Source organism: Hylobates moloch, unplaced genomic scaffold (assembly GCF_009828535.3).
Source record: "Hylobates moloch isolate HMO894 unplaced genomic scaffold, HMol_V3 SCAFFOLD_2, whole genome shotgun sequence".
NCBI lineage: Eukaryota > Metazoa > Chordata > Mammalia > Primates > Hylobatidae > Hylobates > Hylobates moloch.
The window spans coordinates 164,150,008-164,222,096 of NW_026652277.1; the positions used below are offsets into that span (position 1 = coordinate 164,150,008).

Consider the following 72,089-nt stretch of genomic DNA (forward strand, 5'->3'; position numbering starts at 1 on the left):
CCAGGGCCCCTCCAAATGGAGAGTTCTGTTTCTTGAGCTCACCATCCCCCACAAGCTCTTCTCCAGCAATGGCCTCCCCACCAGGCCACTCCATTTCCTCATCATTTTTATTCTCTTAATTTCACTCGTTTGATCACTAAGTGGACATGATATTTCCAGAAAGAAAACAACTTTGGAAAACATTATTGCTGCAACTTCCAGTCCTCTGTCCCTCTTCAGGTCCCCAAAAGTAATTCACGTATGTCTGCCCTATAGGAGATGGATGCTTGCCTGAATAAATAAATAAATGATGTACAAAAATTTAAAATTCCTGCTATTCCTTTATCTAGCACTTATTTAAGCAACATTGATTAAATACCTTTTGGGGTTATGAGGAGTACAAACATGTATAAAACGTGGCTCCTGACATCAAAAACATAGGTAAAGGTAGACATGAGTTAAAAAAAAAGTTTATGTATTCTGTTTTAGAAAATTGTCATATTTTCATAAAATAGCATAAAACCACTACAATGAGAATGCTGCTCTCAGTATAAACACTTGTGTATCTTCAAGGTAAAAAGTATTTGGAAAAACACAGGAAAATAATTACTTCAGTGACCATGTTTTATAGAAAGACTATTTTGGATTAAACTAATCCAAGAAACCAAAGATGTCTGAACAATGCCAGGACACTAATGAAATTTCTAGCATCCCTGTAAGTTGGATCAGAAGCATCATTATCTGAACTCAAACGTGTAGAAACTGAGATATATGTCATCCACTTTCAAAAGAAATGTGAAGCTGCTTAAATTAAAAGCAGATACATAATAAAAACACGAGCATTTAATAGAAAAACAGAGAAGCATGTCAGAAAGTGAACACATATATTAAAAACCTAAAATAACATAATTTCTGTGATTAAGTGTTAAATTCAGCACTGAACTAACCCCCATTGTTCAAAGGAAAATTGGAAATATGATAAGAATACAATTCCCATTTCATAATGGAAAATCTTATACTCCCTATTTTGGAGAGAAAAATTTTCCTTGTACAAGGATCTATGTTTGAATAACATAAGGAATGTAATTTCAGCAACCATCTTATAAAATGCACAGGAATGTTTTCTATGTGATTGTTCTTACACCGAGTCTGAATAAACATTGAGAAAAAGACAATTCAATAAAAATAGGAAAAAGATATGTACAGACATTTCATCAAAAAATATACAAATAATAAGCACACAAAAAGATGTTTAACATCATTAATGATCAAGGAAATGCAAATTTCAACTTCAATGAAATAGTGCTTTACACTCATTAGAATAGTTAAAGTTAATGACTGAAATTCCAAGGATTGATGAAGATGTGGAACACCTTGAACTTTCATATATTGCAGGTGGGAATGCAAAATGGTGGAAGAATTTGGGGAAACAGTTTGACGGTTTTTCATAAATATAAATACCCTTATCATATGACAAAGCAATTTCATTCCAGGGTATTTATCTAAGAGAAATGAAAATGTAAGTACACACAAAGACCTTTACATAAATGTCATTAGCAACTTTGTAATAGAGCCCCAATCTGGCCAAAACCCAAATGTCCACCCACTGTTAAATGGATAAATACATGGTTATAGAACTCTATATTATTCATAGTTAACAAAACAAAGTTGTCTCTCCCATCTTTGAGTGTACATTCTCATGAAGAGGACAAGTAAGCAAATAAATATAAGAATAGTGGCAGGTAGTAAATAATATTATAAGGAAAAATAAAGATGATCGCGAACAGAAAGCAAAAGGGTGGGAGCAGGCAAGAGTTGAGATTTTCCAACATTTTAGGGTGGGTTGTCAAATAGCACATGAGTATGTGCTATTTCAGCACAGCAATGAAGAAAGGAAAGAAGTGAGCTAAGAAAATGTCTGGGCGTGTCTGGGCAGAGAAAACAGAAAGTTCAAAGACCTCACAGAGGGATGCAATATGGTGTGTTAGATGACAGAAAGATATTCTGTGTATCCAGACCACACCAAACAGGAAAAAGAGAGTGGAGACAGAGCATGATGGGCTGTGTGAGCCTTGGTGAAAAACAGGTGCCACAAGGAGGGACACAGTCATTTTCTATTTAGTATTTTACGAAGCTTGTCTTCCCAATCTGAGATCAATGGCACTAGAACTATGATAGCATTTACACACGCCGCACAGTTGCATGCAAGTGGCAGTGCGCTCTTTGGTCCTCTCTCGAAGGGACAGAGGTCAAAAGCAGTTTCAGCACTACATGTAGAGTTTGTGATTAACAATAAGCAACTGGTTAAGAAAGTCGGAAAGCAACATATATTTTTGAATCCCCAAGAAAACTTTCAAACCAGCTACCACATCTAAAGCAAGTTGGAGCTTTGACATAAGATGTACCGTTGCTGTGGCAACATTAACACCACTCCCTCTACTAACTGTCAGAGCAAGGTGTGGACAGAACACGCTTTAGTGATTTTACCATCTTCTGATGTAAGGAGGAATCCAGGGAGATGTAATCCCAAGTAATTGTCACTTATTCTTAGGAAAACATTCTCAGAGGAATAGCAGTTCCTAAATCAGTCCTTCATTTTCTCTCACTTAAGGAACACTGACTATTTTAAATCCCTAGCCAAGATCTGTGATCTTCCTTCCTTTCTTCCATGTTTCCTTCCTTCCCTTCAATTATTTATTTCTCAGTTATGTATTGACCACCTACTATGTGTTAGAACTATTCTAAATGCCGGAGATATTGTGGTAGATAATGCAGCCAAAACTCTGGATTCATGAAGCTCACATTCTAATGGGAAAGACAGTTAATAAATATGTGAATAAATTATAATATAATATAATATAAATAGAGGTAGTGTTAAGCGCTATAAAATAATATTGTATGAGCAGAAAGAGTGAAGATTCATATGGTTTTTTAGAAGGGATAATCAAGGAAGACTGTATGGATTGCAATTTAAGTAGAGACCTGAAGGAATTGAGGGAGTGAGGGTTCCAATATTTGAAAAGGGGGAACAAGTATGAGGAATCTGGTGTTGAAATATATTTGGATTATTCAAGGAACTGCGAGGAGAGAGGAGTGGGGAGAGTGGCAGGGGAGGATATAAGCAAGATTCAGTTTATGCAGGGCCTTGTCATAAGTGGAGAGATGTTGGGTTTTATTTTAGGCATGATTATGGGATGTCATTGGAGGATTGGCCTGCTAACTGGGAATGTCAAGATCTTGTAAATATTTTAAAAGTATCACTCTGGCTGTGGAGCAAAAAAAAAAAAAAATGTGTAATATAAATGTTCGTGAGAAAAGTCGAAGCAGCAAAGATTAAGAGGTTACTTCCCTATTCCATGTTAGAGAGGATGATGACTTAGATGAGAGTGGTTGTCTTCATACATTATGTAGCATTGGAATTTAGCCTTGAAGGATGGTGTGTCAGGATTATATTCATCTGAGGAGAAATGTGATTGCCATGATTAAGCCATATAAGGAATTAGATTATTTTTCTATGAAAAAAAGCCTGGAAATATGCAGTTCAGAACAAGGGCAGCTGCTCAAAGAAGTCACCAAAAACACGGGCTCCCTTTTGCCTCCTACAACACTATCCTTAGCATGTGCTCCTCGTCCTCTTGGTTGCAAGACGGCAGCTTCACGTCCAGGCATAGCAGCCACATTCCAGACAGGAAGAATACGGAAACGTCCAGGAAACAGGAGCAGTGCTTCTATCAGGAAAGCTCTTGCATCTGTTGTATTGGTCTGACTTAGATGACATGACTAACCCAGGAGGCAAGAGATTCCAAAGATGGGAATATTTTTAAAGAGGCTCATTTCTACCACAAACGAAGTTGGGACTCTATTGGTAAGAAAAAAGAGAAAATTGCCATTTGGTAAGGAACCAGCAGTGTCCACCATGAACGGTAGGATTTCCACAGATGAGGAACACACGGAAGGTGAAATCATTCAAGAGAAAGCGGAGGCAGAAGACAAGAATGAAGGGTTAAAAACAGTATAGGTATTCAAAAAAAAGATGGGATCATGGGATCATCAGAGAAGTCTGTGCCATCCAGCTGGCTCAGTTTTAGGAGTAGTAACTATTAGATAAATCCAGAAGGTTGGTTCAAGTCAGGGCATGAGGGTGCTAAAGGCATTTGGACTTCATGGAACAGGCAAACTAACACCACTGCAAATTCAAGAGAATTAAGGAAAATCAATAGATGCCTGCACTATAACAATCTCCAGCCCTCAGGGCCCTAGTAAAGACACACTGAGCTAATTCGTGCAAAGTGCTTAGCCCAGTTCCTGGCACACAGAAGAATGAATACCATTATTACATGATACACTAAAATGGAGAAAGACCACAGGTAGGGAGCTCAGTTAGGAAGCTTTTCCAGAGCACAAAGAGGAACAGAGGGCCAGAAGCAGGCTGGATGAAAGGAAGGTTTTCATCTTACAGCAAACACATGAGAGCCACTGGAAAAGAATGAGGCTGCTTCTCATATACTGGAAGGGAGGGGGAGGAAGCACCTAAGATGTTTGCTGTGATCCATGTTCTAAATGAACACTGACATCGGTGTGGCAGAAAATGTCATTCCATATATTAATTTGTGTTTTATTTTAACCTAGGCAGAAATAAATCAGAGGTATTTTTTCCACCTCTGTACCAAAAGCCCTTTGTGTTCTGAGCCTAGCCTTTCTGAACTACCAAGGTAGTTAATGACTTCTTATTGAAAGGCGAAAAACAGAAATTGAAAGTACCCACAAGGAAATCTCCCACTCAGGCTGTGATTTGGGGAGTTTAGATCTATTAAGGAAAGCTTGGACTGGGAGTGGAAGGGGATAAAAGGCCAAAAAGAAGATGAGAAAGGTTTATTTGCCGAAGACTTAGCGAGGTTCTGGTGGCTTCTGGAGGGATGGGCACCTCTGTCCTCCAGAAGCTCAAAAAAAAAAAAGAGTTTTCTTTTGGTTTGACACAAAATCAGGAAGAGGAAGGTTGACAAAACTAATAGGTGGGATGCAGAGCAGAGAGACCAGGCAGCAGGGTGGTCTTAGCAAATAGAGGGGCTGCCGTGGAGGTGTGGGTTAGGGGGCCCCCTCTCAGAGATGACACAGCATGGCGGAGGTGGGGGCATTTTTTTTTTTTTATTTTATGAGACGGAGTCTTGCTTTGTTGCCCAGGCTGGAGTGCAGTGGTGCCATCTCGGCTCACTGCAAGCTCCACCTCTCAGGTTCAAGTGATTCTCCTGTCTCAGCCTCCAGAGTAGCTGGGACTACAAGGTGCACACCACCATGCCCGGCTATTTTTTGTATTTTTAGTAAAGAAGGAGTTTCACTATGTTGGCCTGGCTGGTCTCGAACTCCTGACTTCAGATGATCCACCCACCTCAGCCTCCCAAAGTGCTGGGATTACAGGTGTGAGCCACTGCACCGGGCCAGGGGCATTTATTTAATTCCTGGCTCCCATGTGACCCAGGGGCAGGCTGGGGCAGGACCCACCACCCCACCGTGTCAGATGCAAAATCCTCAGGCAACAGCACATCCGTCCTGCCAGATGCTGGGAGGGGTCAATTCACTTACCTGTTCATCTCACTCCATCTAAACAACGAAACCTCCTTTAGTAACATATTTTGGATGCTTAAGGAGAACCACTGGCCGACACATTGTTTGAAAAGTCAAGGAGTCTAACAAAACGGACTGCTGCATTGGAAAGATTTGGTGATTTCTGACCTCCAGCAAAGTTGAGAAATTAACCACTCTAGCTCCTCACCTTGTGAACTCTCCAAACTTTAAAGATGACAAGTGTGAATGGCAACCCCACATTAGGGGCCTGCAGGTCACGTCGGCTGCAATCCACGAAAACGGATCCATGGTAGAGAGTCCAGATTTAAAATGTCATTTTAAGGTTTTATGTTCAGGCCATAAAACAAAACAGATTTATGATAGAAATAAAATACAGCTCCGTTCCTTAGAGCCTGGTCACAAAAGCCTCCTTTTTTTTTTTTTTTTAAATCCTGAGTACCATACACGTTGTCTGATAAGAAAGTGCGTCAGCCTCCCACCCTATGGGGAAAGAGCAATAGCCTGACTGCTGAGCCCTCTTTTTTTCTATTGGGGCCGCCTTAATTGGTCCCAAGCTGATTTGGAGAGAAAAAGCCTGGGATTCCCACCTGGAGAAGGGACTTCCATTGTGATTGAAGAGCAGGGAATTACTCCGGGGAGGGGAAATGCCTCCCCCTCACTGCGAGGAAGCTCTCTCCTGTGACACATTGACCCAGTGCAAGGAGCCCGTGCTGGAGCAAGACGTATCTCTTGCAAATCAAAGCCTGGAAGCTGCCACCAGCTGCCCCTTCACTTTGCTCAATCCGTTTTTGGTTAACTAATTGAATTTTCCTTTTATATTCTCCATGCTTGCTTCAGGCTGGCAGGCAGCGGTGCCGCAGGCAGCGGTGCCCCTGGCAGCCCACTTCTATGTATGAATTGGCTGCCACATGCGCCACAGTCAGCTACTTCGTGAACTCTCTGTATGCTAGTTCAGAGAGCACTGTTCTACCATCATCTCACCATGGCACTTCCAAATGGTTGGGTATAATTGGGTTCAGAGGAGTTCAAAGCCATGCTCCGGCATCCTTGTATCAAAGCTCATTGAGCAACAGGGGAACCGTGTACTGAAATGCAGGCATGGGGTGAGGAGAGTTATTAGTGGAATACATTCAAATCTGTCACGCTACATTCCTGGGTACACAACTGGCTTTTGGTTTAGCCTTTAAGAGTTCAGGTGTGGTCCCCAGGAGATGGCTCCTATAATCGCTGTAAAAATATCTCATTTGTACGAATGCACTTTGCCTATTTCATAGCGGATCCTTGTGAGACTAATTTACATTTTTTTTTAAATGTCAAGGCTTTCTCCAGAGATTGTTCATTCATTATATTTATTTTCTTGGACATGATTTTAACAAACCTTCCCCTGAAGAGCTTGCAGCTATTAACTTTACTGAACAGTTGTTCAAGAGAGAGTTAAAGGCAAATGGTCTAAGGGAAAGGATAGGGCCAGCGCACCTCAGGGGTATTCATCTGCCCCCAAACTCATTTCATTAGTTCCTCCTTCACAGGCCATGAGCAGGAAGAGGGAGAGGAAACACCTGCTATCCTTCAGTGGGACAGGAGATTCCCACCAGGGCTAACCACCACATTCTGGCACATTCTTATTTTAGTGGACCATACTTTGGGACCTCAAGAACAGAAACCATGTCAAGGGAGGGTTATCAAGGGATTCCGGAAATGAATGAGGGGAGTATGAATTACTTGGGTGTTAGATGGCTGCATGATCTGTCCTCAGTTAATTAGAGTCTCTTGTCAACTCCACAACTGTAATAGCTGCAGCCCACACCTTCGGGAATTTCCCTCTTCCCAGAATACATACTGCCCACCTCCAACGTTTAGAATCTGGGACTCTTACAGTTAAAGTGGTCCTAAATGTCTCCTGAAAAACTCCCTATTCCGTGGAGGAATGTCCCCTGTTACACCACTGATAGAGCGGGGGCAAAGGGCAGGAGTATCCTTTCTTTGAATGCTCTCCACACCTAGAAGTCCACCTTCTCTTAAGGCAGTGGTGTCCCATCATTTAACAGTCCGAATGATTGTAAGATTCTCCCTTCCAGGAACTGAGTTCTACTGCCAGCGTTATCATGGTTTCAGTCTCTCTTTTGGAGTAGTAGACAAGTATTTATTCTTATTCTGACAAAAATAGCTCCTCCACCAAAAGAAGTACACATTTGATGTTTGTTCACCATTCGTGCATTCCAAAAATACCCATTAAGTGCTACTAATATGCCAGGCCTGGGCTGCGTGCTGGGGACGTGATGGTTGTGTCTCTCTCCTCCCGAAACTCAGAATCCAGGGAGGAGTTTTTTGTTTGTTTGTGGGTTTTTCTTCTTTTTTTTTTTGAGACGGAGTCTCACTCTGTTGCCAGGCTGGAGTGCAGTGGCACAATGTCAGCTCACCGCAACCTCTGCCTCCCGGGTTCAAGCAATTTCCTGCCTCAGCCTCCCGAGTAGCTGGGACTACAAGCATGTGCCACCACAGCTGGCTAAATTTTTTGTATTTTTAGTAGAGACAGGGTTTCACCATGTTGGCCAGGATGGTCTAGATCTCTTGACTGATCTGCCTGTCTCGCCCCCGCAGAGTGCTGGGATTACAGGTGTGAGTCACCGTGCCTGGCCCTAGGCAGGAGTTTTAATCTAGGATTGGAACTATACTAAATGCCACATGTGCCTTGATTTACCCCCCTCTAGAGATAATGTTTCATGTCCTTAAATGCTTTCCAAATACAGCATCATGCTTCACCCTCTGGACACCTTCTCTAACCACAATGCAATTGATACGTGCTGCTGCGAAACGGACACAGATCTTCACATTTGTCTCACTTGTGTTTCTTCTAGCATTTCAGCCTAATCCAGCACTCAACAGCATTCACATGATGGTCTATGATTTCATTTATGTGAAGGAAAACCTACTGTACCTTGTTCTGAAACAGTAGAGGAAGAAAGGTGTGGCCAGGGTTGAAGAATGGCTAGACTTAACTGATACAATCAATCCCCTTTTGACAATGTTAGTGAATGGGGTCTAAACTCAGGCTGCAAACAATTTAGGTGAGAGGTCTTTTCGGAACATTGCACAGAGCATACTTCAGACACTGCCCGCTCTGATCCCCCAGGCAATGCTGGCCATACTTGGAAATCACAGCAGTTGTAAGTTTTTTTTCTATGCACCCATTTAGAACATGTTTTTATTTATAATTAAGAGTCCTTAAAGCATTTACCGAAGCAATTTCAAAGCCAACTTAGGAAGAAGGGAAATAATACAAGTCACAAAATTGTCTAGAGCTCCCCTCTGCTCACCCTCTTTCTGGGGGCAGGACTCACTCTGCACTCAGTCACAGCTAACCTCTCTATCTTTCTTGACTTCAAGCAGGATTGGTTCCATTATCACTTCTGAGTGACACTTTCTCTGATCTCATCTAAAGTAGCATGCGTCATCAGCCTCTCTTCCTTACCCTGCTTTTTCCTTCTCCTCCTCCTCATCCTCCTCCTCTTCTTCTTCCTCTTTTAGCAATTATAAGTAACCAAGATTAGATTATTTTGTATTTATTTATAAATTGCCTTTATGTTTCAATAGGTCATAAGCTCCAGGAGGTCAGCAACTTTGTTTAGTCCCTCAATCCTTAATACCTAAAAGAATGCCTTGTATATATCACCATTATGTTGAATGACTGAGTAGATGGATGGATGATGGGGAAATCTGTTAAATGGAGGAAGAAATACCTGCACTGCCCAGTCCCAGACCATAGGTACCTAGATATCCAGTAGCAGTGTATATTTTATATGTAAGTGAAGTATTATTTTGCAACTGTTGTCCCTTTTAAGATTAGGGAAGATTGCAGCAAACTCTTACTCTAAATTTATGCACAGTGCAATGCCCACTTTAAAATTCCACAAATTCCCAGGGCCGCCTCTGGCTCTGAGCTCCTTCTTCTTCTACTGAGTCAGTGTGTGTGGTGTATGAATAATCTCATGCTTTTTTCTTCAGGGCACATCTATTCAGCCCTGGAGTTCAAGTTTCTCTAATGTTCACAGAAAGCTACTCACATGCAGTGCTATGGAGAGGTCTGAGAAGACAAGCAAAAAAAGTCCAGCTGCTCAATTTCCCTGCCACGTGGCTAAGCTCTTATCTCCTCTCTCCCTTCTCTCCATTTCCCGTTTTACCTCTCTTTCCTGCCTTCTCAGGGGCAAGGGAATGAATTCTGCTTTCTGACGCAGAACAATTAGGCAGTTTCCCCGTCTGCCTCCCAACTTGACTCTAGTCCTATCTTCCTATATGGAAAGAATAGTCAAAGGCTTGAGTCCTCACCCTCATCATCACAGCAGCAGGCAGAATTCTACAGAAGCCCTCCTCCAAGATTCCCGTCCTCCGGTTATTCAGTCAAACACTAATGAAGGCTCTGCTGGGAAGAGGTTTGGAAGATGTAGTTAAAGCCCAAGTCAGTTGACCTTAAGATTCAGAGATTATCTGGATAGGCTTGACCCAAATAGTTGTGTCCTTTAGAATCAGAGCATTTTCTCTGGCTACTAGCTGGTGAGGAAGTCAAAGAAGTTCAAAGCACAAGGGAGATTGAACACACCATTGCTGACTTGAAGATGGACTCACCCACAAGAAGGAATGCAGTGGCCTTGGGCTGATGGAAGACTCCAGCTCATAGCAGGCAAGGAAACAAGGGTGTCAGCCCTACGGCTGCAGGGAACTAAAGTTGGCCAACAACCTGAATGAGCTAAGAAGCAGATTCTTCCCGAGAGCCTCCAGATAAGAACTCAGCCTAGCCAACACCTTGATGTTGGCCTTGAGAGACCCAGAGCAGAGAACCTAGGTGAGCCGTGCCAGATGTGTGACCCACAGAACTGTGAGTAATATATTTGTGTTGCTTTAAGCTGCCACAGTTGTGGTAATTCCTTACACAGCAATAGAAAACTAATACAGTTACCATCATTTTCATCACTTAGCTTGTCCCAGGCCCTGTGCTAAGCACTTTACGTGATTATCTCATCTAATCCCGGCACCAACCACTACTTGGATAATACAAACATCCTTATTTTAAAGGTCACAGAGGTGTTTAGTGTGAAGTCTAGATTTATATATAGTAAGTGGTAGAACCATAATTCAAATCCAGACAGCATGTGCCCAGAGCCAGTGCCCTTAACCAGTATGTTTTTCTGCCTCCTTCAATTACCATGTGTCAGGTCCCACCCTGTGGTTTTTACACAAAACTCTTCCTCCTCAGATCCTAACTGGGTATATTTCTTTCTTCTAATTACCTAATTGGATCATGACTTTTCCCAGGTGAACTCCTGCCTAGTTCCTCATCCCCCAAGAGCTATGTCCACGATGAACTAGAAAAAAAGTTAAAATGTCTGGGTGAGGATAACAGCACTTAAGAAGTGATGGATCTTTCCATGCATCACTCAGAGCCTGGCTTTCACCTTCTGCTATATCACCAGGGAGGATGTAATAATAGGAATCTGGACATCCTGGCAATTTCAAGCGAATTCAGATCATAAGTTCAAATGCCAGAGAAGCCATTAGAGACTTTGTTTTCAAATCGCAGACCTGTCCTTGTGGTGTGATGCTCACACAGTAAAACTAAAAGGGATGCATGGCCATACCCACATCTTGAGAGAGAGAGGGAGAAGGAGAGAGAGTGTGTGTGTATGCATATGCACTCACGTGTGTGTGTTTAATAAGCAAACACTATTGCTTCCTAAAAGCTTTCTGCATCTTGGTTTTTACAAATCACACATGCTCTTCATGCTGGCTTTGACATCTAAATCTGGAGCTACCCAGAAAGGCAAGTCCTAAAGGGCATTTTAAAAGTACATGCTGCACTATCCCTTGAGAGTAATAAGTCCTTCAGCCTTTAAACAGTGAGAACCCCAAATATAAAGATACTCCCTGGAAAATATGCAAGATGTTTCAGCATTATTTTCCAGCATGCAAGTCTATAGCAGCATTTTTCACTGATAAATTTTTAGTAGTAAAAATAAAATACCCTTGTGACTTTAGACATTCCCCACCCTTCCTTGATTCAAGCAAAGTCAACAAATCACACAGCTTCTTGGAAGTAGGATAACCCTCTGAGCAGAGAAAGGGCAAATGCAAACAGATTTGGGATTTGGGCTAGGACAGTAATTTGGCAAATGCAACTCTAGCCCATCCCCACCCTTATCATGCTTCCCATCAGGGTAGATCTAGGGTTAATTTCTTCCAGAAGTAGTGCTTATGAAACAGGGAAAAGCTTTGTTTTGTTTTGTTTTTTTACTTTGGTAGTATTACAACAAAATCCCATTACCTTACAAACATTCCAGACTGACGTGAGCTGTCTCAGCAGGTTCACTGCTCCAAATTTAGATCTGATCCTCAAGAAGTTTATAAGTCCCATAATGGAGGGAAAAATCCTTTTTTTTTTTTTTTTTGAGACAGTCTCGCTCTGTCGCCCAGGCTGTAGTGCGGTGGCGCAATCTCGGCTCACTGCACGCTCCGCCTCCCGGGTTCACGCCATTCTCCTGCCTCAGCCTCTCCGAGTAGCTGGGACTACAGGCGTCCGCCACCACGCCCGGCTAATTTTTTGTATTTTTAGTAGAGACGGGGTTTCACCGTGATCTCGATCTCCTGACCTCGTGATCCGCCCGCCTCGGCCTCCCAAAGTGCTGGGATTACAAGCGTGAGCCACCGCGCCCAGCCGGGAAAAATCATTTTTTTGGAGTTGAGCCTATTTCAGTTACACCTGATAAAAAATATCCAGCAATGATTGGGACAGCAGTTGATACCATCCCAGGTGTAGGTATGAGTGGCAGATTGCAGGAATGGTGCTAGGTAGAGATCACAGGGTCAAAAAAGTGGTCAGGGAAAGGTTTATGGCGGAAATCAAGGAAGGGAAGAAGCTCGCTATGGATTTCTCTAGTTCGAATTTCCAAACCCAGACTACAGCTGAATTTTTTTATAACCCCAACTATGAAGGAGTATAGCTCATCTTAGAATCGTGTATATGTCATATGGAGGAAAGTACATAATAATGGTAAAAGCAGAACTGTGATATCAGTGAAAGCTGGGTTCAAATTTTGGCTTCACCAAACTACGTCAATTGGCACAAATAGTTTAACTTTTATGCATCTTCCTTTCTTTTGCTGTATCTTGAAGGTAAGACTGTTACAAGACCAGAATGCAATAATGTAGATAATATAATGCTTGGCATGGTGGTTGCATGTAGAATATAGTGAAAAAATACTGGCTATTATTATTATTTAAGAACAGAATAGTCTCTGACAGCAAGAAAATATATAACAAATTACCAAGCCTTATATGGATCACATACATGTCACATATCAAAAATGAATAAAGAAAATGTTAAATGATAGAGGCTGTGATGAGATGAAAATAATAAGATAGATGGCAAGAGTCAGAAGAATAAAAATAAAAAAGTGGAAAAGAGACATCTGCGAGATTTTGAAAAAGATCTTCCACTGATGTCCAGGATCTCCTTTCCTGATTTCCAAGACGTAAGAAACAGAACGGAAGGATGGGCATCCCTGTGTGTATTTGTGAGCCCTCCTGTTTAGGAGCAGCCATCACTAAGCCAGAATCCTATTAAGTGCTGGTAGCTTTCATCCCCTTTTGCAACTAGAGTGCTGCTTCTAACCTCCTTCTGTGTTTTTCTAGAACTAAGAGACAGGTAGAAGTCAGAGGGAGGAAACCTGCACCAGAGCACCCTAGTATATTTTAGAAACTGTGTTAAACCAGAAATGGACCTGGAACAGTCTCCAGTCCAGGCATTACTGGTTAGAGAGAAATCACGGATTAAAACCCAGAAAGGCAATAAGAAATTTCTATTTCAATTTGCAGTAGGAATATGCAAATTGAAGGACTAGAAACATACAAAGATGAAAACTTACAGTAGATACAGATATCAAAAGATGAGGCAAAATAAGTCACCAGTAGGCTCAGCTAACTTGAAGAACCGGGAATAAGAGGTTAACAAGAACCAGAGGTTCAAAGCAAGATTTCCCAGAGGTAGGTCTACCAGATGTAGCAAATAAGGAGACCAAGTTACATTCAAATTTCAGATGAACCAAAAATAATTGCCTTAATAAATATAATAAATATGGCCTGCGCAATACTTGGGGCATACTTCTACTACAATGATAACTGGTTTATCTGAAATTCATATTTAACTGAGCATCCTGTTTGTTACTGTCAACTCCATCTAGATAGCTAGTTAATTCACTAGTCATTAAGTAGTTTATGGCAAAACCAGATCAATATTAGTGAGATGTTAGAAAAAGAAGTGAATAGCAAGGAATTGCAGAAACAAAGGAGAAAAGTAAGATCAATTATAGTTGTAGATGCCAAGAACAGGAGGCGGTAGACATCAGCCTCAGAGTTGTGAATGCGAAGTCAAAACCAGAACCCAGAAAAGCACATAGAGAGCAGGCAATGTGTATCAAGAAGTGCATGCTTCACCCTAAAGCTTGTCAGAGGATCTTCTTGTCATGGGTTTTCTTTGAGGCTCCAGGGCTTTCCACCCTGATTCTTAGCAATTTCACCTTCTCTCTCCTCCTAACAGAAAACAGACACCTTGAAATTTAGATAAAGAGTTACCCCAACAAGTAAGCTTTTATTTTTTATTATTTTTTTATTATACTTTAAGTTCTAGGGTACATGTGCACAACGTGCAGGTTTATTATATATGTATACATGTGCCATGTTGGTGTGCTGCATCCATTAACTCGTCATTTACAGGAACAGAGAATGCAACAAGTAAGCTTTTATAAGTCCTACTGGGCAGGTAGTCTTTCTTGATACGGATAGACTAGGCCGCCATTTATGCACAGAGTCAATAAATATATACCGAATGCTTACTATGTGTCACGCAGTGTTCTGTGTGCCTTATATGTTCACCTAGTGTATTTTAGAAATAGCTCTATTACATCAAATTCACTAGGATTGAATCTTAAGAATGCAAATTCCTGGACTCCATGCCAGCTGTGAAAATCTCTAAGGGAATCTGGGAATCTTCACTTTCATAAATGCTTCAGAGGATTCCTAAATTTTTAGAATCACTGATGTACCGACTGTTTAATACAAGCAGGTATGTCAGTACCTTCGACTTATGAGAAATACATAGGAGAAAAAACAAAATGCAGATAATGATATCTGCAAAATTAAATGTGCACAGGCTGGTACCAGGTGACAATAAAGGACTTGCCCAAGCCTTTTAGCTAGTAAATGTCTGAGATGGAACTGACATACAAGATTTCCATTTCGAAGTACAGCTCTTATTTCCTTACATTCCAGACCCTACACCTCAAAATGAGTGTATCTGTTACACATGTGCATTTGTGAGCACACATCTGCTGTGTGTGTGTGCACGCGTGCACCACTTTGGCACCATGCCCTTCTAAGGACTTAGTAAAGACCACTGTGATGAGGCCACATTGTGACAGTGGGCTTCAATCCTGCCAGAAGAAAGGGACAGTCACTCATCCTTATGGCTTAGGAAGGTCAATGGGCACTGATTCTTTATTCTCAGCCTTCTGTAAGTTTGATTCAATGCTGAAATGTACCTTTATTTCTAAGGCTCATGAGACTTAGCTGCCAACAGAAGGTGCTCTTGATTCACAGAGAGAAACTGTGCTCTGAAGAGTGCATGTCACAGTCCCGTCCTGACACAACTCGCCATAGCACACAGAAGTGAATCACACCGCATTCAACAGCACTTGCATTGGGAGATGCTTAAAGCCCTTAGTTGGCAACCTGGCTCAACCCTGCCATATCTCTGTGAAATAAAAAGAAGGGAGATGGATTTATTCCCATTTTATAGCTAGAAAAAGTAAAGGAGAGAAACCAATGGTAATTTTTTTTCCAAGGCACTAGAAGTCAAAATTAGATAAAAACTGAGAACAAACATCCACTCTTTTGCTTCCTCCAATAGATTACATGGAATTATTTTCTCATTTCTATCTATCTCCTTCCTACATGGAATACATTGCAAACTCCTTCCTAACTGTCCCACTTCAGCTCCCAAATCAAAGATGGCTGAAGACAGAAGTTTGCAAAGAAAAGGTTCAGAAGGAAGTTCGAATAAAGAACACTCTAATAGCGAGTCAGTGCTCTGTGACTTTCATGGGCCAAGGATAAACAGAACCTAGGATTCAACTAACCTCAACAATAACCTAACCAAAGAAATACCTCAGGTATCATCTGTTTCTTTCTTTATTCTTTTTTTTTTTTTTTTTTGAGATGGAGTCTGGCTCTGTTGCCAGGCTAGTGTGCAGTGACACGATCTCAACTCACTACAACCTCCACCTCCTGGGTTCAAGCAATTCTCCTGCCTCAGCTTCCCAAGTAGCTGGGACTACAGGCATGCACCACCACACCCAGCTAATTCTTGTATTTTTAGTAGAGACGGGATTTCACCATGTTGGCCAGGATGGTCTCGATCTCCTGATCTCGTATTCTGCCCACCTCGGCCTCCCAAAGTTCTGGGATTACAGATGTGAGCCACCGTGCCTGGCCTCATCTGTTTCATTTTATATAAGAAGAAACAGAGACTCAGAGGTAGGGGATGAGCCTGAGATACAGGAGATGAAAGCAGCCGGGCCTGGAGGACAAAGCCCCCTTCTTGGCCCCAGCTCCAGAGCTCCCATTGCTGGAATGAACTTTACCAGTGGGTCTGGGGAGAGCTGTCAGGTTTGAAGGTCTTTCTCTCATTTCTCTCTCTGTTATATGGATATGATGCGTCTTTTATAAAAGAACATATGCCCCCACCTCAAAAACTTTTCAGGACCCAATGTGTGTTCCTTTTAAAATCCAAAATTCAAGTCCAAGAGCTACAAAAAAGTAAAAGTATAAGGGGTATAGCTGAACAGGAACATGAAACATAACATATCAGATAAGCTTAGATTATTATAAACCTAGATTATTATAGCTTCTTCAGGTTTTTTATAAGTAGAGTTTTTTTTAACTCATAAGAAATATTCATATATATATATATATATATATAGACACTCCCTTATAATAAACACAGAAGCACACTGTTCCCAGAATCTTTGGCTTGGCTGAAATATGATGATATTCTTAGTTCTTCATATGGGGGGTGGAAAAAGCCTCTGAGCGCTCCAGTCTTTTTATAGCTCTGGCTCATGGGCAGCTTTTGCTGCAGTAGCAGCCCTGGATAGCAAAGGAGCCAAATAATGCTAATGGGGCAAACAGAATGTAATTGCTTATGTGTGCTGGTTATATCCTGAAACAAATTGTTTCTTAATGCTGAGGTCAGACAGGGTTTAATTAGGAGAAATACAATTGGTGTAAAATTCTGCAGCAGGCTGCTTGTTTGGTGTCATGCCAAGTCAACATCTAGTCTCTCCAAATGGAAATTTTCATTAGAGGCCATTGGCAGCCCTAGTTAGGCTGAGTTTCAACTTTTCCAAGTCTCCTGGTAATGTAAACCTGAAACTCAGCATATCTCTTGCCTAATAAAGGGTTGTCCTCCTTGCATTTACAAGCACTTGAACATGTGCACGCTGTCTTTCTCTGTTACTCACATACCATGCTGCCCCAGTCCCCCCACTAGCAAAACACATTTCCCACGGGAACTGGGTGAACTCAGTTTTCCCCTTTCCTTCACCATTTTCCCTCCTTCCCTGTTCCCACATTAATAATAATCTTCAATCAGCGTATTATTACTTCAAAAATATTTTCCTATGCATCAGTTCATCTAATCTTACCCCTAAACCTGAAAGGTGAATGGTTTTATATTTGTAGGTAGGAGGCCCAGCACAGGTCATGTCTATGACTGGCTAAGAGTGGATCTCAGACCTCTTGGTTTTGAGCCTGGGCTTAGGCTAACCCACAGAACTCGGTGTTCACACACGCTGAGACATCCACATTTGCTCACGGAAATGAACAGGCACAAAATGATCTCTGTTCATTCTTTTCTTTTTGCTTCATTTTATGTGCTATCGATGAAGAAGTAAGAGTGCAAGGTGTTATTATTCAAAGCTGCACAAATTTCCCCAAGACTTTGCAAACACTCTTGATGAGATGCGACCCTTTCTTTTGTGTCTCTCTTTTGAGACATGTCTTTTCATACACTCCAAGATCTCAGTGGATGCCTGCAGCAGTAATACTGCTATTTACATTAATTTTAAGAGCCTAGATCTTCACACCTTCAAGGATAAGGTTTTATCAGTGTTTCTAATATAAATCTTGTGTCTCAAAAGTTGTTTAATTTATTTGGAAAATTCTGCTTCTAGGCTTCTATTGTTTCTGTCTCTTTCGCTCTCTTTTCCTTTCAGCTGAAGGCAGTTTTCATTACAGTGACAAAGACCCCACTATGTAAAAGAAAATTGCACAGAGAGACCCCAAAAATCCATCTACCCAACAGAAATCTAAGTCATTTTCCCCTGCAGTATCATATCAGCAGTAACCATCACGGGTTTAAAGACATATGGGACCAAGTTTTCATTTTGATATGTGATTCTGCTTTGCCGAGGCCCAGGCTCCTTGTGAGCTGAGCCACATTTCGTTTAGGTTCTGGGCCTCTGAGCCTAAGATAATGTGCCCAGTTGGGGTCAAGGTAAAGCTCTGTACAGGGCAAGAAATTACTAGGCGATCCCTCCTCCTCGGCCCTGCTGAGCCAGGAGGCCATGGGAGATGCCTTTGAAAGGTGAGCCTTCTTAGCTGCCCAGGACTCTGTTCCAGGGTATGTTCCAGGGTATGAGACTTGGAGTTATTGGAACTCTTGTACCATGCAGTGTCGAATGCAGATTTCTCGCTAATCTCTATTCCCACAGGTTGACGTCCCGCTGAAGCTACCTTTGGCTTTAAACCACGGATGCCCCTCTTCTACAACAAGCTTATACCAGAGATTAAAAACACTGTTAAGTTTGCTTTCCACACAATTTAAATTTTCAGTATTAAAAAATTTTCCTATGTTACTATTGTACAGGTAAGTCTTCCATAACACTTGTTCTGAAATTGTGCATTTGTTCCAGTGCAATGGATATACCAGGGAACAATTCAAGCATAACGTGAATTTTGCATTTGCTGATGCTCAGTTTTGTCCATGAGAAACAGCAAACTGCATGCAGCTGAACTGAGCTGCATAGAAATACACATGCACACAACTCCACCATCTATCAGCCACTCTGGCTTACAGTGTGTGTGATTCCACAAGCCTATGTTTTTTATTGTTTTTAAGTTCCAGGATACATGTGCAGAACATGCAGGTTTGTTACATAGGTATACATGTGCCATGATTGCTTGCTGCACCTGTTAATTCATAATCTAGGTTTTAAGCCCTGCATACATTAGGTATTTGTCCTAATGCTCTCCCCCTCACGTCCCCAACCTGACAGGCCCCGGTGTGTGTTGTTGCCTTCCCTGTGTCCATGTGTTCTCATTGTTAGACTCCTGCTTACGTTCTGTAATGCTCTCATGTTTGTGAGCTTTTTCATTCAAACAAAACACAAAAGCAAAGCAGAACAAAAAACACACACTCATTGAGCATCCTAAACGTTCTGTATGTCCTGGCTCAAAATGCCAAGCAGTGCCTGCAAAAAAGCAAGCACTATCTGTATTCAAAGATCTTTCATAGAAATTGCCAAGTCCAAAAGTGGCCCTTTTGATGTCAGTAGTGGCTGTTTAGTGGTTTCAAAAACATTGCTACGATTTCGAATCCATGAAGGAATTTCCAGCAGTGATCCAGAAGTTAATTAAAGAAGAAGGCTATAAGCTGCATCACGTTCCTGGTTTTGATGAAACAGATATCCCTTTAAATGCACGCCTTAAAGGACTTTCATCTCAATGGCAGAAAAATATGCCCCAGAATTTCAGCATGCAAAAGATGGCTCTACTGTGATGTTCAGTACCAACGCTGAACCAAGAACAATGAACCACACCCATCCACATCTGCTTCTACAACTTTCCACCTGATTTCAGATAGCCCTCCTTCGACCACTTCACAATAACTCAACACAGTGCAGTTCTTCCAAAGCCTGATTGCACAAGCTAATTTCCAGTTTGTTTGTTTTTTTCTGGGCAAAGTGCTGTATTTATTGTATTTATGTATTCCACAAGCATGAAACATGTATGAAACTGCACTTTTATTTTTGACATATCACTGAAAAAGTTTTTGAGTATTATGCCCCAACCCTACTTTTTCCATAAGCCTTGTGGATTTTATTGTGCAATTTTTTATGGCACAATGATTTTTTGGGGATACATATGTCTGTTATAGCAGAACTGACTACAATTGATTCTTATCTCAGCATTGCCGTGGTCTTCAAGTATTTCAAATATGATAATGGGTTAGAGATTTCACATCTAGCATGCCCAGAGCTAAATTCCTGATTATTTTCCCATAGTTTTCTTTGCCCACAGTCCTTACCAGGTGCGTGAATAGGTGGCTCCATCCTTTCATTGACTCAGTCTAAAAACCCAGCAGTTATCCTTAACTCTTCTCTTTGTCTTACCCCACATTCTGATGGCTCTGTCTGATGTGTCGATTCTGATGTATCAATTTTTCAACATCCCACTGCTCCCAAGTCACTGGGTTACTCTAATAGCCTCTAAACATGTCTCCTTTCTTGATTTTTGCCTGACCCACTTTCTTCATTCACATCTATTCTAAACCCAAGAGCCAAAGTGCTCTTTTTAAGCCATAAGTCACATCATGCCACTTCTCCACAGCACTCCAGTGGCTTCCCATCCAACTCCAGGTGAGAGCCGGAGGTGCACTGGACCTGCATAGCCCACCTGCCCCAACCCACCTGAGGTTCCTCCCCAGAATCTCCTTCTATCCCTCTTCCTCTGGTTCACACCACCCCAGCGGCCCTGCCTGCCACTTGCCCTTTCTCACACATGGCAGACACATTCTTTCTTCAGAGTTTCTGCTCTGGCTGCCCCCCTGCTGAAATGGGATTCACCAAGGTGTCTATATGGCTGGCTCAATCTCTTATTCCAAGTTTTTGCTCAAATGTCGTCTTCTCAGCATATTCTTTTTTTTTTTTTTTTTTTTTTTTTTTTTTTTTTTTTTTTTTTTTTTGAGACAAAATCTCACTCTGTCACCCAGGCTAGAGTGCACTGGCGCAATCTCGGCTCACTGCAAGCTCCACCTCCCGGGTTCACACCCTTCTCCTGCCTCAGCCTCCCGAGTAGCTGGGACTACAGGTGCCTGCCACCATGCCCAGCTAATTTTTTTGTATTTTAGTAGAGATGGGATTTCACCATGTTAGCCAGGATGGTCTTGATCTCCTGACCTTGTGATCCGCCTTGGTCTCCCAAAGTGCTGGGATTACAGGCGTGAGCCACTGCTCTCGGCCTCAGCACATTCTTTACACTTGAACCAAGTATTGCCAGTCCCCTTCCCTGTTATATTTTTCTGAATAGAATTATAATTTTTATCTTCTTACATTTGTTTCTTGTTTTGTTACCTCCCTCCTCCCCCTCCCTCCATTGGACTATGTCTCCTAAACACAGGGATTTTTGTTGGTTCTAGAAGCTGCATCCCCAGCTTCTAGAGCAATGCTTGGCATCTAGTGTATGAACAATAAATATTGGTTGAATAAATAAGCTGAGGGATTGGTCTCTTTGTGTGAGGTAAAACAGAGGAATGAGGAGGACCAATGAGCAGAAGTTACAAAGAGGCTCAATCTAAGAAATAATAATTCAATCATCCAGTGTGTTTCACAAGACTGGAAAAAACTAGAGAGCTTTCTAGTTCTCTGTTATTCAAAGTGTTTAAGGGGTGGGGGCAGAGTTCCCCCACACCATGAATAGGTGGTATGGACACTGGGTTGGTGTATCGTATTGCACCCAAGCATAAACAAGGTCTTAGGTCTCTTTGTGCAATGAAAGTCTTTTATTATTATTATTATTATTATTATACTTTAAGTTCTGTGTGTGATTCCACATGCCTATGTTTTTTATTTTAAGTTCTGGGATACCTGTGCAGAACGTGCAGGTTTGTTACATAGGTATGCATGTGCCATGGTGGTTTGCTGCACCCATCAACCCATCATCTAGGTTTTAAGCCCCACATTCATTAGGTATTTGTCCTAATGCTCTCCGTCCCCTTGCCCCCAAACCCCCGACAGGCCCCCGTATATGATGTTCCCTTCCTATGTCCATGTCTTCTCAGTATTCAACTCTCACTTATGAGTGAGAACATGCAGCGTTTGGTTTTCTGTTCCTGTGTTAGTTTGCTGAGAATGATGGTTTCCAGCTTCATCCATGTCCCTGCAAAGGACATGAACTCATTCTTTCTTATGGCTGCATAGTATTCCATGGTGTATATGTGCCATATTTTCCTTATCCAGTCTATCATTGATGGGCATTTGGGTTCGTTCCAAGTCTTTGCTATTGTAAATAGTGCTGCAGTAAACATACATGTGCATGTGTCTTTATAGTAGCATGATTTATAATCCTTTGGGTATATGTCCAGTAATGGGATTTCTGGGTCAAATGGTATTTCTGGTTCTAGATCCTTGAGGGATCACCACACTGTCTTCCACAATGATTGAACTAATTTACACACACACCAACAGTGTGTAAAAGCATTCCTATTTCTCCACATCCTCGCCAGCATCTGTTGTTTCCAGACCTTTTAATGATCACCATTTTAACTGGCGTTGAGATAGTATCTCACTGTGGTTTTGATTTGCATTTCTCTAATGACCAGTGATGATAAGCTTTTTTTCATGTTTGTTGGCCATATAAATGTCTTCTTTTGAGACGTGTCTGTTCATATCCTTCATCCACTTTTTGATGGGGTCATTTTTTTTCTTCTGGAAGTTTCTCATAGATTCTGGATATTAGACCTTTGTCAGATGCATAGATTGCAAAAATTTTCTCTGATTCTGTAGGTTGCCTGTTCACTCTGATGATAGTTTCTTTTGCTGTGCAGAAGCTCTTTAGTTTAATTAGATTCCATTTGTCAATTTTGGCTTTTGTTGCAATTGCTTTTGTTGTTTTAATCATGAAGTCTTTGCCCATGCCTATGTCCTGAATGGTATTGACTAGGTTTTCTTCTAGAATTTTTATGGTTTTAGGTCCTCTTTAATCCATCTTGAGTTAATTTTTGTATAAGGTGCAAGGAAGGGGTCCAGTTTCAGTTTCCTGCATATGGCTAGCCAGTTTTCCCAGCACCATTTATTAAATAGGGAATCCTTTCCCCATGGAATGGAAATCTTTTATTCCTGTTTGTGTTGAATTTCCTACTATTTCCTTTGATTCCTCAGAAAAGGTTAATAGCCACTTTCTTGTAACTATTTAGCAGTATAGGAAAGTGATTATAATAAAAAATACATTCTACCACATATGAGTTACAAATAATACACTTATAGACTGCCTGTCCAATCTGCCTCCAAGGCCTATGGGAAGCATCAGATAGGATATTTATGAAAGCACTTTGAAAAAGTAACTCTAGAAACACAGCATAGACATGGCAACAAAAAAATTATGTTTGATGTTCAATATATGTTTTGTTCTATATAACTTCTTTACAGTAATACCATAAAATGAGACTTCATCTACATTAAGGCATAATTATGAAATTTTTCATACCAAAACTGGGGTGGAAAAAAGATGGTATTTACTGAAAGAGAATGCTCATTGTGTTCCCTGGGATGAGGAAAATTGTGGATGGTAGTTTGTTGCTGTTACCATAAATAACATCTCAGTTGACTTAATGCCCTTCAATATAAGATAATAATAATATAATATCAATATCAATCTGGATAAACTTTACCAAGATTTGCAAACTTACTTCTATCAGGGAAGGCGCTCAAAGAAAGGAACTAAAAATGTGTACTTGGGAGTAGTGGGAATTTTCAACTTCACTTTGTAAATCTTCTAAGGTGGTACTGGTCCATGATCTCACTATCTGTTAGGAACTGGGCCGAACAGCAGGAGGTGAGCAGTGGGCCTGTGAACATTAACACCTGAGCTCCGCCTCCTGTCGGATCAGTGGCAGCATTAGATTCTCCTAGGAGGGCGAACCCTATTGTGAACTGCGCATGCGAGGGATCTAGGTTGCGTGCTCCGTATGAGAATCTAAGTAATGCCTGACGATCTGATGTGGAACAGTTTTATCCTGAAATTATTCCCCACTCCTACCACCCCCACACACCCTCGTCCATGGAAAAATCGTCTTCCATGAAACCAGTACCTGGTGCCAAAAAGGCTGGGGGCCACTGTTCTAAGATACAGAAAACTAACTGTATGTCAGTGTGCGGGTTGTTCAATAACCAGCCTGTGCACAGAGCTGGGTGCTGTACTCTTTCCTGGGAAAGGAAATTCACTTCCCTTGTAAAGATGACACTGAACTAATGAGTGAGGGTTGTTGTCATGGCATTGTTAGTTATCAGCCAGCATGGACAAGCCGGCTGCCTTTGGCATATATAGCTGAACACAGAGAAAAGCAAGAAGGGTTTTTGCTCCTATGTGAAGCAGAAGATGGTGAGCTGCTGGATGCATTTGGAGCTGGGCCCTGAGAACAGCCCGGCAGTCCTCTGTGGACCAGGGTATAAGGAATAAATGTGCTTCCTTCTAAAGCCTTCCACAGAGTGATGGTTTTTCGGGACTGAGAAAATCACAAGGAAGCCTGGGTGAGCGATGGAGCTCTGAGACTCCTCCTATTTGCATGCAGTTCAGGAAAGGAAGAAGCTGTTTAAAGGCAAAGATTTTAGCTGCACTGGAAGCTTTGGCCTTTTCAGTGGAGAGACCCAAGAGACAGCCTGTCAAAACAGAAGTCTCTTACTAAAACTCCCTAAGTGCGAACGAAGGCCTGGGCAGTCAAGAGGGGCTGGGACAGGAGAAGGGGGGCCATGCAGGAAGGGCAAACCCACCACAGCCATGGAGTCTGGGTGACATGCAGACACAGGGAAGGCGGAGCAGGACACAGGGAGAGGAACTTAAAAAAAAACAAAAAACAGGCAACTGGCTATGTGTCTCCAAGCAGATTTCCCCCTGGACAGCATACTGTAGCGATGCGTATTTTTTTTAAATTCATTAATTCCATTTTACAAATAAGAAAGTGAGTTTATTTGCGTTTTCCCTAATTACATCTTCCCTGTTCCCTGTCCTTTCCGATTCTCTCCGTGGTGATTCCCACTGCGAGATTGGCTTGGCAGGGCTGCGCCGAGCAACTGTAGGGTATTCTGCTGTTTCTTTGCTCTCTTTCCCCTTTCTTTCAGTAATCCCCGATGTTCCCTCAGGAGCTGAGTTAAGATTTAATTGTGAAATTTGCATAGTAACTCAGCAAATAAATTCTTCCATCTCTCATAGACCTTTCACTGCAGAGGGCCATTTTAGTTATAAATCACTTACTTCTCCGTTCCCAACTGCATCAGCATTTTGTGCCCCTGAGCAAAGTGGAAAGGGGAAAATATCCAATGACACACCGAGCTGGCGTTTGGCTTTCATGTCTTGTGAAGGGCAGGGTAGAGGTAGAGGCTGGATGAGGGAGTGACTGGCAAACACCGTCTTTCCACCTGCTGCTTCTCTAAGGAAAACCCATGTGGGAGTGATCTGGGCCTCTGACCCACACCCAGGAAACTACACACTCCTGATCCCCTTTCAGCATGTGTCATGCTAGGAAATCCAAAGAAGGAAGCTGAAACTGCACCCAGGCGTGACGGTTCCCATTTTCTCCACCTAAGTAACACTCTGAAATTGCCCACAGCCTAGGCAATCACAGTAAAACATGGTGGGAATGAATTTGGCGAGCAATAGTCTAAGGAGGGTTGTATTCCTATGGCAATATCAAGGCTGCAAAGCAGAATGTGTCCCCAACCTAGTCCAAGTCCACCTGGAGGCTGGGGTTCCATCTGGGACTCAATCTAGAAAGGTTTGTGAGTTTTTTTCTTTCTTCTTTTCCCAGGCTGAAAATACTCTCAATTCTGGACCCTTCCAAAATGTTGTAAATACGATTGTTTGGGCCAATTCAAATTAAAAATTTTACCAGAGCCCAGAAAATTTTTTCTATAATATCTTTGCATGTTTCATCTTAGTGTCCCAACTAGATCCCCTTTTCTGTCATGAGTCAAACCCGAGTGTGGCTTAGATTACACAGGACAGTCACAGCACATTGCACAGCTGAGATAATGAAAGAAAGAAAGAAAGAAAGCAGTATCAGAAAAACCAAGGAAAAATACAAGAAAGTCTTAAGAAAGGGGGAAGAAGTATATTTGAGTAGTCACTCTGGATATCCAATATCTCTGCCCAGAAATAACAAAATGTGAGTGATACTCAGCATGGGCCACTCTTGGACCTGTGTAGCATCCCTTGGTCCCTTAAAACTTTCCAGTCACCAAGAAGGAACCCTACCTGACAACAAACTGCTGATTTGTATTATCAGAGGTTAAACTGCTAACGAACCAAAGTTTGATAATCTCATTTTAAAGAATGTTGCTACTCTTTAAGAAAAAAATTTACAAAGAACAAATAAGGAATTTTATGCAGATAAATTGCATTCACCTAAAAATTTGAAGATGGCTGATCAAACGCAAGCCCTGTAGTCATATTTCTTTCAAACAACTGATTTCAGTTCCTTATTTATTCTGTAGCTGATCAAAACATGGTGCCCTAATTTTTAAGTTATGCTTGTCAGCCCCAGGAGATTAGTGAAAATTTGAATTCCATAGATGAATCAGCAAGTCAGCATCTCTCGCAGATGCGTATCTCCCCACTGACATACACCAACTGGTCCTCCGACGTAAGACTTCTCTTTTGTCTCCTTTCCTACATCTCCAGTGTGAGTCAATGAAAGATTCTAGGATTGAATTGAAACTGCCTTTTTCTCCTAATTCTATATCAATAGTATTTCCCAGGAAAATGTTATCACAAGAAATCATAATGAATATAATATAGCTAGCTAGAAAAACGATGCCTATTTGAAACCAACACCAGGCGTATGAGTGAAATACTGGTAATGTTATATTCAAATCAGGAATAAGAAAAGGTGTCTATTCTAGCCTGTCAGTCATTGTTGTTTTGGAAGTACTGGCTAATGTAATGAAACAGAAGAAAGCATCAAATAAACATAAGCATGAATAATAGGAGATATCATTTATAAGTTATATGACTATATGCCTAGAAAATCCAAAATAATAACTAAAATTAGTAAGAATTATTGTTAAGCTAACAGGAAAGTATGATATGTTTTAAAAGCATTCTATTCACTTTAACAATGTTAGTACAAATATGGACAAGTACAAAGAAATAGAAGAAGGCTAGAACAGCAGAGAAAGCTTTCTTGGAAAACCCTGGAGAGTCTCACAATTCCAAAACTCAGGAACAGGAGTTAGAAATAGGACATAAAAGCTGAACACAGGAAGATTAATTGAAAGAATATACAACAGTGACTTTTCTTACCCCTTATTCCTATTCTGGCAAGAGGAATCTCTGACAACCAGGCATTGAATGCCACCATCCCTTCATAAAGGATGGCTCTTTATTAAATAAGAAGAATGCATGGATGTTGGTTGCAAAACAAATATATCCTCATGTCAGTGGTCTCAAAGCTTAATCACTACTTCCCCATTTCATCTAAAGCTGCTAGTCCACAAGCCTTGCCCATGTACAAGACAGACAAAGACTGAAGTCAACTTCACAAATGCTCGATCCGGGACAGGGGCAGGTAACTTGAGAAAGGGTGGAACTTAAAAGAGAAAGGCAAGATAGCAACATAGAACATAGGATGAAGGAAAAAATAAAAGAAAAAGAAGTGTTGAGAGGAACAATAGCCTCTCATTAGTACCCTCAAAGTAATTAAGATGATGTTAATTTACAAAACAACAACAGCATGACAAAAAAAAATAGGAAGAGAAAAAAATATGATGGGAAAATGAGAAAGATCTCTTGGCAGGGCTCGTGCCTATAATCCCAGCACTTTGGGAGGCTGAGGCAGGTGGATCACTTGAGCTCAGGAGTTCAAGACCAGCCTAGGCAACATGGTTTGGGCAACCAAACTCCATCTCTACCAAGAAATACAAAAATTAGCCAGGCGTGGTGGTGTGTGCCTGTAATCCCAGCTACTTGGGAGGCTGAGGTGGGAGAATTGCTTGAAGTGGGGAGGCAGACGTTGCAGTGAGCTGAGATCACACCATTGCACTCTAGCCTGGACAAGAGAGCCAGACTCTGTCTCAAAAAAATAAAAAGAAACAAAGAATCTCATATGATGGTTAAAAGATAAAAGCATTCTCACACAGAATAAAAAACAAAATGAAAGCATATTAGGTAAAAAACAAGTAACAGAGTTGATCTCTTCAAGAGGTAAAATAGCCAAGAGGAATTTCAGAATGAGAACAGAGAAAAAGGAAGACACTGAAGAAATGATACAATAAAGGTTTCTCGGAGCTGTAGAAAGACATGAGTCTCCGGGGTGAAAGGGTTCTCTGAGAACCCCAGCAGAATAAATTCCAACACATCCACACAGTCTCGTCAGAACACCAAAAGTGAAGAGACCATTTCAGTAGCTTCCAGGGGAAAAAAGCAGGTCACAGAAATGGGAATTAGATCAGTATCTGTTGTCTCACTGGGAATACTGTATACAAGAATATAATGGAGCTTAGCCTATTATGTTCTAAAAGGAATTGTAATTAACACCAAATTCTATGCCAGGCAACCACACCCCCACCCTGGTAGAGGACTGAAGAGACACTCTTGGAAAGAGTTTGGAACCGAGTATTCTCTGGACTCAGGGACACCAGGCAACTCTTGGGCCCGGACTGGGGGACATCTCAGAAATGAGGTTTCAGTGAAAGCCTGCACACCAACAATGAGAATCCCAGACCCTTCCCCAGTTGGCTCCCAGGATACTGGTAGAGAAGCTTATATTTTGCAGGCAGAAGATGGGAGGGTTTCTCTCCAAGGGAAATGATGAGCTCAAGAAGAAAAAGACATTTGAGGGAAGCTGCAACATGAAAGTAAGAGAGAAACCAAATAACTTGAAAGGAGATTTGCCATAAAGACGTAATGAATACAGAGAGGGGGGGAAAATACTTCCAAAATAGTCTTAGTGAGATAAGAGGACATTAATCCTTAAAACAAGAACAAGAAACTATAAAAATAATATTCAGTAAGAAAAATATTTTATACATTAAATTATGACGGCAGAAAATTCGAAAACATGAATAGAAGGTATGAAAAATAAGCTTAGTAAATCTCTCAGAAAGTAGAATAAAAAGGTAGAGATGGCCAACATTAAAGGACATGAAATTAGAAAATCAAGCCAGAGTGTTCAATGTCTAAATATTAGGACTTCTGAAAGGACAGAGAAAAAAGGGGAAATTTAATAAAGGCACTTGGATATTGATTTCTACCCTGAGAAATACCATCAAGCATCCATCCCATTAAATTAGAAGACGCCTTCACCTGTTTATATAATTTTGACATTATTTTTGAAATATACCCGGGAAAAAAAAAAGAGTCTTAGAAATGCCTGGGGAAAAAATAAACAGCCCATATATAAAGAGACCTGGAATAGAAGTAGTAATTGACTTTTCCAAAGCAACCGTGGAAGCTGGACGACAATAAAAAAATTCCTTCAGGGATCTGTGGAAAATTATTTCTAACCTAGAATTTTAATTCAGCCAAATTATTAACAGAGTATAAGGGTAGCATAAAAATGTCTTCAGTTGGTACAAATATATTCATGGGATCTTAGTATGCTTCTAAAGGCTGTGCTTCACCAAATATGAAATAAACCAAAAGAGAAGAAGACACAAGATTCAGTGAACAATTGCACTGGCAATTTCCTGGAGGAAGGCCCAAGGAGGACTCAGGAGGACCACTGCACATCAGGCCCTGAGACCCAGTGGTCTGCACTGGGACAGAATGACTTTCTGAGGGAAACAATTGAAGAGATAGATTTGCCGATGTATTGAGAAGAGTTTACACTTGCGTGCATAGTTTGTTGATTAATGAGAAGCTTACAGAAAAATAAATGAAACAATATGTAAAAGTAGAGGGAATAGGTATTAATAATTCCAAGGGAAGCAGACATTTACCAGGAATTTTGACTCTCTGTCCAAGGCAATGGTGAAAAATGTTTTATGTGAACTCTGATCAATTCTATGGCCAAAGTCTTGAGTTTTGATTCCATCAGAATTCTGTGAAATATGGAGATTTGTATAGAAGGGGAGTCGATCCCTGGAAATTGCATACGTTTCAAGTATTGGAAGACAGTCTCGGCATTCAGGAAGCTAGCTGGCCCTTTGTCGAAAACAGAGAAGACAGCCATTTATGCTAGAAGAGTGTCGGGACCAACTAAACACATGTGCCTCTAATTTGTAAAGTGAGTGTCTATAAATTAAGAATGTTTTAAATCTGTTTAACGGGCATCTTCTCAAGTATCCTGGATCACCTTGTTTGTTTGTTTGTTTGTCTGTTTGTTTAGGCAGGTACTCATTCTGTCACCCAGGCTGGAGTGCAGTGGTGCAATCATGGGTCACTGGAGCCTGACCTCCTAGGCTCAGGCAGATTCTTCTACCTCAGCCTCCTGAGTAGCTGAGACCACAGGTGCATGCCACCACACCCAGCTAACTTTTGTATTTCTTGTAAAGATGGAGTTTCCCTATATTGCCCAGGCTGGTCTTGAACTCCTGAGCTCATGCAATCCCCAACCTTCTGCCTCAACCTCCCAAAGTGCTGAGATCACACGCATGAGCCAATGCACCATGATCACTCTTCATAAAATCACAATCTCCATCATTCCCCACACCTTTTATTCAGCTTATATTTTGTTTATTTAATATCACCACCTGAGACAGGCTGCATTTTGTTTATTCATAGTTTGTGTTCCTCCACCCAGATTAGAATGTAAACATCAGGATATCAGAGACTTTGCTTTCATTCATGGTTGAATGGCTGACAACTAAAGTAGTAAGTAGAACAAATTAGTTACTCAATAAATACCTGTTAATTAAAGAACATAAAATTCCATTCTACATTAGACATTTTTATTGTTTAAGAGGTTGACATTTATTTATTTTAGGTTTTTTTCCAGCTTTATTGAGGTGTAATTGACAAATCAAAATTGTGTCTATTTAAAATGTACAATGTGTTTATTTGATATATGTACACACTTTGGAACAATTACCACAATCAAGTTAATTAACACATCCATCACCTCACATAGTTACCACTTTTTTGTGTGATGAAAACAACAAATATCTACTTTTTTAAGCAAATTTCAAGTATAAAATACAATTTTATTCATTATAGTCACCATGCTGTACTCTAAATCCCAGAACTTATTAATCTTATAACTAAAAGTTTGTATACTTTAACTAACATGTCTCTGTTTCCCCCAACCCCAGCCCCTGGCAACCACCATTCTGCTCTCTGCTTCTGTGAGTTCCACTCTTTCAGAGTCCACATATAGTGAGATCATAACAATACTTGTCTTTCTGTGTTTAGTTTCTTTCGCTTAGTATAATGTCCTCCAGGTTCATTCATGTTGTCACAAATGGCAGGGCTCCCCTCTCATTTATTATGGTTGAATAAGATTCCATGGTATACGTGTGTGTGTGTGTGTGTGTGTGTGTGTGTGTGTGTGTACCACATTTTCTTTATCCATTCATCTGTCCACAGACACTTAGGCCATTTCTGTATCTTGGCTATTGAACGTAATGCTGCAATGAACATGGGGTGTAGATCTCTCTTCAAGACACTCATTACATTTCTTCTGGATATATACCCACAAGTGGTATTGTTGGTTCATATGGTACTTCTATTTTTAATTTTTTGAGAAACCTCCATACTGTTTGTTTTTGTTTTTGAGATAGAATCTCACTCTGTCACCCAGGCTGCAGTGCAGTGGTGCAATCTTAGCTCACTGCAATCTCTGCCTCCCGGGTTCAAGTGATTCTTCTGCCTCAGTCTCCCAAGTAGCTAGGACAACAGGCATTCACCACCACACCCAGGTATTTTTTTGTATTTTTAGTACAGATGGGGTTTCACCATGTTGGCCAGCCTGGTCTCGAACTCCTGACCTCAAGTGATCCTCCCGCCTCAGCCTCCATACTGTTTTCAATAGCTGCTGCACCATTTTACATTTCTACCAACAATATACTAGGGTTCCCTTTTCTCCACACCCTCACTAACAATTGTTATCTCTTGCCTTTTTTAACATAACCATCCTAACATTTATGAGATGATACATACCTCATTGTGGTTTTGATTTGCATTTTCCTAATGATTAGTGATATTGAGCACATTTTCATACATCTCTTGGGCGTTCGTATATCTTCTTTGGAAAAAATGTCTATTCAGGTCCTTTGTCCATTATTTAATGTGTTATGTGTGTTTTTTGCTATTGAGTTGTAAGTTCCTTACATATTTTGGATATTAACTCCTTATCAGATATATGGTTTATATATTTTGTCTCTCATTTAGTAGGTTTTCTTTTGATTTTGTTGTTTCTTTTCCTGTGCAGAAGCTTTTTAGTTTGATGTAGTACCACTTATTTATTTTTTGCTTTTGTTGCCTGTGCTTTTTGTGTCATATCCAAAAAATAATTACTAAGACCAATGTCAAGGAGCTTTTTTCTTATGTTTTATTCTAGGAGGTTTATGGTTTCTGGTCTTACATTTAAGTCTTTTGCCCATTTCATTTTTGTGTATGGTGTAAGATGAGAGTCCAATTAAATTATTTTTCCATGTGGATATCCAGTTTTCCCAATACTAATTGAAGGATTGTCCTTTCCCCATTGTGTATTCTTGGCACTCTTGTCAAAGATTAGTTGACTGTGTATGTGTGAGTTTATGTCTGAGCTCTCTACTATGTTGAACTGGTCTGTGTGCCTGTTTTTATATCAGTACCATACTGTTTACTATACTTCATAATGTAGTTTGAAACCAGGAAATGAAATGTCTTCAACTTTATTCTTTTTTCTTCAAAATTTACTGGGTTATTTAGGGCCTTTTGTGATTTCATACAAATTTTAGAACTTTTTTTTCTATTTCTATGAAAATGTTATTGAAATTTTTATAAGGATTGTATTAAATCTGTATATGTGGGTAGTATAGGCATTTAAACAATATTAATTCTTCCAATCCATAGACAATGAATAGCTTTTCATTTGTGTGTGTCTTCTTCAATTTCTTTCAGCAATGTCATAGTTTTCAGCACACAGGTCTTTCACCTCCTTTGTTAAATTTATTCCCAAGTATTTTATTCTTGTTGATGATATTGTAAATAGGATTTTTAAAGTTTTTTTTCAATACTTAATTGTTAGTGTATAGAAACAACAAATTTTTTATGTTGATTTGTATCCTGAAACTTTACTCAATTCATTTATTAGTTCTAAGAGGTTTTTGGTGGACTTTTTAGGGGTTTCTATATAAAAGATCATGTCATCTGAAAACAGAGACAATTTAACTTCTTTCTTTCTGATTTTAATGCCTTCTATTTCTTTTTTCTTGCCTATCGCTCTGGCTACTACTATGTTGAATAGACGTGGTAAGAGTCAACACCCTTGTCTTGCTCCCCACCTTGGAGGAAAAGCTTTTAGCTTTCCACTATTGAGTGTAATGTCAGCTGTGGTCTTGTTATATGTGGTTTTATTATGTTGAGGTACATTCCTTCTCTACTGACTTTGTTGAGAGTTTTTATCAGGGAAAGATGTTGAATTTTATCTAATGCTTTTTCTGCATCTATTGAGATGATCATATGAATTGTTACCTTTCATTCTGTTAATGTAGTGTATCACATGTACTGATTTCCTTGTTAAACCATCTTTACATCCCAGGAATAAATCCCCCTTGATCATGGTGTATTATATTTTTAATGTGATGTTGAATTTGGTATTTTGTTGAAGATGTTTGGATCTCTGTTTATCAAGTATTTTGGCCTATAATTTTCTTTCCCTGTGGTGTCCTTATCTAACTTGGGTATGAGAGTAATGCTGGCCCCATAAAATGAGTTTGGAAGTGTTCCCTTCTCTTCAGTTTTCTGAGAAAGTTTGAGAAGGATTGGTGTTAATTCTTATTTACATACTTGGTGAAATTTACCTGTAAAATTATCTGGTCCTAGGCTTTTCTTCACTGGAAGGTTTTTGATTACCAATTAAATCTCCATACTTATTATTGGTATGTTCAGATTATCTGTGTCTTCATGATTCAGACTTGGTAGATTGTATGTTTCTAGGAAATTATTTATTTTTTCTAGGTTATCGAATTTGTTCACACATAATTTTTCATAGTAGTTTCTTATGATCCTTTGTACTTCTGCGTTATCCGTTGTAATGGCTCCTCTTTCATTTCTTATTTTATTTGAGTCTCCTCTTTTTCTTAGTCTGTGTAAGGGTTTGTCAATTTTGTTTAGCTTTGAAAAAAAACTAAGTTTTGCTGATATTTTCTTTTTTCTTTTTTTTTTTTTTTTTTTTGACAGGGTCTCACTCTGTCACCCAGCTGGAGTGCAGTGGCATGATCACGACTCACTGTAGTTCAACTTCGAGCAATCTTCCCACCTCATCCTTCGAAGTAACTGGGACTACAGGCATGCATCACCACACCTGGATAATTAAAAAAACTTTTTTTGTAGAGAGCTCACTATGTTGCCCAGGCTGGTCCCAAACTCCTTGGCTGAGGCAATCCACCCACTTTGGCCTCCCAAAGCATTAGGATTATTAGCATGAGCCACTGTGGCCGGCCTTGCTGATCTTTTCTATTGTGTTTGTAGTTTGTGTTTATTTATTTATTTATTTTTGCTCTAATCTTTATTATTTCCTTCCTTCTGCTAGCTTTGGGCTTAGCTTTTCCTAGTTACTTGAGGTGTAAAGCTAGTTGTCGATTTGAGATCTTTCTTTTTCCTTGATGTAGACATCTATTGTTTAAACTTCCCTCTTTCCCTCTTAGAACTGCTTTGGCTGCATCCCATAAGTTTTCTGTGTTGTGTTTCCATTTTTATTTGTCTCAAAATATATCTTTATTTTCCTTTTGGCTTTTTCCATAACCCATTGATTGTTCAGGAATATGTTGTTTAATTTCTACATATTTCTAAATTTTTCTATTCTCCTCCCATTGATTTTTAGTTTCATATCGTTGAGATCAGCAAACATTCTTAATATGATTTCTGTCTTCTCAAACTTTTTAAGACTTATTTGTGGTCTAACGTATCTACATTCATCCTTAACATATACTTCATAAATTATTACACAAAATTCCCAATTTTTATTTCAATATTACTTTTTTTTTGCTTCTAAAACCAGAAGAAGAAATGTAAAATCGCAATTTGACATACTTTAACTGAACAGCCCTATGGCCTGGGAAAAAAACATAACTTCAAAATCTCATAGGACTTTACTATCATGAGATGTCTACTTTTCTAACCAAAACAATTCCATATGTAGACATTTAAAAAAATGCCAAGACTCTACTTGAATCTATAAATCTCTTTTGAATGGGAGTTGTTTAGTAAATTATGTCAAAGAGCAAAAAAAAATTAAGAACAAGAATTATCTGCATCTTTGTATGTAAGACTTTAATGTTCAACCAAATTAACTAAATTTATGAGACCGTAGTTTTTGCTTTACAAACCAAACTAAGAAAACAAACAAAATAATTTTGATGAAAACATCTTGGACTGATGTTTTGGAAAAGGTAAAATCCAAGATAGCACAAATCTGTTCAGGTAACTAACGTAGCACCAGGCCTACTTATATAATTCTTGGGGACGGCAATTCTTTTTGAAGTAATTTTCACCCCCAGACCACAGGATAAATTAAGAGTAGAAAGGCTGGGTCAGAATACATGCAAATTCGGGGTACACATTTGATTATGAACATGAGATTGGTTGACTTAAGCAATTTTGTTTTAATATTTCACTAATTAGGTAAGGGACAGTTCTGATTGTGATGAGATTGTCCCACTCTGTATCAGATTTCCTAGGAGACACATTAATTAAAGCAATTCTCCTTCCTCATGAACTAAAACTTTACGGAGACTAAGTGTACCTCCCCCACCCTCATCCTGTCACACACTCAATTCTGTGTCTCCCTCTGGAGAAAAAGAGTGACAGCAAAAAAATAAAATCAAATAAATAAGAGGCAGAAATAGCATTGCAACCTTGGCAAGCTTGTCTGAATATTTTTAGAAAATTCCAAACAGCACAGATACAATAAATCACCAATGGCTCAGAAAGACATGACATGACAGATCTTGCTATAACCACAGAGAAGGAAATACTGTCAAACAAAAACTTTCTAAATGTAAATGTACAAAACTGCATGCAAATGCATGAGCCAAAGAATCATATGATAAACAGGTAGAAGAAGGATTAAAACTAGACATGTATCATCCCTTACATCTCTCCTCAGGCCATCATTCAAAATAAGGTGCTCTCACATATCTCTATGAAGAATAGTCACAGATATTAAATAATATCCATATGACGATGGGATTGGGCATCTAATATAGATTATGGCACAGGACCCATGATGTGTCTGTTGTTATCAAATTCCCTACATCATGGGAAAGACCATAGAATCAGGGCACAGCAGGAAGAAACGATTCCATCTTCTCCATCACTTCCCCGCTTTTCTACCATGACCATCAACAGGCTCAAAAAAGTCCACTGACACACCTGAGATGTTGGAATGTGACACATGGAGAGGGTGCAGTGAGGAAGGAAGAGGACAGAATCTGGAATGACATCAATGGACGCTGGCATCGCATTTCTGTGACTTCATATCTGTAATTTCCTAAGCAGTTTCTGGCCATACTTCCTCATCTTTAAAATGCAAATAATAATGTAGACTTTACAGGTTTTTGAGCCAATGAGACAATGAAAATTTCTCAAAACAGGGCTCACAATGGTAGCTATTTACCACCAGCAGCCAAATCCAAAGAGCACCCTTCCCACAGTCCCCTGATCCACTCAGTCCACTTGGCATGCACTAGGAATGAAGGAGTACAGGGAATAAACATAAAAGAGGAGGTCAAAAAACTCTATATGTAGCTATTAAGCAATCTAAAATGAATATCTTTTTGTTCAGTTAGCAGATATTTATTGTCTATTATATGCCAAAAATAATCTCTATTTGTCAGACTCCTAACCTTATCTAACAACACTACCATAAAAGATAGGTGATGATTTGCTGGATTGGTCACGATTTGAATTAGTTAGAAGTATTTATTAACTGTATGTATTGCGTTGATGTCCATTTCATTGCATATTTAGAGAGAGAGATAAAGAAGGAGGAAGGGGAAGAGAAAAAGAGGGAGAAAGAAAGAGAAAGAGAGAGAGGAGGCGACCTATATGTTTAGGGATCTCGAAGCCAAGGCAGCCACAGTTATTAATCTCTAATATGTATCTCCGAGTCCCTAAGAACATATATGATTATAAAAATGAACATGCAGAAGGCAGTGATAGTCATAAGGGAATGATGAATGGTAAGGCTCAGATAAGGACCTCCAAAAAATCCTTTTATTGGAAACTGCACTCAAAAGCAAAGAAATAAAGCAGTACTAAGGCCACACCATCTAGTTTGCAGAATTGAGACTTGTAGAGATTTTACTGACTATCTCCATTATTTGTCTAGCAATTTTGTTTTAAACCTTATTATTCTGGCATGAATTTTGGATTGTTCCAATTCTGGAACTGCCAAGGAATAGCAGCACACTCACAACAAACACCCTTCGAAGAAAACCCAGGAAGACCCATGCGATAGATTCCTGGGACTCAACTTAGAAGGCATGGTGGTACTCTTCACTATATGTCTGCAGTGATTTGTGGAATAAATCTCTCACTTTTCCTAACCCTAGTTTCTTTTATTATTAAAATAAAAGTAATTATTCTTATGGACTTGCCTCAGAGAAAGCCATGAGCACATACCTAGTAATTTTATAAGGAAGCTTTAATAGATCAAGAGGAATAAAGATGAGTGGATGGATGAGAGCACAGCATTGGCTGTTACTGCTACCCCATCTGCTAGAGACTAGAGTATTAAACAGTCCAGTCACAGCCTGCTGCTAAACCTGTAGGCTCTGAGAAGGAGACACATATCAGCTCATTAATGTTCTGTAGTAAAATTAGGATAAGAATTCAGAGCCACCATACAAAGCTGACAAGAGAGAGGAAAACTGGTCTTACCAGGAATGTCGTTGGGGCTCCACTGGTTAGAGAAAAATGGAAATCAGAGTGGGCAGGTTTTCTTGGCAAGTCCCAAAATAAGAGGTAGTAGGAAGCTCCTGTTCTCTAGTTCTTTCTGAAACCAGGAAGAAGCATGGTGCAAGGGAAAGCTTCGATAGAAGGCCTAAGGGGCTTCTGATTTCACCTAACCCATTTTCCCGGGCCTGCTGTCCATCAAGCTCAGCAAACTACATATTTGTATGTGTACCTGGGTTGATCTCTCATGGGAAATGTCTTTTGGCTCTAATTCAAATCACTTTGATGCCTAGAAAGAGATATTGCTTGTTATAAAGCCATGCCAAGATTGTTTCCAGCCTAAACACTTCTTTTTCTAAACCCAGGAGCTCGTGTGTGAGATGTCTTTAGCTTAAAAGTGACAAAGATGAAAGAAATACAGGTCTGATAGAATCTAAAATTATATAGACATGATTTCTCAGACACGATTTTTAAGGTTTAGTAAATCCAACTTTCCAAATGCCCTAGGCTGTGTTGATTTCCAAGAATCTTTGGGGAAAGTGTCTATTAATCAATTTTTCTGCTTCCTTAGCTCAGGGTTTAGGAATACACAAACTACCCCCTCTGGAAGCGTGTTACAAGACGGGATTTTCCAGGCCTCAACTTCTTCTGCAATGGGGAAGGGGTCTAGGAACGTGGGGATACTAACTACGATACTATGACATACCTGCCACAAATAAGTTTCCTATAATAACGTAATTAGGAAGATTTTGACTGTTTAACTTAGAGAATTTTCTGAAAGGGGCTTTAAGAAAAGATAGATAAAGGAAAAAACGAATGCACAAAATAAATGTGGGCCTCCAAATGATTTTAGTGACTTTTTTGAGGGAAAACTTGGTGACTACATAAGGCCAAATTGAAAATCCCAATATGGATTTTTAGAACTGGTTAAGAGATAGAAACTAAGAAGCAGAAATCAATGGTCATTTCTCAGCTTCAGACAAAGTTAATAGTTACTGCCTTAAGAATCTGATTATAGTTAATCCTCTAGTGCTAATTTTCTTCAGTATATTTATTAACAACCTGGAAGTGTAAAATGTGCTGATAAAAAATAATTATGCAGCCTGTCAAGGCTCAGAGAAATTGTGAGCAGGGAAGAAATAAGTCACAAAGATAGCCAAGGAAAGAAATTCGGCTTAGCTAAGGGAAAGTGATGCCCCACTGGAAATCATTTTCAATAATCTTCCCCAAATCCCTTAAAGTGAATAAGAGATGTTAGGCAGATGCCATTGCATGTAGCAAAAGCACAGTCTCCCTTGATTCGAAGGACCAAGTTTAGTTTTAGCCAAGTTATTTTACACAAGACACAGCAGAATTCAGAATTAGCCTAAAAAAGATGACCCAGGTAAGAAGAACAACAACCAAAAAAGCTTGGATATGCTGTTCTGGGGAGAGTCGTTAACACATAATAAGTTCAACAATCTATACATGGTGATACAGTTTAGCTCTATGTCCCCACCCAAATCTCATCTTGAATTGTAGTAATCCCCATGTGTCATGGGAGGGACCTGGTGGGAGGTGACCAAATCATGGGGGTGGATTTTTCCCATGCTGTTCTCATGATAGTGAATATGTCTCATGAGATCTGATGGTTTTATAAAAAGGAGTTTCCCTGCACATGCTCTCTCTTGCCTGCCACTAAGTGAGACATGAATTTGCTCCTCATTCACCTTCTGCCATGGTTGCAAGGCCTCTTCAGCCATGTGGAACTGTCAGTCCTTTAAACTTCTTTCCTTTATAAGTTACTCAATCTCAGGTATGTCTTTATTAGCAGTGTGAGAACAGACTAATACAATGGACTCCAAAGAACTGGAGTGAATAATTATTATAGAGATAATTGCTGCACCTTAGCTATACCTTGAATGACTTATCATGAGTATGGCTATTATGAAATACTATCTGTGTAAACTGTACCACTAAAAATAGGGCAATGATGTCAAAGCAAACAATTGGTAGAAGACTCATCTATGAATAACTAGTCTTGAACCGAAGGGGGAAAGAGTTGAAAGCTAGCCAGTGTGGCCTTTCCCCTGTATGCTCATCTTATTCTTACCCTTCTTAGGCACTTGTGGGGCTTCACAGGACCTCTCAGAAAGGACCATGTTCAGAAGCACTGTTTTCCTACCAGCCAAATATTTTTTAATTAATTTAAGATTGAGTGTCTGACCCTCTAACTTTCCAATAACAGGGCTGAGCTGTGTTTTGCTTGTTTGTTTGTTTTTAGAAAATAGAAAAACAGAGAAACCATACACATATAAGTAGACCTACTCACTTTACAGGACATTTGTAATAAAAAGACCATCGGAATAAAATTACTTAAACCAGTGAATTTTTTTCAAATTCAGGTGCAGAAATTAGGGTGAAACAATTGGCTACTTGTGAAAATATACACAGCATTTTCCTGTAAGTTAGACCCAAAGACAACATATATTACTGATGGAAATATCAAAATAACACTTAAAGAAGTACACTGACCAGTATGATACCTTTTGATTTTTCAAATATTCCACATTCTCCATAATAATGTATTTCTTTGTTTTTATTTCAAAAAAACTTTATACCAGGGAAAATTATTTTAAACTAAAATAATTTACTTTCTAAAAGCATTTGATTAAGTCTACAAACACCTAACGTGAATAGAATTTTAATTACAAAAACTAGCCAGCAATTTCCTATGATATTAAAAAACAGGCTCCTCGGCATTTGCTCTCAAGTCGCACCACATAAAGCCAATCTCTTGCTAATGCTTTAATGCACCTTCCACTTGTTCTATTGCCAGCCACTGAAACCACTGGGATGTATGGGAGGAACTGGGGAGGAATTTCACACGCACAAACTTTTGGAAAATTAGACTCAAAACTTGACTCATAAACAAGTATTTACTGAATAACATCTGTCTGGTGCTTTACCAGCCAATGGCTAAGGACGAGAAATACCTAACTCTAGACACAGCAGAGATCATGTGGAGAAGTGGTTGGTGATCTGAAATGAAAAGGAAGGTGGAGTGGTTACCAGAAATAGCAGCATAATCATAACCACAGCAGGAATCGAGTTATTATAGGTGCAAAAATGGAGGCTTAGAGGTGCCAAGTAATTTGTCCAAGGTTGGCGGGACAGTCACACACAAAAATGTGACAGATTCAGGATTCAAAACACCCAAAATCAGTGTTTATACATAACTAGTTAGAATTTTCCATGCCATGTGAGACTGAAGTATCCTTTATGAGAATCCTGCTTCAAGACATGAAGACAGTGCCTAGCTATTTCTTGGGCTGCAAAGAAAGGATTGGATGGTTGAACAACTATCTATCACTTAATGACCATCCACTAAGAGTGTAGCACTGTATTAAGTCCTGGGCAGAACCAGAGCAAATCCAAGAGAAGAGAATTGATCATCAAGTACACTGCATACTTAAGAGTTGTCATTACTAAATATTGGTTGAATTAATGCAGACAAATACATGAATGCCCTGATAAATATTGTGACCCTTAGACCCCAAGTTTTCTAGAATATGTCTATATGGTGGAATCACTATTGCCATTTTTGAAGAAGCAGTTTCCAAAGTACTTCCTGGAGGATCTCTCTCTCTCCCTTTTCTCTCTCTCTCTTTCTCTTTCACACACACACACACACACACACACACACTGCAGCAGCAGCAGCAAGGTGCTCATTTATTCCCTTAGACACAAGTCCTGCCCTAGACTTGGCAAATTGCCTTTTCTGCCCAACCCACAGGATTGAGAATCTGAAGTGAAGTGGAAAATAAGAGCTGAAATAGAGCCATATTTGGGCACAAACCTTGAGAGATGAAAAGAAGGAAGGAAGTAGAGGAAGTGCAAGCAGAATTAGAGAGTGTTAAATACGAAGTGTTCTCAGACAGAGGGAGAACAGCAAGCAAGCTGCAACCCGTCAGCCCAAGGGAACAAATTCCAGGTGTTCAGCGCTTCTCATTCTCCCCACCCCACATGCCTTCATCTCTCTCCCTCTGCTAGGCTAATAAGACCAAGGAGACACCCTCACGTCTTCCCAGTGTGTTTGGGTGGGATTATTTCCCATGATGATAGACAGGCTTTGTGCTAATGCTCCAGCACTGTCATGAGGAAAGATAGGGGATACTCAAACTTATTCCCTGCCACTTTCAAGCCCTGGCTGCAATCATTTTTTCCTATAAAATAACCTCAACTGAGAGAGAGCAAGAGAAGGATACCACCTTATTCAGGACAAGAAAGATGCTCCAGAGGTAAATGGGAAGTGTTCAAGGTTATTGGGGAAAATGTGTTCATCCTGGGAAGGCATTCCATTGTCAAATGCTGGCCAGGTAGGAGAGGAATAAAAAGACATGGGAAGAGAAAAGGGAACGTAGACTTTCCTTCTGATGGCTCTCTGTGAGGTGGAAGCGAGAGTGCCTCCACGAAACAGAGGAGTCAGCAGGAAAGGCTTCGTAGAATTCTGCTGCCCAGTGCTGACAGCCCTTAGCATATTTTCAGCACAAGGTACATTAACAAATAAGGAAAAGCATCCTCCTGGGCCTCTAATAACATTTATTTCATGCATCATTTCCTCAGAGGAATAGTAGGCTGTGTATTTTTTATTCCCAGTGTGTCCTGTCTAAGAAATAATAGCCAAGATCACCTGCTTACTTCTGTGTATTTTACAACCCTCCTTAAGCTTTGTTTGTCTTTCCCCGGTTCCTATTCTTCTTTCTATGCACTCCATACTATGCAGATCTAAATAAAAGGGACAAAAATGCTAAGACCCCAAGCTGGAATCACTTGACTCTGCAGTGTCAAGACATCTCAAATCTTTTACGGAAGGAGGCAGAGTAAGAATGCAAAATAAATAAATTGAATGGGCTATGCAGTGTAGACTGAAACCAGGATAAATAAGCAAAAATGAGAGTGGTTCCCAAGCCTCCAGGGATCCTGTCAGCCCTAGACATGTGCCAGGTGTTCTGGGCTCTTCTATTGGCCTGAGTTAGCCTGAACCTCAATATGGGCTCCCGTCCTTGGCTGCAAAGAACACCTGGCAACTCAAGCTTTATTCTTGGCCCTATGGTGAGTACTATACTCCCGAGGCCCAGGTCTGCTGATTAACAAAGTAGCTCCAAGTTCTGAGTTCCCTCTTCTCCATTTGTCCATCAGACCCATCGGTGTTATAATCCCAGCAAACTCCAACAGGACCTATGCTGGAAAAATAATTTTTAAGTTGATCTTTCCATGCAACTTCAAGGGTCTTTTCCCCACAACTCTCAGCCCCTATGATACCTTAAGCTCCCACCATGCACTCAGCCAGAGGGGCAGTGGGAAGCCCCCACTGACCCCAAAGGACAGACCTCCCCCAGCTCTATCTGATGCTTCCTCAAGAGAAATGGTAAAAGTGGGTGGAGCACACGCTCTGGGCTGCAAAGCCTGAAGCTGCAGTAATGACATAGAAAAATGGTTATGAAATAAAATGTTACATAGAAAACAGAATATGGAACTGTGCTACATTACAGCTATAACTACATAAAATGTATTTATTTGGTAAGAGAACACAGAACATGAAAAACACAAAAATGGCCATTTATTGTGATGGTGAGTCATGGGCAAAGATTTTCCTTCATTTCAATTTTCATTAACATATTACAATGTTATTTGTGCAACACAGAAAATAAATGAACTGTCTGATCCCATGAAGCTACATACTAAAGTTAGTCCTGTTGTGAGCTGAACTTGCAGTTCAGTTTCCTCAAACCTACACATATACTGACCTACTGTAAATGTAACTCACTAACCACCCCACCAATCCTGCAACTGTAACTACTGAAATAACTGACTTCAAAGCCCTTCATATTCGTGCTCCTTCTTGCTGCTGTAGTGTGGATATTGTCCCTCCAAACCTCATGATGAAGTTTGATCACCAGTGCTGGAGATGGGCCTCATGGGAGGTGTTTGGGTCATGGGGGTGGATCCTTCATGAATGGCTTGATGCCATCATCCTTGTGGTAATGGCTGAGTTCTAACTCTGTTAGTTCCCACGGGAGCTGGTTGTTGAAAAGAGCCTGACACCTCTGATTCCCTCTTGCTTCCTCTCTTACCACGTCCTCTCTGCACATGCCAGCTCCCCTTCACTGCCACTCCTGCCACAAGTGGAAGCAGCCTGAGGTCCTCATCACAAGCAGATGCTAGTGTCATATGTCTTGTGCATCCTGCAGAACCATAAGCCAAATAAACCTCTTTTCTTTATAAATTACACAGCCTCAGGTGTTCCTTTAGAGCAACATACAATAGACCAAGACACTTACCTTATCCCAACATTTATACCAGAACAGAGGCATTTGTCCTCTGCTACATTTTCAACCCACCAAGGGTTGAAATGCCAAGCCTTTCGTGACTGAGTGTGCAGATATCAAGCCATATCTGCATCATTTATTAATGACCAGACTTATTTAACATCATGTTAATTTCTATACAGACCATTTTAAATCAGTTAAAGAAATGTTTGAATATGTTGCCACATTCTCAGAATGGTACCAGGTACTGCCAGGGACCTGAAAGAACTAAAAGGAGAAAGATTTCTGTCTTTGGCCACATCCATCAAGTAAGGGAGAGCTCATAGTTGAATGTGGGGGACAGTGGCAGGGTTGCCAGTCTTAGAAGACTGGAAAGAGGTGAGCTGTGCTGATGCAAGGTGCACTATTTCCCACATGATGTCTGTGGAAGCTGAATCACTTTTGTAACTTAAGAACCATGCTCTTTATGGCATCATTTTTAAGAAGGACTACAGAACAATGCTGTAAATCATTCACTGGGACACACTGTATGGTAAGAAAGGAGAGGGAGGAAAGTAGGTGGCAGAATAATATTTATGAAAGGATTAAAAAAATAAGTAAACCAGAAAGTGAGTAATTAGGTTGAGAAAGAATTTGTATAAAGACAGCTCCAGAAAGATTTACGGCAGTAATCCCTAATTTTTTTCACCACCGAGGGCCACCTTTATTACTTTTCTCAGTAGGATGCACATCTTCACAAATTTTTGTCTACTAACCACAAAACATTTATTGCTTACTGATTAATTTGTTTCATCATTTGGGTTCACTGACAACATCCAGAATTGCCAATCGGAGCTTTTAATCATTACAAACTAACTTACATTAGCACAACTCATGTAAAATGATTTTCACCCCCCAAAACAATGACTTTGCATTTAGTCATCACAGCCTCACTGCAGATTCCCGCTAAGCTTTTTGAAATACTGAAAATAGCTCAAGAGTCTATTATGATCAGAGTATTGCAAGGTGTAAGGGACCCTGGGGTGGAAATTCTCAAGGTCTGCAGTAGCCAAGAAGACCAGGGACCCTCAAAAGCAGACTCGGGTTGGAAGGCACTGGGCTTGCATGTGGTAAGTTTGCTCAGAGGAAAAGGATTATGAGTCCCATGGAAAGACTCACAGGCACTAGTGGGCATCAGCAAATGGCTAGGAGGCCCAGGAAGTCTGGTGAGAGGCAGATGGCACCTCTATGTGGATGAATTTCATTTCTTAATAGCTCCTCACATCTATCTTTCGTTACCTTTCCTGGTGTTACCTTCACTAATCACATTAAGAAGTTGTTGGTCTCTGTTTTTTCCTTCTTTTTTTTTTGAGACGGAGTTTTGCTCTTGTTACCTAGGCTGGAGTGCAATGGTGTGATCTCAGCTCGCTGCAACCTCCACTTCCCAGGTTCAAGCAATTCTCCTGCCTCAGCCTCCCAGGTAGCTAGAATTACAGGTGCCTGCCACCATGACCGGCTAATTTTTGTATTTTTAGTAGAGATGGGGTTTCACCATATTGTCCAGGCTGGTCTCGAACTCCTGACCTCAGGTGATCCACCTGCCTTGGCCTTGCAAAATGGTAGGATTACAGGCTTGAGCCACTATGCCCACCTGTTGGTCTCTTTTTAGTGAAACAGTGACTTAGTATTCTTGTAAAGAATTGACATATGTAAGTCTGCCATTATTGCTTTCAAATTTAGATCCCTCTGTTCCTGCTCTGGGCTCGATTGTAACCTGTATACTAGAAAGGGAAAAAAGAAAGACATTTGTGTATGTCTTATTTCAACTCCCAGTAGCCTCACAAATTGGACTTTGGAATAACTGAAGTACAGAACTGGAAAGGGAGGAACCCTGTGACCTGCAGGAGCCCACTGTTGGCTCAGAGCATGTGTGGCAGAAGGGTGGAAGAGGAGCGGCTCCAGCAGAGAACAGGGAACAGGGAGGTGCGACTAGGAAGGACAGAACTTCTGTAGGCAAAGCTCATGCATAAAGAAGCTTTTAGGAAGGAATTAGGTTTGATCCACAATGAAATAACCACTATAGGAGACATGTCCCAAGGAGTATTCTATAATCAGTAAAGGAGAAGCCCTATAGTAAAAGACTAACATTCTTTCACTTTGTTTAACCCAGAAATTCCCAAGGTAATTTAACCACAGAAATCTTCTAGGCAACATGTGTAACGCCTCCTCACATCCTACTAAGTCAATGGAAACAGTGAGCGGAGGGTTTAGAATGTGGAAGATCCTCATGTTAACTAAATGGCCATTGGAATGCTGTGACCAGAGATACTGACTTAGCAACTCAGAAGATTCCAAGGATGAGACATAGACAATAAGAGAATGTAGAAAAGGAGAAGTCAGGTGAGATGAGGAACTTAAATTCTCATTGCTATTTGGGTACCCTCCAAAAAAAAAAAAACACAAAACAAAGAGAGAAAGAAAAGTGAAAAATGGAGAGGAAACTGTCAGAGAATGTGCATGAGTTTATTGTGGCTGCTGTAACAAAAGACCACAAACCGGCTGTCTTAACACAACAGAAGCTTATTCTCTCAGAGTCCTGAAGGCCAGAAGCCCGAAGTCAGTATCACTGGACTGAAATAAAGGTGTCAGCAGGGTCATATTCTGCCTGGAGGCTCTAGGGGAGAATCCTCATGCCTCCTTCAGTTCCTGGTGGCTGCTGGCTTGGGTGGTGGCTGCATCACTCTTCTCTTCAAGACCGGCATCTTCAAAGCTCTCTCTGCTCTGTCTTTGCATGACCTATCCTATGGGTGTGTTGTCAAATCCCTCTCTGCCTGTCTCTCTTTAGCTCTCTTAAAGACACTTGTGATTGCATTTAGGGCCCACCAGGAAAATCCAGGAAACAGTCTCCATCTTAGGATTAAATTAATCACACCTGCAAAGATACACCCCTCCTCTTGAAGAGTTAGGACATGAATACCTTTGCAGGCCATATTTTAGCCTACCACAGAGGGTAATTAAAATGATTTGGAAATAAAGGAAGAAGAAGCTTTTAAGAAGAGAGTGTGCTATTGTGAATAATGCTGCAATGAACATATGCGTATGTGTATCTTTATAATAGATGATTTACATTCCTTTGGTTATATACCCAGAAATGGGATGGCTGGGTCAAATGGTATTTCTGGTTCTAAAACTTTGAGGAATCGCCACACTGTCTTCCACAATGGTTGGACTAATTTCCATTCCCTCCAACAGGGTAAAAGCATTCCTGTTTCTTTGCAACCTCACCAGCATCTGTTGTCTCTTGACTTTTTAATAATCGCAATCTGACTGGCATGAGATGGTATCTCATTGTGGTTTTGATTTGCATTTCTCTAAAGACCAGTGATGTTGAGCTTTTTGGTGGGGGGAAAACATTAGGGAAAACAGCTAATGTCTGCTGGGCTTAATACCTAGGTGATGGGTTGATAGGTGCAGCAAACCACCATGGCACACGTTTACCTATGTAACAAACCTGCATATCCTGCACATGTGCCCTGGAACTTAAAAACAAAAACAAACAAACAAAAAAAACAAGAAAGTAATTATTTTTTAAAAAAAGAAGAAAATGTGGTCAAGGTCATCAAATGCTGCAAAGATAATAAGAAAGGGAAGAATTTAAAGAGCAGCTCATATCGAGCAGTTAGAAGTCTGCTGGTGGACACGGTCAGAGCATTCCAGTGCATTCCACTATGGGGGAAGCCCCACTTAAGAGTGTTGAGGAGAAATGGACCATGAGGAAGTACTAATAGAAACAGAGAGTTTCATACTTTTTTAAAAGCTACATAAAAACATAGTTATATTTATGAAGTATAATTTGGTGATGGATTGCAATCACTACATTATAAAGATAAATTTGAAAAGAAAATGAACTTTGGAGTTAAGTTCTGTGCTTCTTCTTCATTTGCAAACATCTCTGAATAATATTTTCCCAATGCCTACTGCCCTCAGGTTTTCATGTCTCCTCTGACTGGTGCTCTATTTTTCCTGCTCACAGTTCCCTGCCTTCTTCCTTTCTTTCTCTTACATCCTGTTCTCTGTTCTCCCACTAGACCTGGCCTTCATCCATTTCTCAGTGAGGAAACCTGAGTGTCCAGCCCTTATCTAAGCACAGTTGATAAAGAGTCATGGAAGTAACAGAAAGAAGAGGATTTCCAAGAGCAAGAAACATTTTATTATATTTTTGTTAGAAGGGCTAAAATCAATGAGAAACAGGAAGGGAAATAAGGAAGAAAATAGGTTTTAAAACATTTGGCACCAACCACAGATAGACATGCATAATCAAGTATGCAGAAACATGGAAGAATTAGCCAAAAATAATAAGGACAATAAGCAAAATAAGATTTGTACAAATCTTCTAAAGAATTCATGTCTTTGTTACTGTTTTTTCCCATTTGACTTATATATTTATTACCAGAATAAAATGAAAACCCAGTGGCATAGTGGGGCTCAATTTATCTCATCTCATAAATACCTTATGATATCTAAGAGGTTAAAGGCTTTGGAATCCCAAATCTTTTGGGACAGAAGACAGGAGAGTTTATAAGAAAATTAAAAGTCCTATGTCTTTGAATGTTTATAAGCAGCTTTATTCATAATAGCCCAAATTAGGAACCACCCTAATGTCCATCAACTGACTAATGGATAAACAAATTATGGTGCATCCATATAATTGAAAAATACTCAGCAGTAAAGAAGAATGAACTGCTGATACACACAACAGAATCAATGGATCTCCAAAACACTACGCTGAGTGAGGGAAAGCAGACTCAAATGCACACATTCTGTATGATTTCATTTACAGGATGGATAAGAAAGATAAATATAACCTATGCTGAAAGGAAATACATCTGTGGTTGCCTGTGGCCAGGGGCATCGGGGTATTAAGAAGAAAGAGCACAGGGAATATTTTGAGAATGATGAAAATCTTCTATAGCTTGATGCTGGGGTGGTTATGTGTGTATAAATTTGTCCAAGCACACCAGAAGGTACATTTAAAATGGGTGCCTTTTATTACATGCAAATTATACCCCAATGAAATTGATTTTTTAAGTGTGTGTTATCTCTTTGAGGGGTACTAATATTCATTCCTTAGAATAATATTCATGGGACTTTTTTCTCTGCTTTGGAAAAGATGAAGTAGATTGGCTACCCTGAGACTAACTGGAGTGAGGGAGCAAATATTCTATCCCCAGTGACCCGGGGAAGGCCAGTCAGCATAGCACACTTCATTCGTCCACATCCTCCATTCTCTGGGGATAAGAGAGCTTTGTTAACTGAGAAGTCAGTGTATCCAAAAATCACCCACAAAGAGGCAATAAATAGATGCAAAAACACAAAACATCCACAAAATAGGGAAAGGGCGAATTCACAAATTTCTACTTTCATAGAAAGAACAACAGTGATCACTCATGCCAATAATGGTAACAATGCTATCAAGTAGTCTCATCTGAAGTCCTCATGCCAATCATCTGTTCTGGCATTGCAGTGATCTATATAACTGAAAAACCCTGTTGCTACACAGCACCGAGAAATATTGAATCAAATATAGTAAACATTCCTTTCATGCAAAGCTGAACTTGTAAGCCACTCAGAAAAATTATCAGGGGCAAAGAAGAAACAAAAAGCCAAGCAAAGACAGAAAATGAGGATTTGTGCTTGCAGAAGGTGGGAAGTGTAACTACAGCTACCTGCATTAATCCAGGACCCCAAATGCCCAAATGGATGACATGGTCAGGGGAAGAGGGCATGCCTGTTGTCACAGGTTCTTCTCCCTGGAAATAAGACTATGAGGCACAGCTTAGCATGCAGAACAGTTTACTAGTGGTGCTCTTAGGATTGATGCCTGGGTGGGGAAGAATGGGAGCAGGATTGGGCAGGAGAAGCAGAAATGCCACATACCCATAGCAAGGCCTTGTCCAGCCCCACAGGGAGTTCTGAAGCTGGATAGCACTTCAGAGTTGTCCTCAGCTGGGGTCCAGGGAGCCCAGCTTTTGTACCATTGAATGCAGGCTGCTCCTAAGAAACAGGCCTGACCTTTAGCCAAGGAAAGTCCCCAGGCTTCAGCTGTCAGCGGGTAGAACTCCCAGTAGCTGGGAAAATAAGTCCTTCAGGCCTGAAAGGCAGTGTATAAGTGAAGAAATCTGAGTAATCTCTGTGGTTTCTATCAGTGCCAATTTCCTGGGATTGTGGAGCACATCCTAGCATATATTACAGTGTTTTAATTTGTCTCTCTCAGCCTGAGTAGACCAAAACTAAAAAATAAATTCCTAGAACTATTAACAAAAATGTCTGCCCTCACATGGCTTTCAGGTTTTAATTCACACTATTTAATTGGTCTGTGAACTCCCAAGCAAATGAATCACTTTAAAGCATTTCCAGACTAGTAATACCCTGGGGTATCTGGCTTAAGTAAACAGAAAAATCTCTCTGGAAGGGTATATATTCAACCCAGGAAGCAAGAGTTCCATAGACAGGGCCCCAAAAAGCATGAGCTTGCAATACAAAATAAAGACATGGAAAAGTAATCTGCCATAAGCAAAAATAACAAGTAGAAAAATTAAAGGAGGCTGAGGTGGGAGAATCGCTTGAACGTGGGAGGCGGAGGTTGCCATGAGCCAAGATCGAGCCACTGCATTTCAGCCTGGGTGACAGAGTGAGACTCCATCTCAAAAAAAAAAAAAAAAAAGAAAGAAAGAATTCAACACCTAAGAAACCCATGTAATCAACTTTAAAAAAAATAGATCATAAAAGGGATATCTATTGCTTAAGGCATTAAGAATTATTTATAAAATAAAATGAAAAAGGCAACAGAAACTATTAAAGGGATCAACATATATGAAAAAACTGTTTATATATTATTTGAAAATTTGAAATTTCTTTCTCTTTAGAGAACATCTCTTTTATTATCTATTTTAAAAAATTGTATCTAAACTAGATACAGAGAAAGAGAACTTTGGAAACCAGACAATAGAACTAAGAAAGAAAACACTCAGAATAAAGAGATGAAAAAATTTAAAGAGGGATTAAAGACTTGGGACATCAAATGAGAAAACTCAAACTTTATTAATTAGAAGACAAGAGAAGAATTGGGGAGAGGAAAAGTTGCAAGTGATAATGACTGAGGATTTTCTAGGAACGATGAAATATATGAATCCTGTGATTCACAGAAGTAAAAGATTCAACACAGGAAGTGTGCCTACAGATCACCAAAACAAAAAGATCTTAAAAGCAAGCAGAAGAAAAAAGAACCTATCTAAAACAGAAAAATAATGAAAAGAAGGGTAACTAACTTCTTAACAGCAACAATGAAGGTAGAATGCAGCAGTGAACTTCTATTTTCTTTTTTAAAAATTTATAAACAGCTAAACTATGTTTTAAAAATTTGAGGATGAATATGACCCACCAGTTGCACCTTTGGGCATTTGTCCCAGAGAAACTTATGTCCACATAAAAATTTGTACATGAATGTCCATAGCCATTTGTAATAGCCAAAAGCTGTTAATTACCCAAATGTTCTTCAATATGTAAATGGTTAAACAAACTATCGTATATCCACACCACGGAATACTACTCAGCAACAAAAAGAAGTGAGCTCTTGATACATACAAAAACCTGAATCTCCACAGAAGAATGCTGAGTGAAAAAGCCAATCTCAAAAGGCTACATACTGCGTGACTTCATTTATATAACACTGTTGAAATAAAATGAGAGAGAGAACATGGAGATCTGGCTGCCAGGGGTTAGGGATGGAGGGGTAAGGAGTGGATATCTTTAAAGGGTAGCGTAAGGGAACCTGTGATGACAGTACAGGTAAGTATCTTGACCTAGTGTAGTGTCATGGAGTTATCCATGTGACAATAATTGAAAGGGGATTGGAGGGGAGAGAGAGAAATTAGTGTGTATCTAGGGAGTGAAATACGAATGAACTCTGGTTTCTATCAACACCAATTTCCTGGAATTGAAACTGTACTATACCCGAAGAAAATGTTCCACAGAGGGAGGCTGGGTGAAGGGTGCACAGGACCTCTCTGTGCTATCCTTGCAACTTCCTGTAAATGTACAACTAAAACATAACAATAAAAATTATACTAATAATTTTAACAATTAATAAAGTATATTAAAATAATAAAATAATAATAACATAGCATTAAAAGCATAGCATAGAAGAAATCAAAGTAGAATTAAAGCATGTTTAGAACAGAAAAAAAATATTTATTTACCACTAGCAGATCCTCACTGACGATCTATTTCCAGAGAAAGGAAATATTGGATATATTTATATTTACTGGATATATTTCTTGAGAAAGGAAAATTATCTTAGAGGGAAAAAAGCAATTATTAACAAAAAAACTTGTATACATGTAAATGAATGTAACAAGAATCGACTATTTCAAAGAATAACAATAATACTATCTAATTTTGAGTGTTATGATACTAAGGTAGAAATGAAGTACTATAGTAACATGTAAGATGGAAAAAGATCTATCCAAAATAAAGAATTTTAAGATTTATACAACAGCCTAGAGGAAACTAGAGATAATAATTGATGTTAGACTTTATTCGCTCAATTATTCAAGTTAACATTCAAAGGGTAAATGCTAGGAAAAAAAACATGAACAAACCAAAAGAAGACAGGAGAGGAAGGGGAAAGGAGGAGTAAAAGGAACAAAATAAGTTAGTAGAAATAAATCCAGTTATTCATGATCATACTAAATATAAATGGAATAAATTCCCCAGGTAAAGATTAGAGATCATCAGATTTGATAATTATAACAACTACATACATAAAAACATAAACTCCAGCCACGTTCTCTTTATGGAAGTCCCAATTGAAACATAAAGACACAGAAAGTTTGAAAGTAAAAGGAAAATATTAACCAAAATAAAGTTAGTGGAGCCATATTTATATCAGACAATAAAAATCTTAAGGTAAATCATAATCAGTATTTTTGTATTAGTGAAAAACTTGAAACAACCTAAATATTTATCACTAAAATTATAAATAAATATAGGAATACTATGCAATCATTAAAATCACTGAACTAGAACAACATATATAAATGTAGAGATGTCCAAAACTTAATCGTGTAGGGGAAAAAGGCAAATTGCAATAAAATAAATAAACTATGACATTTTTAATATAAGGTTAAGAAACAAGCAACAAGTTTTTCAACCTGTTATATTGCCAGTGATATTTGCCTTCCTTTCTATAGCTCCATGCCCATGGAAACTGCAAAATTCATTCACCCTTTCATCCATTTCTCTATCAGGCGAGGGGGAAAAAAGTATTTGAATAGTGAAAGGCTGGGCCAACTGGACTCAATAGAAGGTAAAATTAATCTCAGATGGCCAGGGTAGTGAGGGCTTGGTCACCAAGGACTGACAGTACAGCCTGGAAATAAGGGTTCCTTCAAAGCAATTTCAACATTTCAGATTCTGCCTGAAAAGAATCAATCAGGAAAAAATAATTATTTAGGGGGAAAAAAAAGGCAATGTTAAAGAAACAAAGTCACAAGCAACAAGCTCAGCAAATAATCAAAAACATATATTCTATGGTCTGAATGTTTGTGTCCCCTGAAAATTCCTGTGTTAAAACTTAATCACCAATGTGATGGTATTAGGATATGGGGCCTTTAGGAGATAATTAGGTTTAGATGAGATCTTGAAGACAGAACCCCCATGAAGAGGATGAGTGCCTCCAGCAAACTCCCTCTGTGTTAGTCTGTTTTGTCTTGCTATAAAGAAATACCCAAGGCTGAGTGATCTATGAAGAAAAGAGGTTTATTTGGCTCATGGTTCTGCAGGCTCTACTGGAAACATAGTGCCAGCATCTGCTTCTGATGAGGCCCCAGAGAGCTTACAATCATGGCAGAAGGCAAAGGGGGAGCTAGCATATCATATGGTGAGAAAGGGAGCAAGAGAGATGCAAGGGAGGCAGCAAACTCTTTTTAACAAACAGATCTCATGTGAACTCATGACCACAGGGAGGGCACCAAGCCATTCATAGAGGATCTGTCCCAATGACCTAACACCTCCCAGTAGAACCCACCTCCAACATTTTGAGTCACATTTTGACAAGAGATTTGGAGGGGACAAATATCCAAACCATATCACCCTCCCCCTCCACCATGTGAGGACACAGCTAGAAAACACCATCTATGAACCAGAAAGCAGGCCCTCCCCAAACACTGAATCTGCCAGCACCTTGATCTTGGACTTCCCAGCCCCTAGAACTGTAGGAAATAAATGCCTGCTGTTTATAAGCCACCCAGTGTATGGTATTCTGTTACAGTAGCCCAAAAGGACTAAGACAAAATGTTCAAGTTTCCAGTGAACTATTTCACTAGCATTGGTCCATCATACCACCTCCACAGATAAAATTACTATAGTTTATGAGGTAGTCTATAAATAAATAAATATACATATATAATATATGTATATATACTTTATGTGTATGTATATAAATATATACATAGTTATATATGTATGTTTATTAACATATATGTAAATATGCATATATGTAAGTATACATATGTGTAAATATACATCCTTTATATATGTATATATACTTTATGTGTGTGTATCTATGTATATAAAGTATAGATTAAAGATTTTTTTTAAAAGTGAGGGAATGACTACCAAACGCTGACTATGACAGGTTTATGTGCTAGGTTACCCCTAAATGCTAAAGCATCTATCTCAGAGCCTGTTGTTCTTGTGCACTGTGACATTTCCCCAGCTGTGTTGGATCCACACCTTCATACACAGCATAATCATTCACATGTCACTGAGAAATGCTTGAAATTACAGCTACACAGAGACATAGCCAGTTTAAGGCAAATGGGAAAGCAAGACTGTAAATCTTCTAATTGTTACAAAAGAAAACAGAATTTTGGTTCCCAGGGCCAAGAGAAATTACTCTTCTCCATGCGGCACTCGTACATGGCAGCTAGGAGCTTCTCCCTGGGTCCCACATGTCATCAGAAGTGATCTCGCAACAGAGGCTGACAGTGGCATTTGATAAGTGCACAGGGAACATCAGCTCATCGAGGACAATATCTTTGTCATGGGTAACTTCAGCCCATTCCACATTTGAATATGGCAACTCTGCTCCATAATTAGAAGGACAGATTAGGATGGATGGTGTAGTTATGATGAATAATAATGTTATCAGTGCTAGTGGACTTTTTTTTTTTGGCTGTTACTATAATACATTTAGAAGCAAGAGGCTCTGCATGAGGTTTGGCCCCCATCCCTTCTGTCTACTTGTTCTCTATCTTGTTTTAAAAATTACTATGGAAGTGCAGTCCTATAAGGAGTCTGTTTGGAATGCAGGTTCTGCAAGGAATTTCTTCTAATCCCAGTCTTGAGGAATTATTAAGAAATTGCTTTATTTAACTGATAGCCTGCTGGACACAGGAAGCACAAACTTGGCAAGAGCAAAACAGAATTTCAATTTTCTCCCTCTCCCATGAGCGGGCTGCTTCTGTACTCCTGCTTTGAGTTAATGCCCCTACCCCAACTCCGTTTCTCAAACTGGGGCCCTTGTTTCCATCTTGTCCCTGCCCCTAACCCCATCCCTTCAAGGCACAAATAGATCTGACACTTGCATCTCCCACCCCATCCTTCCACCCAGGCTCCACTTCACTTCCTCATTTCTCTTCTGAATTATCACAAAACGCCCCACAGTGTCTTCTCCCTTCTAATGTCCTGTTAAATTTTAATTCCACATGACTAAGAGTAAACAATCTATAGGTAAAGTACGCTATGCCATTTCCCTTGTGAAATCCTTCTGTGGCTTCCATGACCATAGAATAAAGTCTAAACTCCTCAGATGGACATGAATGTCACTTTATAACCTGGCCCTGCAAAATTTCTCCAGCCCTATCTGTGCCTTTCATTTTTTACTTCATCCAAACCCAATTGGTCACAATGTTACAAATGTAACTGGGTCTTTGTCCACACTAGACCCCCTCCTGGAATGCCCACTCACATTTCTTCCTCTCCTGACCTTCTCTTGACCTTCAAGACATGCCTCCAGGCCTCATGTCCTCCAGGAATGCTTCCATGACCACCTGGGCTGGTTAAAGGATTCATCTCTCCACCTCAAAGCATGTGGAGGGGATATGCACGGAGCACAGACATGGTTCTCCCTCAGCACACGCCTATTACAGGGAAATGGTCTGTCTATTAAAATAATTTTCCATAGTATAAGTTCTTTTTTATCTCATTCCACTCTGTGACTAGCATGATTAGGAAGCATAACAGGCTTTGAATATATTGAAGATATATGTTTGAATATATAAGTTTTGAATATATTGAAGATACACAATTTGAATATGTAGGTTTTGAAGATATTGAAGATATACGCCTGGCACTCGTTCAGGCCTTTTCATGCAGGTTTTCTTATTTGCTTAAAATGTTAATTACCTGCTGATCAGGTTCTTCTATTCAATGTGTGGGAAGAACTAACAGGAATTGGGCATTTCCCAACGAAGGCAAAAATAAGTCCTCAGCATCCTCCCCCGGAACACAAGAAGCTCCCCAATGCCTCTCACATTTCAGTATTTCAAAGCAGGTTGAGGTGGAGAAGGGAAGAAAACAGTCGAAATGAAAATGGTTAAGTTAATTAATTGCAAGCTCGCTTGTAGGACCAGCACGTTTATTTAATCAGTTGCCTAGTAACCCTGCCTGTGTATGACGTGAATCTGATTAGCCTGCCGCGGCAGCAAATGATGGGCCATTTTTTTCTCCCAGCCACCAGTGCTCCCAGCCTGTTTCCGTGTGCTTTGAGGTTTGGAAAACCCAAATTCCGCCTCCTGCCCCCTAGCATGGAGGTTGTGAGGTGGAAACAAATTCTCATTCTCTTTTTTCTTGTCTTATCAGTCTCCACAGACCCCACGGCCAAGTGAAGAAGATCTTTGCATGAACACGACCTTTCAGCTGGTGAATCAGATGACCAGAAAAATTCCCCACATCAGTTTTCTTTATGGAGTGACCTACACACCAAGAAGAGCCGCTCAGCTCTCAAGACTGCTGTCGTATAGATACCTACGTGGATAAACAAGTAATGTTTCCACAAAACACTGCAGGTTAGGGCCTCTGCTCATGGCAGGATAGAGAAGGCAAAATAAAGAGGGGGCTTTGGACTGTTGGTTTTGCATCATGTAAGCTTTTTTAGTGACCTTTAATGGGGAGAGAGACTAGATGCTGAGTTTAATCACGTAAGACCAGCTCAAGACAAACGGCGCAGTTTTGTTTCCTGTCTGAAAAGAAAAAAAAAATAACTCATGCACTAACAGGAACTGAACGCTGAACACTCCTTTGGTGCTAGATTTATTGGAGGATTTGACGACAAGAATTTGCTTGTAGTTTTCCACCTTCCCTGTGTTATTTTCTTAGCCAGTCATTTTGAATACTCCTTCCCCATCTTTATCCCCCAACCATTCCTGTTCTTAAGCCAAATAAAAAAAAAAAAATCACTGAAATAAAGACCCACGTTTCTGCTTTGACACATCATGACCACATTTTTATACTGTTACGTGGTGGGCTATTTTTTTTTCTATTTGTCAGTCTCTGTGGATAAAAGACTCCATCTTCCATAAAGAATTCCCACCAGAAATCTTTATAAGCCCTCAATCAGAGAGACACTCTGCCATCGTGCTGTGCAAAAGCTAATCTAATTAAGACAGGATCTGCTAAATTTAATAGCCTGCTATGAATTTTTACAGACATCTGGTAGCTGGAAGTTGGAACAGCTCTCACATATAAAATTCACATTGTCCAGATAACCAATATCAGGGTCAAATATTTTCTTTCTTTGGGGAACTTACATTGTTTTGGTAGGAATGCTATTTTCAAATCATGATATCCTATAGGTAAATGCACTGGAAAGAAGATTGAGGATTGAAACTTCAAATCTCAGCTTTCCTTCTGCACAGTAAAGACAAAGATGCTTCCATTGTCCGGTTTTATGGATAAATCTGAAAATGTACACACAGGGCTGGCTTCACGAGTGGTACCCAGCATTAGCAAGTCCTTGCCTGGTACAAGGCGCTGCTTTCCTGTCTTGAAATTCTTAATTTTTGAACAAGGACACCTGCATTTTTTATTTCCCACCAGAGCACACAAATTATATAGCCACTCCTGTGTATATAAAACTCTTTGCTTGATGCCTGTTCCATAGTAGACACAAAATAATTAGAGTGTTCTCCTCCCCATCCTACCTTCAACTTAAAATTATGAAATCCAAGCTAGCAGCTTTTCTTTTGCTTCCGAGCGGGACAACCTCTTGACTGATGGTCTTAACTAAGAACCCCTACTACCACCTCCATCAACCATGGTCATATCTATTTGTGTGAAATGAATGATTACAGTAATCTAAAAAAGTTAAATTGTATGTATGCCTATATGGTTGTATGTGCAAAAATTGCCAATTATTACAAAAACTGATACTGATTATCTCTGAGGCAGGGAACTGATACCAGAAATTGGGCTCTGGAAAGGGACATATTTTTTACTTCATTCGTCCTTCTTTTTGTCTTGTTTTGTTTTACCATATGTGTGTTCTGCCCTTGAAAAAATACAACAAAACCTAATTTTGTTTGACTTAGATCCCAATAATCCTAACTACACAGATATATAAATATACATTCACTCTTAACTGTTGTTTGAAGAGGGAAATCTAAGTAAGGCACAGCTTCCTCAAAATCCAACCAATTGTCCCCAGTTCTAGAAGCATGAGTTACTTATTGAGGTTGGTGGAGATTTCCTCCACCCACCTTATGTTCCATGGTCCACCCCAGAGGGAAAGAGAAGAAAGGGGTGTCAGTGTTCTTTTGGTAGAAACATCACCCCACAAAATTTCCTGCACTTCAGAAAGCCTGTATATTCACGGGAAACTTTCCTGCCACCTGAAAACAAAGAGAAGCAGAGCAACCCATTAAAAATGTATGTTCTCACAACGTTTTGCCCTGGGACAGCGGAAAACCATAGCATCTAATAGGCTTTGAAGTGAAAAGTGCAATTCCTGTGAAATGAGATTTTTCCAAAGTATCTGATGAAGCAGCTCCTTGCCCCCCAACCACGACCGAAGCACAGCATGAATGACCTTGGGCAATGACAAACAATATCACACCCCCAGCAATCAGCCTGGATAATTACCATATTTAATAATTAAGCATGTGGTCTAAATTTGTGTTCAGCATTTCTGCTGAATTCTGGGGGGCATCCACAGGTGACTTGTGCATGAGGGTTAGGTTGACTAGCCAGCTCTCAAAATTCGAGTGAAAGAAATCTTCCACTTCTTTTCATCCTAAGAGTTCCAGCCTCCCACAATAGAACCCAAGATAGCTACTAAGGAGAGAAACAAGATTCCTCCAGTATTGTTTTATTCCATTGCTCTGGGGCAGCTAGGTATTTAAAACAAACAAAAAACACATCAAAAAAGAGAGGGGCTACTTGCTCTGTTGTAGAAGAGTTACGCAGTCTTTTGTTTGTTTGTTTGTTATATATTTTCTGACTCTTCTGTCTGAAATATAGGATATTCAAATATAGGCTATTCAGTTCTTTTACTACTCAATCTCTTGTTGCTTCTCTGCTGTGGTCTGTGGGGGACCAGACACAATCTGTGTGCCCTAGAAAACACCTTTAGGAGGGTAAAGAAGACCTTGTCCAAGGATACACCAATGACAGTCAGTGGGTATTGGAAAATAAAGATACAAGTCAACCCTGGCTTCTCCCAGTCCTTCCCAGCTGTAGTCCCAGCACTTTTGCAATTCTGGTTTCCCAAAAAATCCCATTCAAGGCATAAACTATATGTGTTGTTGTAGCTGGCACGTCCTGGAGTTAAGCTGAGCTCTCGTAAATGTGATTGTTTGTGTGTCTGGGTGACACCTGGCAACGTGGAACTATTTTATGCTTCACTTGGCTTAACATTTGCTTTTCCTCCCCAGCAATGCCTAGAACATAGAGGGACAGAATAGATATTTGTTAAAGCAATAAATCGAGAGGGAGATTGGTATCATTCCCTTGAGTGCTAAGAGGCCCAAGGTACTTTTAACTCTAAGCCCCACCTGTTTTAGCCTGCCCCTTACTCCTGCTTGTTAGAATAGAGGTGTTAACTACTTTCTTAGCTTCCTCATAAAGAGACACACTTTAGCTGGTTTAGGCCAAGAGTCATAGCATTAACAGAGAAGAGCGTGGACTCCAGAGCCCCAAATTTTCTGGAGTAGTATCCCTGAACACCACTTACTTGCTGTGTGACCTTGAACAAGATACTTAGCTTTTCTGTGCTTCAGTTTCCTCATCTGTAAAATGGACATAATACAAGTACCAGTATCATACAATTGCAGTAAGAATAAAGTAGTTAATATTTTAAAGTGCTTAGAATGATGCTAGTACATAACAAGTGCCATATAAATGTCTATGAAATAAATCAAATGCTATTTCTAAGAAAGGGTAATACTAATTCATAGATGGCAAATACAATTCAGCATAAGAGTGAACTTATATTCATTGGCAGGAGATATCTGAAACCATGTGAGGAAGGAGTCCAAACCCACAATTGGGCTGAGGTGAAAAGTAGAACCTGGTGATTGATGAATGTCTGCCGTGGATTCTCACAGAGGAAATGGAAAGACATGTGCCCTGTGTCTGCTATTGCTGTTATGTGTATGATTTTTGCAACCTAACATATTCCAAGAACCCAAGGAAATGGGTCAGAAGACTAGAAAGCTTGAAAAAATATTTTTTCAGAACACTTATGTGGCAGATATTATTCTAAGTGTCAAAATAAAACAATTAATAAGGCAGCCACTGCTTTCAAGATATTTACAGACCAGAAGGAGACATGGACTGGCAAATTCTCAGATAAATACTGTGTTCAGTGATGGAGTGTAAACATAGAACTTTGAGAGCGCAAAGAGGTGGCAACTAACATACTCCAGTGTGGGACAGAGACAAAAGAATCTTAGGGGGACCCCACTTTCTCATATAAAAGATCATGTGCTACTCCAATTTCCCTCATGTTGTATACAACTATACAAATGTACAAAATATATGAAACAGTGTTTTTCAGGCATTAAACAACAATCAGCATGGAACTGTGATCCCAGAGAGAAGAAAAACAAACAAGGTGATTTTTTCAAGTGTTCTAACCTAACATCTGCAAGCAGATCCAGGTCAAAGCACTAGGAGGAGACTGGTTGTATTTTTGAGTGGAGGATATAGACATTGGAGTCAAAAAAGGCCGAAGCAGCTAGAATTGTAGGTCCAAGTATGAGCAAAAAGGGAGCTTCACAGAGAGAAAGTTAAGGTCTGCAAAGGGCCACCTTGAGTCTGCGGCTGAATATTTCTGTGCTCACAAATTGTAAAATACATTCAAGTATGTAAAAGAACACATAAGCATGACAAGGACAAAAACAGAAGATACATACAAAGTATACAAATTTAAATTCTAGTGATAAAGCAAATTATCTGAACTCAAAATTACTTGGGACTGGTTAATATACATCTTTAACTTATCAGAGTTTACCTTCAAATATCACACCTTTTCATGTACAGTGTAAGAATCTGCAAGAGTATACTTCTAACCCCTCATCTTTGCTATATACTGCTACATAGATAATTAACTCCACTATTCATTGCTATTTTTTTCTTTTAAGAATCGATTATCTTTTAAAGAAATTTAAAAACAAGAAAAGAAATGCCTTTTATATTTACTCACATATCTATTATTTGGGGCACTAATTATTCCTTTTTGTGGGTCCATATAACCATCTGGCATAATTTGCCTTATGCTTAGATGAGTGTTTTTCTTAACATTTCTTTTAATGCTTGTATTCAGTGATGAATTATCTCAGATTTTGTCTTAAAGTCTGTATTTTGCCTTCATTTTCAAGAGGTATTTTCTCTGGATATAAAATTCTGTGTTGACATATTTGACTCCCATCACTTTAAAGATGTCTTTCCATGGTTTAATGGCCTGCATAGTTTCAAGTGAGAAATATGCTGTCATTCTTTTTTTTTGTTTCTCTGTGCAAAATATCTTTTCTCTCTGACTGCTTTTTAAAATGTCGCCTTATCATACGTGTTCAGAAAATTTGATTATGATATGCCCTCTTGTGCTTTTTTTAAAAAATATTTCTTCTGCTTGGGATCCACTGACCTTCCTGGATCTGTGGATTTTTTGTTTTCATCAATTAAAATAAATTTTCAGGCCTTTCCTTTCAAATATTTTTTCTTCACTCCCTACATCCCACACTTACAGTTTGGTGTTTTTGGTCTTTTTTTCCTCTGTGTGTTTATTGTCAATAGTTTCTATTGCTAGTACTTCAAAGTCCCTGATCTTTTTTTTTCTTATGGTGTCTAATTTGTTCAGTAATTGATAGAACAATTAAACAAAAAATGAAAATATAAAGTATTTGAACTTTTCTTTTTTTTTTTTTTTGAGATGGAGTCTCGCTCTGTTGCCCAGGCTGGAGCACAGTGGCGCAATCTCAGCTCACTGCAAGCTCCGCCTCCCGGGTTCACGCCATTCTCCTGGCTTAGCCTCCCGAGTAGCTGGGACTACAGGCGCCTGCCACTACACCCGGCTAATTTTTTGTATTTTTAGTAGAGACGGGGTTTCACCGTAGTCTCGATCTCCTGACCTCGTGATCCGCCCACCTCGGCCTCCCAAAGTGCTAGGATTACAGGCATGAGCCACTGCGCCCGGCCGTATTTGAACTTTTTAATTTTTTTAATCTAATTTGTTTTTGTAGAACACTCCATCCAATAGCAGAAAACACATTATTTTTAAGTGCACATAGAAGATTCACCAAGCTAGATCACACTTGGGACCGTAAACAAAACTCAGTAAAGTTTAAAAGATTAAAATCATACAAAGCATGTCACCTGACAATACTAAAGGTAAATTAAAAATCAATAAAAGAGATTCCTAAAAAGTTTCCAAATATTGGAAAAAAATTTTAAACCCTTTACAAAATTATCAAAAATACTAAACTAAATTAAATTTAAAATATACATTATATCAAAACCTGTAGGAAGCAGCTAATAAAATGTCTAAAGGAAGATTTATTGCATTACATTCTTCTATTAGAAAATTGAAAACTCTCTAAATCAATTGTTTAAGCTTATTCATAAAGAAATTCAAAAAAGAAGGGTAATTGAAAGCCAAAGTAAGCAGAAGAAATGAGAAGGCAAGGTAATGAAATAGAAAACCAAAAAAAAAAAATACAGAAAATTCATTCAATAACATAAAAAGCTGGAGGTTTTTTAAAAAAGATCAATAAAACTGATAAACTTCCAATGAGAAAGTACAAAAATAGACAAAAATTATCATTGTAACAGAAAGAATATCGCTACAGTTTCTACATGATTTAAAAGCATAATCAGAGACTGTTATGAGCAATTTAATGCCAATAAACTTGACAACTTAAATGAAATGAGGAAATTCCTGAAAGACACAAACTGCCAAAGCTCACTGAGAAAGAAACAGATACATTAAATAGCTCTACATCTATTAAAAAAAATTGAATTAGTGGTTAAAATCCTCCCACAAAGGAAACTCCAGTTCCAGAGGTCTTCTTTGGTGAATCTACCAAACATTTAAAGAAGCAATGAAGCAATACTGCAGAAATTCTTCTGGAAAATAGAAGAGGCAAGAACACTTTCCATCCCATTTTATAAAGCTCGTGCTGCCTTGATATTAGAACCAGAGAAAGATATGACAAGAGAACTCTAGGCTAATATTCCAAGAAACACAGTGGCAAAAATCCTTCAGAAATTTCTAAAAATTGGATTCAATAAATGAAAACGTATTATGTCTAATTTTGGCTTATCTGAGGAATCAAAGATTGAACTGACATTTTTAAAAAATCAACTTGATTCACCATATCAACAGACTAAAAAAGAAGAAATATATGTTCATTTCAATGAATGCAGCAAAAGAATTTAACAAAATTCAATGTCTGTTTAAATTAAAAACTCTCAGTAAACTGGGAACAGAGGATAACTTCTTCAATCTAAAAAAGAGCATACACCTAATGCCACACTTTTAAAAGGTTAAAGCTTTCCCCTTTCAAGGTAAGAATGCTTTTAGCACTTGTATTCACCATTGTACTAGAGGACTTTGTCAGTGCAATAATGCAAGAAAAAGAAAAAAAATACATCAAACTGGAAAGAAAGAAGTAAAACTGCCTTTATTCAGAGATGATATGATTGTATTTGTACAAAATCCTAAAGAATCTTTTAAAAAAGAATCCACAAAGAAGCTAAGAGAATCAATAAGTTCTAGGAGAATAAATAAGTTTAGCAAGGTCATAAGATAAAATATCAGTACAAAAATTCAATCCTATTCTCACATCCTGGTAACTGAAATTGGAATTGAAAAATAAAATGGAAATTGTTGAAAAGAAAAATAAAGAAAGAACTATTACAGTGTCAAAAACATAGAATACTTAGAGATAAACTTACCAAGCATGAGGAAAATCCTTTATTTTTGGATTACAAACCATAGTTGTGAGACATTTAAAAAGGTCTAAACAAATACAGAAATACAGCATGTTTAGGGATTGAAAGTCTCAATAATGCTAAGATGTGAATTCTGCCAAAATTGATCTATACAATCAAATTGTTCACCACAATCTCTATCAAAATCCTAAACTTTAAAAATTTTAAAACTCCAAAATTTAAAAAATAAGAACAAAGTTGTAAGCCTTATGCTACCTTATTTAACAATTTAAGTGTGGTATTGGCATAATTTAGACATCTAAGTCTGTACTACAAAAGACAGAAGTCCAGTAATAAACCTACCATATATGGCTAGTTAATTTTGGCAAGGGTGATGATGTAACTAAAAGGGGAAAAGGATCATTTTCTTTAACAAATGGTGCTGGAAGAACTGGATGTCTGTGTCCTAGCCAGCCTGCAAGATGTCCCCCAATAATCTTTGCTCCTAGGTATTCAGAGCTTTGTGTAGTACCCTCCCATTGAATTGGAGCAGATTTATGTGACCAATAGAATATAGAACTGAGAGAATATGACTTCTAAGCAGGAGTGGCCCTCACAATATGGAAATCAGATCATTTTTCTCCCCTGTTGAAAGTATTTCAATAGCTTTCTGTCTCACCCAATACAATTAGAAGTCCTCACGTTGGCTTAATAACATCTTTGATGAATACTTCTCTGACTCCATCTTCCACCCCTCTCTCCCTTACTTTGTCAGCACGTGGCCTTCACTGTCGCTTGAATCTGCCTTGACGTTGAATTCAGCATTGTTTGCCCCCTGACTTGTCTCTGATCTCAGATTACATAAGTGTCCCATTAGCAGGGAGTTCATCCTGACTACATGTCTAAAATAACCCAGTCCCCCATAACTCTGAACACTGTATTGCTTATCTCTGCAGCACATATCACCACGTGACACACAGCACATCTACATGTCTGCTCGTTTATCCTGTTGCCTCCTCTTTCCACTCCACACACTGGAAAGTAAGATCCATCAAAGTGGCAACTTTGTTCTATTCATATAATCCCTAAAGCCTGGAAAAACACCTAGAATGTGGTAGGTACTCATGAAATACGTTGAATGTGTAAATAAACCTCTGTATTTTATCAGACTGGGAAAACAGGAACATGAGAAGTTAAAATGAGGCCAAAATTCAAAAGAAGAGAAATGCAAAAGGAAAAGAAAATGGGGACAAAAAATTGGGGTTTATCACAAGATCATGGCAGCTCCAGAGAGTATTCAAAAGCTCACAGTCTGGGTCAGCTAATGAGAGGGCACTGAAGAAATATTCCAGGGTTAAGCCAAGAGAGAAAGTTTACAGCTATCTAAGCAGCTCTGCTTGCAGTACATGGTCAGGTTGAGCAGACCCTCAAAACAGAAAACAAAATAGTGCAGGAATAGATTTGGTACTACCTGAAGAAACCGTAATTACTCTGAAACTGACTAATTTCTGGGTTACCATGAGGAGAAGGTGAGTTATGTAAAAGAGAAAGTTAACTGAGGTAAAATGGGGAGTTGGGGGCAGATTATGTTCTGATCATGGCAAATTTTTTTTTTTAAAGTCAGTGTGGCAATTCCTCAGGGATCTCGAACTAGAAATACCATTTGACCCAGCAATCCCATTACTGGGTATATACCTAAAGGATTATAAATCATGCTGCTATAAAGACACATGCACACGTATGTTTATTGCGGCACTATTCAAAATAGCAAAGACTTGGAACCAACCCAAATGTCCAACAATGATAGACTGGATTAAGAAAATGTGGCACGTACACACCATGGAATACTATGCAGCCATAAAAAATGATGAGTCCGTGTCCTTTGTAGGGACATGGATGAAGCTGGAAACCATCATTCTCAGTAAACTATCGCAAGGACAAAAAAACCAAACACCACATGTTCTCACTCATAGGTGGGAATTGAACAATGAGAACACATGGACACAGGAAGGGGAACATCACACACTGGGGCCTGTTATGGGGTGGGGGGAGGGGGGAAGAATAGCATTTGGAGATATGCCTAATGTTAAATGACGAGTTACTGGGTACATCACACCAACATGGCACATGTATACATATGTAACAAACCTGCACGTTGTGCACATGTACCCTAAAACTTAAAGTATAATAAAAAAAAAAAGACCTTAAAATTCATGGTTCAAGAAGCCATCCTCAGCTCTGCTTCCTCTATCACCTTTCTTCCTGAAGCCCTCCTGACTTATTTTCCCACCAATGTAGGGCAGAGGCACCATGGAGGTACCTTGGTTGAAGTGGAGACTGTTGTTTCCCAATATCCATTTTCCCCCTCTTCCCTTTCATTGAGGACCCCTCTGGGTTTCACCTCGGCACCTGACCACCCAACTATAGACTACAATGCTTTGTCCCAGTTGATTCTAGGGATGGATTTGTGACTGATTTCACAACAGTGGGATTCCAGTGGAACTGACCTGTCCAAATCCTTTGTGATCTTCTTAAGCATACTCACCATGCACTGGCCCTTTCCTGCCATCTGGAGCATAGCAATGCCACCTGGCCAGCCTGGATCCCTAGATGACTTTGTGGAGGAAAACCTTCATATCTACCCTGGTCTGTTTAACAAGAGAGAAATGAACCTTCTCTTTGGGTCCCTTTGCTACAATTATGTAGCTGACATCCTAAATACTGCACTGGTGCAATGGCATAGAGGAAAAGGTATAGAATCTAGAGTCAGAAATTCCCTAGTTCACAGCCCACACCTGCTACTCACTAGGCAAGTGTTTCCAAACCTTGTTTCTGCAAAATAAAAGAGTGATAATAAAACCTGCCTTGCAAGGGGTTACATGTTTACAACTTTAGAAACACCAATAGTGTCTCATCCTTGGTATTCACTCAGTAAAGTGCTAGACTTATTATTATTATTATTATTAAGACGGAGTTTTGCTCTTTGTTGCCCAGGCTGGAGTGCGGTGGCGTGATCTCAGCTCGCTGAAATCTCCGCCTCCTGGGTTCAAGTAATTCTCCTGTCTCAGCATCCCTAGTATCTGGGATTACAGGCACCTGCCACCATGCCCGACTAATTTTTGTATTTTTAGTAGAGATGGAGTTTCACCGTGTTGGCCAGGCTAGTCTCAAACTTCCGACCTCAGGTGATCTGCCCGCCTTGGCCTCCCAAAGTGCTGGGATTACAGGCGTGAGCCACCGTGCCCAGCCTAGACTTATTATTAATTGTATTGGCCATACACAAATGCCTACCAGAAGTGACAGCGTGTCAGGAAAGGAAGGGGTAAAGGAGAGAAGAGGCAGCAAGGTCTTTGGGTCTATCTGCCCAGCTTGCCCCTACCATCCTTCCTGAGTTCTTAAGGAGTGGCACTCGCCACTATGCATTCTATGCCAGATGAAGACATTGTCATAGGCTAGGATGGGAAGTCTTCGTGGCTTCCCTTGGCCCTCTCCAGTTTTCTTAATCTTACTTAAGTAAAGTCATTTTCCATCCCCAATCAATCACTTCACAGAAGCCCCAGTGCCAATGCACTGCATCCTGCTCTCAGTCACGTGCTTTCTCTTTAGCTGAAAAAGCTAAAAACTGAAGACAAAGCAATACCTCCATGATCCTCCAAATAGGATTTCTATGGTTTTAAAACCCTCAACGAGGAAATGCCTGAAAATAACTTCTCAGCTGGAACAAGACCAGTGCCGCACAAGTCCTCCAAAAATCCCTGGGGACGGTTTCCCTCCTCCTCTTTCTAACTTTCCCTTTAAAAAAATCTGTACTTCAGATTTGCAACTTTCACATCAACTGTGGAAATCTCAGACAAACATGGGCAAAAAAAAGAAGTCGTCCCAGATATGATGTACTGTAATGTTTACCATTTTAAAAGAGTCACTTCTTAGCCTGCTGCACAGTAAATAACCCATTTGTTTCACTCAAATCACTTCACATAATAAAGGACTTGTGTAAATTCAGCAGGAGTTCTGTCATCCCTAGGTGATGAGTTGGCATTGGAGGATTTATCTCTACCATCCACCAGTATGAAAAGCTGGTGCTGCGCTTTTTAACACGACAAAAACTGTGAGAAAGTTGCAGTTCTGGCTTGTGAATTCATCAAGAGCTGACTTCATGAAATCTTAATGAACAGATTCAAGCAAGGGCTGGGAATAACTCATTCAGGCAAACAAAAATGCATTAATGCAACATTAAGCTCAAGAAATATAAACCTACAGAGCCTAAAAATTTAGTCAGTGCAGGTGAAATAAATAGTATCTTTTGTATATGCATATTTATGCATAGCAAGAGACAGAGACAGAAAGAGAGAGAAAGAGAGAGAGCAAGCACACAAATAACTATAACTCAGGATAAAATGATGTAACATTGTCCAGTGAAACTTTCAGTAATGATGGGTTAATAACCTCAGGTCAAAAGCCGCCCTTGGACTTGCTCCAAAAAAATGCTGTCAGCAAGGGAGAATTTGACCCAGCATTGTACTGAGAATCCCTGAAAACGGAATTTATTCCAATATCTGAAGGCACAGATACGTAACAGGTTGGAGGTGCCCAATTTGTGTTTTCTTCCCGGCTAAAGATGTTTTTCTTTGCTAATAAGCCTAACTCCCATTTGCCTTTCTCTGCCAGTGTCTCTGGGGAGTGCTCGTTGACAGCGATGGTCTTCAGGAGCCCACCCTTTCAACTGGAACTCATAGCCAGGATAGATTGAAGTCTGAGGTTTCCAGCAAAAACAGGGGCAGGGGTGATGATGAAACCTTGCCAATAACAGTGAAATCATGGCGGGCTCTGAGGTTCAACAGATATTTATGGAATGTTTTTTTCCGAATGCCAGATGGTCATTTCCTTACCTCAACACTATGAAGTTTCACTACCCCTGTCTCTTTCCGGGATGAAGGAGCCAAGACTGAGTTAGGGGAGGTGCTAGCATGGTGCTCAGCTCGTGAGCTGGCAGCCAAGACGTCACCTTCCTCCCGCCTGACCACCTGCATTTTCACTTACCCGTGTTGCATTATGTACATTTTGTCCAATTCTGCCGTCCACATGCAAGTCCCCACTGTGCCAAGACATGCAGTTCCTTCCTTTGGTGCCACCTGTGAAGTAGCAAAGGCCTAGAGTTGAGAGTGAAATGCAAAGGGCACTGTCCCCGAGGAATTCATTAGAGTTGCCAGGAGGGCTAGAATAGGGCAGGTTTTGTTTCCCCATCCATATGCACCAGGCTGCCACAGTTCCTTTCTCTGAGCTGCTCCCATACCCAATGGAAATCAGTCTAAGCAGTGAGCTGGCACAAGCTGCTTTTTAAATAAAAGTGCTTCACACCCAGGACATCTCAAAACGATAGCAAATAGACCCAGAGCCAAAGAGATAACAGTTGGGCTATTTGAGCTAATGGTCGTTTTAGCTCCCTATAAACATTTTATTATTAATTCCATAAATGGTTAATATGAAACCCTTTATAATGCTTTCATTTAGGACTTGGTAAAATCATCCACTTCTTAGGTATATAACTGGGAAAATCGCAATACAAATATAAGTGATCATCATATTTTGGTCACATGTGGTTAATTTTTCTTAGATAAAACACCGAGGAACCCAATATGGAAATGTCAAAATTGCCTTGGAGTGAAAAACTCAATTTGAATATTTATGTACATGCTCCAAGTTGAGGCAATCCAACAAACTGTTTAATAAAGACAAAAGGATTCAGCTGTTTGTGCACTTTAATTTGCAAAACAAAGAACATCACATAAATGTGATTTAGTTATATTATTACACACTTCAATTTATTATTCGTGCATCTTATTTTCTATAACCAAAACAATAAGACATGTGTTGCAAAATATCAGCATTGCCACAACTCAAACCACTTACAGGAAAACTTTGGTTAACCAGGACACAGTCAAGCTAGGAGTCCAGATGTACCAAGGGTGTGTATAGATGCACAGACGTGTGATTAGAGAAAGAGAAGATATATTTTTAATCAGTAAAGGTAAAAATAAAATAAAATAGGCCAGCATGCAGAAAATCTTTAATTCTCTTGGCATAGTGCCACCACAAGTTATTTTCCTGTTTAATGTGCTTGTTCATCATCTCTACCCCCAGCTAGAATGTACGCTTTGGAAATCGAGGCCTTCCTGCTCTTGTCTCCACTGTTTCCCCCTGACTAGAGCAGTGTCTACCTGTTCTGGTGCTCAAGTCATTCAGTTGCATAAAGGCATGGACGAGCAGTCTCTCCAGCTCAGTGTATACCACAGACTTAGGATCTGCATGGCCAGTAAGAAATGACATCATCATGACCCCAGGCCCCCATTGGCCCAAAGACACATTTGTAATCTGATTGTTTGCTTGGTTTTCTTAACTGTAGCAAAATATACACAACATAAAATGTACCATTTTAATCATTTTTCAGTATACAGTTCAGGGGCATTAAGCACATATACGATGTTGTGTTACTATCTCCATCATCCATCTCCAGAACTTTTTCACCTTGCAAAATGGAAACTCTGTACCCATTAAAGATAGCTCCCCAATTCCCCTTCCCCTAGCCCCAGCATCCACCATTCTACTTTCTGTATTTGTGATTTTGATTACGTTAAGCTCCTCATAAGAGTGGACTCGTACAATATGCGTTCTTTTGTGACAGGTTTATTTCACTTAGCATGATGTCCTCAAGGTTCACCCATGTTGCAGCAAGTGTCAGAATTTCCTTCTTTTTTGAGGCTGAATAATATGCCACTAAATGTGTATACCACGTTTTGGTTACCCATTCATCCCTCAGAGGCCACCTGGGTCACATTTGGGTTTGATGGCATGTACTGTCTAGGATTTTTTGTGTGTTTGTTTTATTCTGTTTAATTCATTTTGCATGTCTTTAGATAGGGCACATCTTCTCCAGTTTTTCACCCTCACCCGCTCTGTCCTGACTCCTCACCCAGCTTAATCATTTACTCCTTCTTTCCGTGTCTTTCTATGAAGATTAAATTTTGCTGATTATATTCTACTTGCTAAGGCAGAAATAAGAATAATACATATTAGAAGTCAAGAATTAAACCAGGGAAGAAGTTTCTACTTAACTTCTATTTGGTAGCTTTGGTAAACCTTAAAGTAAAATATCTATTCCTTGAGCACTTCTTCAGACATTTGAGGTTTTATTCAGTACATTTGAGGGGCATTTTCCTCTGATTACTTAATCCTAAATCATTTTATACAATTCCAGTATGATCTAACTGGCATGTTTGTGCACCTAGCATATTCTGACCTAGATTTGGTAGGTTGCCTGAATTCCTCCTTTTCATTCATTCATTCAATACATGTTTATTGAGTGTCTATCATTTGTAAGGCTTTGCACCAACCTAATAGCTTTGCAGATACAAGCATTAGCAAAAATTACATAGCTTTGGCCCTTGTGAGCACACTCTCGAGAGGCGCCAATATTGAACAAAGAGTATTCAAAGTAATGTAAAACTTCAGCATGAAAACATAGTAGGTGAATTCCAAACAGTGAAAGGAGTATGGTGCTACTTTAGCAAATAGCAGGGAAAGCTGATGTAGTCCCAAATGTGAGTGTGTGGT

General features: G+C 39.7%; 1 long non-coding RNA gene across 1 annotated transcript; it reads left to right on the top strand.

The window, feature by feature from the left end:
• Positions 1–28,281: 28,281 nt before the first annotated feature.
• On the top strand, positions 28,282–57,505 carry LOC131381856 (uncharacterized). Its single transcript, XR_009210851.1, has 3 exons — positions 28,282–29,884; positions 30,401–30,471; positions 56,913–57,505. It is a non-coding gene; the product is annotated as an uncharacterized LOC131381856 (long non-coding RNA).
• Positions 57,506–72,089: the final 14,584 nt, after the last annotated feature.